Source organism: Sturnira hondurensis, unplaced genomic scaffold (assembly GCF_014824575.4).
Source record: "Sturnira hondurensis isolate 20B ecotype Veracruz unplaced genomic scaffold, ASM1482457v3 Scaffold0007703, whole genome shotgun sequence".
NCBI lineage: Eukaryota > Metazoa > Chordata > Mammalia > Chiroptera > Phyllostomidae > Sturnira > Sturnira hondurensis.
Genome location: NW_028080334.1, coordinates 155,801 through 226,962, shown reverse-complemented (window position 1 = coordinate 226,962; position 71,162 = coordinate 155,801). Strand labels below are relative to the sequence as shown.

Below are 71,162 nucleotides of genomic sequence, written 5' to 3'. Positions count from 1 at the left end.
ACTAAAGAAATACGGTTCTATGGCCCAAACCCACTGAGTCACTCATAAAACCTGACTTCACATCCCAGGTCTGGTCAGAAGGAGGCCCCCTTGCCTTAAACAACAACAACAACAACAACATATTTGTATGATATGATAAGAAGCATATTCTTGTCAAAGTAACACAGGCTCATATTTAATTAGTGAAATTGGGGAAAAACCTTATAGCTAAAAGCAATGGCCCCCTAATCTTCCCCCTTCTTTGTTCCTTCCCTACTTAACAACCCAGTGAGATGTGGTGCCCACCTGTGTGCCCAGGCCAAGGAGAACTGACACTGGGCTTCGCAGCAAAAGAAAGAGAAGCTATTTCAAGTGGAATGGCTCCACCCTGGAGAAGGGCCAGCTAGAGCTCAAAACCTAAACTCCTCATGGTTCACGGGCTAGAGAATTTACAGAGTGAAAGTCATAGGTAAGGGTCAGGCTCATGGGTCCTTGTGGATTGGTCAGTGGTTGGGGAAGCAGTGGGTTTTCATCTTCTGCCCAGCAATTTCCATCTCAACTGTAGGTCGCCTCATCTGGCTTCCAAGTGTTTGTGGTTGGGGGAAGGGTCCTTCTGCTTTTTAACTCTGGAGCTGCAAACATCTGAACATGTTTACTGTTGACTGTTGGTTTCACCTCCCCATCCCAGTCTTGTGCCAGAGTTGAGAACCTCGTGGCTTTTGGTTGGTGTTTTTCTGTAGTCACTTTCTCAGTGTAAGTTGCGTGTTTGCATCCCCACTGCTCGTCTATTGAGTCTGCTCTGAGCATCAGGATTCACTCACTGAGACCCTCTACCGCCCACCACTCTTCCCACGTGCCTCCGTGACTACAACTCCATTTGCTGCATGGTCACATCTACAACTAAGAAGGTAAAAGAAAATCTTTGCAAATGAACAGAGTCAGAGATATCCCCCTACTGAAGGACATTAATAAAATACTGGGGAATGTTTCAAGCAAATTGAACCCAAGAAAAGACAAAGTGGAAGAGACCTGTAACACAAGAAACACTGGTGAGCAGCAAGATGGCCAGAGGTAGCGACTGGCACTGAAACTGCTATGATCGCACCCAGGATTTTTAATGTAATTTCTAGAAAATAGTTCTTCAAACAGAAGAAGAGAAAATGGACACACAGCATCTGAAACAAAACTTCCAGACGATATCAAAACCTGGGAGTTTGGAGGAGGAACAGTTAAAAGGAGGAGAAGTAAAATAATGCTCAATATTTTTCTCACTCACAAGTGACCAGGGTTTGTAGCTATCAGAGGGAAAACATGCAGGTTAATAAATTTTTAAAGATAATTACAAATAAAAATGGGTCATACAGCTTTCAAAACTCTAGGTGGCACAGAGAAACAAAGCTGCCTGATCCACTTGGTCAGGAGCAAACGTACAAGAACACAAAATCACGTTCTATTAAAACGTAAAAGAATAAGCCTTCCTCAAAGCAAATCAGTGGCCACAATAAACGTGACAAGTTAAATTCTCCTGTGAAAAGACCAAGACTTTATCTCACAGCAGAAAAATACTCATGCCTCTAGCTCATAATCATGATGAAGGTAGCGAACAGTTACAAACTGTACACCACACTGTCCTAAATGCTTTATATATAGCAACTTATTTAGAGTAAATTTTAACTGTATTTTATTGATTATGCTATTACATTTATCCCATTTTTTCCTCCCTCTATTCCTCTCTGCCATGCGCGCTCCTCCTACCAGTATTCCCTCCTCCCTCAGTTCATGTCCATGGGTCGTACACATAAGTTCTTTGGCTTCTCCATTTCCTATACCATTTTTAACATCCATCTATTTTGTACCTACCATTTATGCTCCTTATTCCCTGCACCTTTTCCCCCATCCTCCTCCCACTTATATCCCTGCTTATATCCCTCCATGTGATCTCTATTTCTGTGATTCTGTTCCTGTTTTACTTGTTTGCTTAGATTGTTTTTGGTTTTGGTTTTTTAGACTCGGTTGTAGATAGTTGTCAGTTTATTGTCATTTTAATGTTCATATTTTTCATCTTTTTCTATTTCTTAGATAAGCCCCTTTATCATTTCATATAATAAGAACTTGGTGATGATGAACTCCTTTAACTTGACTTTATCTGTAAAGCATTTTATTTGCCCCTCCACTCTAAATGATAGCTTTGCTGGATAGAGCAATCTTGGATGCTCTATCCAAGTCCTTGCCTTTTATGACTTCAAATACTTCTTGCCAACCTCTTCCTGCCTGCAAGATTTCTTTTGAGAAATCAGCTGAGTTCTATGGGAACACCTTGGTAGGTAACAAACTGCTTTACTCTTGCTGCTTTTAAGATTCTCTCCTTATCTTCAACCTTTGGCATTTTAATTATGATGTGTCTTGGAGTGAGCCTCTTTACATCCATCTTGTTTGGGACTTTCTGTGCTTCCTAGACTTCCCTGTCTATTTCCTCCACCAAATTAGGGAAGTTTTCTTCCATTGTTTTTTCAAACAGATTTCCAATTTCTTGCTTTTTCTCTTCTTATTCTGACACTCCTATGATGTAATATGGGAATGCTTAAAGTTATATCAAAGGTGGTTTATAGTATCTTCTTTTTTTATTCTTTTTTCCTCTTGTTATTCTGATTGGTTGTTTTTTGCTTCCTTGTGTTCTACATCATTGATTTGACTCTTGGCTTCATTCACTCTATTGTTGTTTCCCTAGAAATTGTTCTTTACTTCAATTAGTACATTCTTTGTTTCTGACTGGATTTTCTTACATTGTTGACGTCCTCACTAAGTTCCTTGAGCATCCTTATAACCAGTATTGTGAACTCTGCATCTGCTAGATTGCTTATCTCCATTTTGTTTAGCTCTTTTTCTGGAGTTTTGATCTGTTCTTTCATTTGGGCTATATTTCTTTGTCTCTTCATTTCGGCAGCCTCCCTGTGTTTGTCTCCACGTATGAGGTGGAGCTACAGTGACTCCTTGTCGTGGTATCATGGCCCTAATGTAGTAGGTGTCTGGTAGGATCCAGTGGCACAACCTCACCTATCACCCAAGCTGGGTACTCGAGGTGCACCTTTTGTGTGAGCTGAGTACACCTTCATCTTGTAGTTGAGTCTTGGTTGCTGTTGACAGGTCAATGGGAGGGATTTACCCAGGATGGTCAGTTGCAAGTTTGGCTGTTGCCACTGTTCACCAACCTCTGCTCTCCACAGAGGACTCCAGCTATGCAGGGGCAGGGTGGTGGTGCTCCGATAGGATCAGTAGCTGTCCATTGGTTGCTCAGTCCCTGTGGTTTTCTGGGTGGTGCAGGCCAAGGTCAGCCCCCACCTGTGTTTTGCTGAGAACCACTCAGCATGAGCTACAGAGCAATCTGAGATGGCTGCTACTTGTGCTGGGCTTAGAGATTCCAAGTTAAAGCCAAGCTGTGAATGTAGGGCTGGCTGCTCCTAGTGCTGTGCCTAAGGCCACTTAGCAAGACATATGGGGGTTCAGAGCTCACTGAGACTTGTTGTTGCTTGTTTCAGAGGATTTAGGAAGTTGTGAAGCTTGAGCCAAGATCAGTCATTCATATGGAAAAGCTATTGTTAACAACTGTAAACTGGGTGGGATGGAGCTTCAGGGGACCTCCAGGGATGGCAAACAGTGTTAACCAACTTAAGGGAGTCTCAGATACGGCAGAGGCCTACTGGCTCTATGGATCTGGCTGCCTTTCTTTCTGGCAAAAGCTGTCCCCCAGCTCTTACCTTGTTGCCAGACACATCAGTTCCTCCCTATATGTCACTGGTCCTTTCAAGCTGCTACCCTGGTGCTGGAGCTCAAATGTGGAAACTTTTGAGGGAACTTTAGCATGTGGAAACTTTAAGGGGAACTGCTTGGGATTCCAACAGTTTCACGAAGTGACTCAATCCCTGCTGGTTTTTCAGCCAGAAGTTATGGGGACTTACCTTCCTGGCACTGAAACCCTGGGCCACTGGGCCTGGTGTGGGGCTGGGACTCCTCACTCCCAAGATATCCCTCCTGAAATTGTATCCACCACAGGTAGATGTGGAACTAGCCCATTCTGCATCTTTGCCCTTCCTACCAGTCTGCATGGATGTGGTTTCTTTAATTCCGCACTTGTCAGATTTCCATTCAACTGCATTTCTGCCTGTTCTGAGTGCTGGTTGTTGTATAATTTAGTTGGGTTTTTTTATGTGGCTGTGTGGGGAAGTGAGCTATGTTTACCTATGTGCCATCTTCCCATTTCATATTTTTAAACTCCTTTGTATAAGCTAGGAACCAAAAGAAAAAACTTGATGGAGTATCTATTAGAAACCTGTAGCAAACACCACATTCAGCACTAAACACTAGCAGCATTGGTTTTGAAACCCAGAATAATACTACAATACCTGCTAATGATGCAATTTTTTAAGTCACAAATATCGGAATAGAAGAAAATCATTTCTTGCATATGATGAAATTGAAGGCCCAAGAGAACAAACTGAAAAGTAGTGGAACTGATAAGACAGCTTGGAAGGGTGATTGAGTACAAGATACAAACACGACAATGATTTCTCCCTCCTGCACTAGCACTAAGAATAAGAACGCCCTTTTCCCAGTTTTACTGAAAAATAATTTTATGTAAGGGTGAGGCATCCTGCATAGTGGTCTGTTTTACATATATTGTGAAGTGTTTAGAACATTTTTAACCCCGTTTATAATGATCATGCCATCTGGGATATAAAATCCAGGGGAGGAATGTTAAAAATTGTTGTGCTTCAAGAAGAAAACTAACAAACTGGGCACATGCCAAGGGCACATGCCAAGGACAAAAGGGGACTATATTTTTGAATAAGAAACTGCTATAAAAATGTCAGGCACTTCAGTCCAAACCCCAAGATGCTTATTTTGAAAAAAATAGAGATGATTTCAAAGTTTAGACAGAAGAACAGATACATAAATACACTCTAGCGGCAGTTAACAACAGGTATGCACTGAGAAATTCATCATCAGGCGATTTTATTGTTGTGTGAACCTGTGGAACGCACTTACTCATCCCAGGATGCTACAGCCTGTCACACACCTATTGCTCTAGGCTACAGGCCTGTACATCATGTTACTGCTCAAAATGACACAAGACTAAATGAAGCACAGAACACAATGCCATCAAGAGACATAGTGAATGGAGATGTCTGAGGCTGCTGCTAGTGGAACATGGCATATAAGTAGAAAGAGCTTACTGAAAAATATTGATACCTGGCTGGTGTAGCTCAGTGGATTGAGTGCGGGCTTGCAAACCAAACAACCACAGTCCAATTCCCAGTCAGGGCACATGCCTGGGTTGCAGGCCAGTTCCCAGCAGGGAACGCACAAGAGGCAACCATACATTGATGTTTCTCTCCCTCTCTCCTTCCTTTCCCTCTGAAGATATATAAATAAAATCTTTTTTAAAGGAAAGAAAAATTGATAAAAAGCATAGCATATACATAAAGCAATAACATAGTCATTTGTTATCATTACCAGGTGCTGTGTCCTGTACATGATGGCATGTGGTGCACTTACACGACCAGCAGAGCAGCAGGTGTGTTTACACCAACATCACCACAAACACAGCATGTGTGTGCTTGGTGTGACATTGCAATGGGTCACTATATCACCAGGCAATAGGAATTTGTCAGCTCCATTATAATCGTGTGGGGCCACCGTGATATTTGTGATTCCTTGTTGATGAAACATCATTACGTGGCACATGACTGTGTAGCTCAGACACTTCAGAAAAGGAAGCACAGGCCTAGCTGGTATGGACTGAGTGACATCCTATGAACCAATAGGTCGCTAGCTCGATTCCCAGTCAGGGCTCATGCCTGGGTTGCAGGCCAGGTCCCCAGTAGGGGAGTGAGAGAGGCAACCACACCCTGATAAACAAATAAATAATTTTTTTAAAAAATAGAAAATCAAACTGTATGGAAGTTCGACAACCAAGGAGTTAAAGAACAAACATTCATCCAGACCGGTAGGAGGGGCAGCAAGGACTCACCGCAAAGCAGGGCCTGGAAGACCAGGGCGGCAGGCAAGGTGGTGGCTGGTAACCGGGCTAGGTGGTGGGACTGTGCAGTCCCACATTCCCTTGCAGATAACTGGGAGGAACAACTAGGGTGCAAGTCAGACCACACGCCCAAGGCTTCACCACGGGGAGATAAAGCCTCAAAGCCTCTGACCTGTGGGGGTTGAGGCAGCAGCAGGAGAAACACAGCCTCACAGGAAAGTCCATTGGAGAGGCCCACAGGGTCCTAGAACATACACAAACCCATCCACCCAGGAATCAGCACCAGAAGGACCTAAGTTGCTTGTGGGCAGTGGGGGAAGCGACTGAAAACTGGTAGAGAGTGGAGCAAGTGGTAGTCTTCCCTGTAGTCCCTCCCCCACATACAGCGTCACTATGCAGCAAAGTGGATTGCCCCACCCAGGTAAACACTAAAGGCCTGCCCCTTACTACACAGGTGTGTTGAGACAAAAAAAAAAAAAATGGCTCAAATGAAAGAATACCTCAAAGATCCAGAAAGCATACAACTAAGCAACAAAGAGACAGCCAATCTACAAGGCACACAGTTCAAAACACTGGTTATCAGAATGCTCCAGAAACTCACTGGGTACTTCAACAGCATAAAAAAGACCCAGGCAGCAATGAAGGTCCCATTATGTAAAATAAAGAAAAATCTACAGGAAACCAACAGTTATGGGAAGGAAACCAGGACTCAAATCAACGCTTTGGAGCAAAAGGAAGAAAGAAACATTTAAGACTTCTACCAAGATGGAGGCGTAGGTGGAAAACACTGTGCCTTCTCCCACAACCAAGTTTAAAGACAACAAAGGTTTAGTAAACAAAAACGCAGCCAAAACACAGAAAATTGAACTATACGGAAGTACAACAACAACAACAACAACGAACCGTTCAACTGGACTGGTAAGAGGGGCAGAGCCAGCAGTGGAGCAGGGTCGTGCAGGAAAGATCCCCCAATCCAGGCACCCAGGCAGTCGTGGATACCAGGTGTAGGGTAGCAACAGGCGGACCCAGTGAGGGTGCAAGGCGGCAGGCTGACCATGGTCACACATTCGCACCCAGATAAACCAGGTGAAAAAGCGAGCAGTGAGACAGACCAAGGAAGCTCCAGCGACAGGAAGCAGCAGAGGGGGCCGCCATTGTTCCTCTTTGACCCCGCCCCCACATACAGCATCACTACCCAGCAACTGAGTTACCCCACCCTGGTGAACACTTAAGGCTCCGCTCCTCATATGTAACAGGAACGAACACTCCAAAATATGGCTCAAGAACTCAGAGCCCCAGAGCCGATAACTCTAAGCGAAAAAGAAATGGCGAACCTCTCAGATGCACAGCTCAAAATACTGGTGATCAGGATGCTCACAGAACTGGTTGATTTTAGTCACAAATTAGAGAACCATATGAAGGCTAAACTAATTGAAATGAAGGGGAATGCACAGGAAACCAATAGTGATGGAAAGGAAACTGGGACTCAAATCAAGGGAGTGGACCAGAAGGAAGAAAAAAATAATCAAACAGAAAAATATGAAGTAACAAGAATTCAAAAAAATGAGGAGAGGCTTAGGAACCTCCAGGACATCTTTAAACATTCCAACATCCGAATTATAGGGGTACCAGAAAGGGAAGAGGAACAGCCACGAGTGGAAAACTTATTTGAACAAATAATAAAGGAGAACTTTTCCAGTCTGGCAAAGGAAATACACTTCCAGGAAACCCAGAAAGCTCAGAGAGTCCCAAAGAAGGACCCAAGGCACATCATAATGTACCCATTGGACCCAACAAGGAACACACCAAGGCACATCATAATTACATTAGCCAAGACCAAAATGAAGGAGAGAATCCTAGAAGCAGCAAGACATAAGGGAACAGTCACCTACAAAGGAGTTCCCATAAGACTGTCAGCTGATTCCTCAAAAGAAACCTTACAGGAAAGAAGGGGCTGGAAAGAAGTATTCCAGGTCATGAAAGGCAAGGACCTACATCCAAGATTTCTCTACCCAGCAAAATTTTAATTTAGAATAGAAGGGCAGATAAAGTGCTTCCCAGAGAAGGTCACGTTCAAGGAGTTCATCATCAATAAGCCCTTACTATATGAAATATTAAAGGGACTTATCTAGGAAAAGGAAGATAAAAAACATGTACAGTGGGATGACAGCAAACTTGCAATTACTAACAACCACACCCAAAACAAAAACAAAAACAAACTAAGCAAACAACTAGAGCAGGTACAGAACCACAGAAATGGAGACCACATGAAGGGTTATCAACAGGGGAGTGGAAGGGGGAGAGAGGGGGAAAACATACAGAGAATAAATCACATAAATGGTGGGTAGAAAATAGACAAGGGGAGGTTAAAAATAGTATAGGAAATGGAGTCCTGGCTGGTGTAGCTCAGTGGATTGAGCGCAGGCCTGCGAACCACATGATCACAGTTCGATTCCCAGTCAGGGTACATGCCTGGGTTGCAGGCCAGTTCCCAGCAGGGGACTCACGAGAGGCAACCATACATTGATATTTCTCTCCTTCTCTCCTTCCCTTCCCCTCTAAAGATAAATAAATAAAATCTTTTTTTTAAAAAGAATAGTATAGGAAATGGAGAAGACAAGGAACTTATATGTACGACCCATGGACATAAACTAAAGGGGGGAATGGGGTGGGAGGGCCGTACATGGTGGAGGGGAATAAAGGAGGGGAATGGGACAATTGTAATAGCATAATCAATAAAATACATATTTTTGAAAAAACAAAGAAAAGGAAGCACAGTCGGAAGGGGGTGCTCACACAAATGTGCTGTGTGTGTGAGCAGATAAGTAGGTCAATGGAACATAACAAAGGCAGGCCCAGTGTTGTACAGAAATGTACTAAGTAATAAAGATGCCACTTCACCTGGGGGGAAACCAGTGCTTTTTCTAAACAGTGGTATGACATTTGCCTCCCATTGAAAATTTTATATTCCCTTAAAACACACACATGTACACACACTCCTAATTAATATCAATAAAACAAAACATATAGAGTATTAGAAAAAGATAACAGGGATTTTTGTATAATATTCTTATCATTTAAATCATATTTTTATTCTTAACATAAAACAGATCTCAGAAGCTATAAAATAAATTGTTGGCATATTTATCTGCATGAAAATTTTACATCTTTCTAAGATGAAAGATACCATAAATAAAGTTAAAACACAAACAATGGGTAAAATACCTGCCTCAATTATTACAGACAACACAGGCAATCATTCTAATCAATACCCAAAATAGTTGAAGAATGACTACAACGTGGTAAGAAAAAGTAAACAATCCAATATAAATATAAACATGAGATAGAGCAGACAACTCACAGACCAGAAATACAAATAGACTATGAACATGGTAAGAATCTCAACTTTACTAGGGATAGGAAAAGGCACACTAAGATAAATTAAGACGTCACATCAGTATTTATTAAAAGTTTTTACAGCCCTGGCTGGTGTGGCTCAGTAGATTGAGTGGGAGCCTGTGAACCAAAGGGTCCCTGGTTCAATTCCCAGGCAGGGCACATGCCTGGGTTGTGGGCCAGGTCCCCAGTAGGGGGCTTGAAAGAGGCAACCACACACTGATGTTTCTCTCCCCTTTTTTTCTCCCTCTCTTCCCCTCTCTCTAAAAATAAATAAGTAAATAAGGTCCTTTAAAAAAATAAAATAAAAAATAAAAGTTTTTACAGAGATGGACACATTGAACCCTGCTTCGAGAAGTACAAATAGGCACAGTATTTTAGGAGGGTCGTTACCAGAACCCTAACCTGTACATTCCCTGTTATTCAGAAACACCCATCTTTTCCGAAGACATAAATACACAGAACACATCCACCATGGCATTTTTTTGTAACAATGAATTTCCACGTATCAGAAACCAAGACAGAGAAGACAGAAACAGGGCAAGGGCAACAGGAATGGAGCAATGTGGAGTGACTGTGAAGGCTTCAGGGCCAAGTCTGAGCAGGCACACTGTGCTCTTGACTAGGCCTTGCCACGCCTCCCTGGAGCCGGTTCTCAGAACTGCACCCAGGCACAGTAGGGCTTGCACCTCCCCAGGTGTGTGGTCACCTGGAAACTCGGCCTCCCGGTTAGGCTTGTGGGCTCAGAATTGCACAGTGAGGAGCTGGGTCTCCTTGCTTCCTACTTTCTGAGAGGAGGTCTCCTCTCCTTCTAGTCTCTTCCTCCCACCTCCATTCTCCCTCATGGGGTCTGCTGCATAGGGGGTGCGCTGTTCCAGCTGTGGCTGAGGACTGCAGTCCAAGGAGCAGAGGAAAGGGTCCTGGTTGGCCACCCACATCCACCACCATTTCCCTGCCTCCCAACAGCCCCAGCCCAACGGCTGGCAAACATTTTAGTCCCCTCCAGAGAAGGTCAACTCTGCATTATGTTCCCCTTTTGTTTTTCCCTCCAGAGAAGGTCAACTCTGCATTATGTTTCCCTTTGGTTTTTCCCTGAGGCAGTTACTCTAAATGGCTTGATGCTTTTCTCAAACTTGGGAAGGGGCCACTGTTTGCTCTCTTGGACCTTGTGAAGGGAACATACCTGCTCAACTTTAGCTGGGGATTTGTACACTTACTGGGTCCCAGATCCCACAGTCCAAGTGCAGATCTGATTGAAATAACCGACTCAGGTTATCAATGTTGTTCTTAAAGTCTTTATAGTGACACTGTCAAACTTACTTAGATGTGCATAGAGCTAATCCTGGAAGAGCAAAGAAGACAGAAGTGTCTCCTACAAAGGGTCCCTAGAGAAAGAAGAAGGTCCTTTGGGTGAAATAATCAGTCCATTTAAAAAAATTATTGTGTCTGAAGCCCAATTTCTCTGGCAACATTTCCTCAGTGACCCCATTCTATTCTGGCTCCACCCATGATGGGCTGGGCCCAAGGCAGTGGCCAGGGCCCAGTGCTGGGGGGGGGGTGGGGGGAGCAGCCGGGCAGGGGCAGTTTGTGTGGCCAGCCCGATGGGTGTCAAATCTCCTGAGGGTCAGAGTCAGGGCCCTTTGCAGAAAGGCCGTTTCTAGACTAACAATTTCTCAAAGTATATTTTTTTCAAAATTACAATATAAGTCACTCAAATATAAAATAAGCATCTGTCAAAGATTTTATTCAACCCATTAATTTATGAAGGGACCAGTAAAATGATAGAAACTGATTGAGAAAGCACCTGAGGAATTGGATATTTAGAAGAAGCTTAATACAGAAATGTTGGGATAAGATTGCTGGCCTTTACAGAGTTGGTTGATATCCCATAGGACAATATATTTGGAGCTATTTTTTTCCACTAGACAGAAATTATAGGCAACTCTACTGCAAACAAATCTGCAGGTTAGATACGCACGAAGCCTGGGACCCTCAGATACTAGTAAACAGTGGCTGAAAAGTCCACCGCAATCAGTACATAAGCCTCGGTGGGGCCAGTGCCCCACACAATGCTGGAAACACACGTTGCCCAACTTTTGGCCTTATTTAGAAATTTTAAATAATTTTCTCTCAAAATGGTTTCCCTCTGAAGGAACAAACAGGTCCTGTTGGTTTGACAAGGCAGCCAGGGGAGGGTGTGGCTGACACAGAGCAGCCCTCCTAGAGTTGGGGAAGGCCTCACGTCCTTGGGGGTGAAGCACCATCTTTAAGGAACTCCCTCATCGTTTTTCTCCATTACAGCCTCTTCATGTAACTCGGTCTCTGGCAAACTCTGAGTCTGGGCTGGCTCTTTGAAAAAGCATCATCAAGGTGCATCCTCCAAAGCCTGCCCACTGCCCCTCCAAGTGGACAGGACTCTTGACCTCCCTGTTCCCTCAGGGCCCACATTTGGCTGGTGGCACCTTCTTCTCTCCACTGCATGAGGCATGGAGCCCAAGTTCCCTTCCCAGCTACTTATGCAAGCTAAGAGAGGATGCCGCTTAGTTCTTTAATACAAAGGAATTCCTCAAAGGTGGGAAATGCCCCTTGACCTTGGAGAGTTCATGCTGGTGGGGCAGTGGAAGGGTGTCTATGGTTCTTTGCACCCCTTAGACCCCTCAGGACCCAGCTAGAGATGAGGGTCTGCAGCTCAGGGAGGAGTCGGTGGGCTTCTCCCTCTCGCTCAATGTGTGAGTGCCCCTCACCACCCATGTGACAAAAAGCCTGATGGTGGGCACTATGGCAGCTGACAGGCACAGAACTGTTGGTCTGACTTCCTTGGAGAAAAACAAAAGAAGGTACATAACAAGGGACGGTCAGTGCCCACTGTTAGGGTGGGCAGGGATAGGAGGAAGCTCTGGCTGGACTTTGCCAAGATGGACATCCTCACAGTAACCTGAATCTGAGGAAGAGACCACCAATGCTGTATTGCTGCTTTGTTCAGAGGCCACCAATCCCCAGCTCCCACGGGGAGCCAACAAAAATTAAATCCCACGACATTTCCTGCTTGGGTGTGACTTCCCCCGGACTCACTCTGCAGACCAGGGGAACCTCACCCAGGGCCACAAACTCCAATAAAGTTCTTTACTGCCTGACTTTATGGCTGATTGGCATTTCTTTCTCGGCAGAGCCTGAGAAAAACCTTTCACCCACACTTTGGGCTGGTGGGGGGAGAGGCTGCAAAATGAGTGCCTCTGTTCCTTCCATCCCTGAATGGTGCAGACCAAACACCATTTCTTAATGACAGCCTCCTCTTCTGTGGGTCAACCCATGTGACTGGCGGGTGTTCTTTGTGAGGAAGAGTCTCTCCTGGTGTCCTGAGAATGCCCCAAGTGCCAAGGAGTCCTGGTGACTGAACTCCAGGGTCCAGAATTGTAGGGGGGGGGAGTGGAATACAGTCACATAAAGACACTTGCAAATGTGCCCCATGAGACACTTATACAAGTTCCAACTATCGGGCAACTTGAAGAGACAAAGAGGTGCCTGCACAGAGAGGGGGAGCTGACCCGAGACGACGCTGGAAGAGGCTGTCGTGGGGTGGGTGTTCCACAGCGAGTCCCTTCCCACTTAGAGCCCCCCGGGAGTCCATTCTTTCTAGACACGGGCTTCTGTGTATTTCTGGAGGCCTCAGAGTGAGGGTGCCTGGATGTGCAGGTGCAGGCAGGTGGGGTCTGCCCGGATCCTAGCAGGACTGCACCTGGGGAGGCAGGAGTGGACTGTACCTGCTGCCTTTGCATCCTTGTTTCGACAGCCTCACCTTAGCCTGGCTGCCAGGAGGAGCCCAGGGGAAGGGGGATGAGAAACCAGGACTCCCATTTCCTAATAGCCCCTCCATTCAGTTGCCCTTTTCTTCTTTGGCCTGAATTGCTCCAGATCCTTCAACATACAAAGGGCTCTTGGATGCTCATTGAGCAACCTGTGTGGCATGAAAGGACCTTTGCAATTTGGTCCTTCTGTTCTTGCACCTGTGATTTTCATACACTCTCCCAGTGAGGCCCTAGTCTTTCCCTACCCCACACACGCTAACACCTCCCTCAGCTGAGAAGGGCTCTCCCCTCTCGGTGCCCTTATTATTTCCCTGACCCTGCTCTTCGGTCAGTGTGCGTGTTAAGTTTTCAATTAGCAATAATCGCGCCTCGGATAAACCTCATTGGCTACGATACTGCCACTGCGCAAAGCTGTGTGTGCGTGTTAAATTCAATCTGTCCCTAAGCCCTCCTGTGTCTCCCAGCCCCAGGGACCGGCCCCCACCACTTGAGCTCACCACTCAGCCCCCTGTGCTGCCCTAGGTCATCCTTGTGCGAGCATAAGCCCAGGATGCGCACACTGGCCGCCAGGACAGGAAGTGCCTCCACTGCACCTGCTCACCCAGAGCTGGGCACCTGCCCAGGCCCCTCCCCAAACAGCAGGCCCTTATGCAGTCTNCCTACCCCACACACGCTAACACCTCCCTCAGCTGAGAAGGGCTCTCCCCTCTCGGTGCCCTTAGTATTTCCCTGACCCTGCTCTTCGGTCAGTGTGCGTGTTAAATTCAATCTGTCCCTAAGCCCTCCTGTGTCTCCCAGCCCCAGGGACCGGCCCCCACCACTTGAGCTCACCACTCAGCCCCCTGTGCTGCCCTAGGTCATCCTTGTGCGAGCATAAGCCCAGGATGCGCACACTGGCCGCCAGGACAGGAAGTGCCTCCACTGCACCTGCTCACCCAGAGCTGGGCACCTGCCCAGGCCCCTCCCCAAACAGCAGGCCCTTATGCAGTCTCTGGAGCTGTGTGTCCCACAGGTGCCACTGCCATGTGCCACTGCTCTGACCCATCCCCTAGGGAGGATGTGAGGTGCAGCCAGGCGGCTGGCCCCTTGATAGACTGCACTTCTGTCTCGCCACCACCAAGGTTGTGCGGTGGCCTGTGGCACAACGGGGAGCAGTGGGGTGATGGCTGCTGCTTCTTTTTTGCCCTCCACTCAATGGGAGAGATCCCAGGACAGTGCCCCACTGAACTGCCACGTTGTGTGTGAGCAGCTCTTGCTTTTTACTTAGGGCGATGGCCCCAGGCTGTCTATGTCCTGGCCCTGAAGAGGAGGGGAAGGCTGGTTAAGAGTTGGGCACCAGGTCATTCCTAACCCCCAGCTGGAGATATTTCAGGCCAGGCTGTATCTTTTGCAGTGATGGTGAGGATCTAGGGGCCAACTAGGGGGTGGCCATCCTGTCTCCCTGGAGCCCCAGACCCCAGGCAGCCAGCTGAGCATTCCCTTCCCACAGCCCACCGCTCTGCGCATCTGCAGTTTGCAGTCTCCACAAAACTCTCAGATACCTTTCCCCTCTTTTTAAGACCTTCGAGGGACATTTTCCTTGGAAATTTCATCCATGATTTGCCTCACAGAGACAGGATGTGACAGGGACTTCCTCCTTTTGTCTATCTTTCTTGGTTTGTATAGCAAAGAGCAGAGCGAGCAGCATGTGTCTTAAGGTGGAAGGTGCGTGAGAAATTCTGTCACACCCGCTGGTCCCCCCAACTAGGACCAAGACTCCTTACAACGATCATCTCCTTTGCAAGGGAGCTGGGATCAGCAGGACTCATCTGCCATTTCAGACTCTCAGCTGCAACCTGCCAGGTATGTGGCTTGTTCTCAATGCCTGCCTAAACGTCCAGCTTCAGAAGTGGAAAGCAGAAAGACATGGCTTTTGGGGACAGTGCAGATGGGTCGCCCCATCTTCCTAGCGGGGCCTGGCTGCAGGGTAGGGTGTGCAGAGTGTGGCCACAGGAGATGCCCAGTCAGGCAGTCCTGCCTGAGGAGGCAGGAATCTGATGGGTCCATTTTTCCTTCTGCCTCACTGAGGGTCCCTTCTCAGGGAGGTTCATCTCCTTTAGAGACGAGGGGCAGAAACCCTCTTGTGAGCCTCCTGAAATCAAGCCAAAGCCAGCAGCGAGCATCAGTCACCAGCGGTGGACAGCCACGCACTGAGCGGCACTGAAGGAGGAAAAGGTGCCAGAGTGAGAAACTGCACTGTGGGGCTCAGGGCCTGGGGCACTGGGAGTGGGCAGGGTTGAAGCACACGGCTGCTGCATAGCCCAAGCTCGCCAAAGTAGCAAAAGCAAAAGTAACCTGCGCAGAGATGCTCAGGAGCAGAGGGACTGGCGGTTAAGAGAGAGCATCAGGTGTTTTTCAGGAGCTGGAGGTGCAGGAGGAGAAAACTGGTGTGGGGTTGGAGCAGGGCCAGCGAGACAATGAGGAAACGGGCTTCCCCAGGGGTAGAGTGGCAGCATTTCTTCAGCACCAGTGTGCACGACCCTTATTCTTTCCCCAGTCTTCAGGAGGGACCTGCGGGAGACTCTCTGGAGAGCAGGGAGAATGTGCCTGCCAGCAATGCTCAGCTGCAGCCCAAGACTCTGTTTCTGGTCGTCCTCCCCTTCATGGGCTCCTCCATCGTCCTCTCCCTCCCCCCCACCCCAGATGGACTCCCTCTGATTCAAAGCTTTCTAGGCATGTTGTTGAGGGTTGGGAGCAAAGCGACCACAGCTCAAGTGCCTTCTGTTCTAGAAGACACTGCCCACAAGCTTGAAAGGAGACTCGGGTTTTGAGTGGGGTTTTTACATTTTTGTTCATTTGTTGGTTGATTTGTCTTGGGGCCGACACCTGGGGACTTAAGCCTCTTCAGTGCACCTGAGATGCTATCGGGCCAAGTGCTGTGCTGTGTGGCCAGGCGGTCCCTAATTGGGGTCATGATGGACCAAGGGACAGGAGACTGAGGGTGTGCCCAGTCCTGACACATGGCACAGGAGATGAGGAATTTGGATTCCAAGAAGTGCAGAGCTTGGGGTGAACCCTGACTCCACCACCACCTAGCTGTGTGTGAGCAGGTCACCCAGCCTCCTTGTGCCTCAGTTTCCTTGTCTGTGATTTGGACCTCTGGCAATGATAATCTAATCCTTATGGTACAGTTAAGTGATTGGTAGATACTAAGTTCTCAATTTTCACTAATTTTTTATTGTTCTTTGAGTGTGTGTGTGTGTGTGTGTGTGGCCTCCTCCTCCTGCAGCCTCCGTGACAGAAATCACATGGGTGGTTCATGTCACTGGCTGGGTGGCTCAACCGGTTGGAGCATTATTGTCCCATACACCACAAGGTTGCAGGTTGCAATTGATTCATGTTTCTCTCTCTGTCTCTCTCTCTCTCTCTCACACACACACACACACACAAACACAGGTGTATCACAACAGACAACTGTGGTCCTGCAGTAATTTCAGGGTCTGGAACACACTGACCCAACCCGCAGCAGTGGCAGCCTCCCTTTCCCGGGGATGTTGGGGCCAAGCTGTGGGCCAGTTGAGCCAGGGCTGCAGCAGGAGGACTCATGCTAACAATCAATGCAAGTCTGGACTAATTCCTCAGGACCCAGCCAATCCCAGGGGATCTGTAAGGTGTGCTGGGCCCCCCTCATCTTTGGAGGGACTTGTCAGGTGCTGATAGACCTTTGTGGCTTTGACCTCCTGGAGCTCTAGGTCAAGAGTCCAGAAGAAATGACTGAGACCCAAAGAGAAAAGAAAGGGACAGGGAGAGGGAGAGAAAATGCAAAGCCAGCGTGCACCCCCTGCTCTGGGGGTCTTCACTGCTGATTTCCAGGCCTGACACATACACACTCCTGCCAGCAGCCAGAAAGGGGAGAGGCTGGACCACCTGGCTGCAGCCTGGACCTCGGTACAGGCCTCTGTCTGCTGGTGCAAATAGTCATTCCAGTAGCTGCTGGCCATTGAAACAGCCAGGACCCCTCCAGAAGGGACTCGGCCTCCTTCCCTACAAACACACCTACTGAAGTGCAAATCAAGCCAGTCCACCTTGCCTCCCTCCGCCTTCCCACCTGCACGTGAGCTCCAGAGAGCAGGGCCCCTAGCCCCCCGCCCACTCTCTCAAAGTGATCACCTCTACAGCCTTTCTATTTTCATCATCCCAGGTCCTTCCAGGTCAGGGGTCCCCTGGGGAGTCTCCCCTGTCCCATGAAGTCACTCACTCCTGCTCTGCCAGTTTTATGACAAATGACCCAGCATCTTTCAAGTCCTTCACCTAAACCAGGGGTGTCCAATGTGTGGACCACAGGCCACATGCAGCCCAGGATGGCTGTGAATGTGGCCCAATACAAAATCGTAAATTTATTTAAAACATTATGAGATTTTTTTGTGTGTGTGACTGCATGTCATAATGTATTCAATGCATGGCCCAAAATAACTCTTCTTCTTCCGGCGTAGTGAAGAGACGCCAGAAGCCTGGGCACCCCCAACCCCTGCCAGTGGCATTGCTGACAGTGCAGCAGGGGCCCTGCAGCCACAGGTCCCCAGAGCACGCGCTGAGTCACAGGCCTGTGGACAAAGAAAACCAAACAGTGGTGTGGAGTGGCCAAAGGAAGGACAAGGGAGGAAGAGGATGCTGAGAGTAGGCACTTGTTGGGGCTCCCCTCTCCCCCAGGGGTGCTATGAGGACGTGAAGGCAGAGGTGTGGCAGCCCTGGAAGACCATGGGGAGCGGCTGTTTGCAGAGTGATGGAGCAGAGGGAGGAGGTGCTGACTTTTGGTCGCAGCACCCAGCCGACCCACAGCGGGTTAGCGGCCCTGCGAGTTGACATTGGTTTCTTCCATTGTCTGAGCAAAGAAATTGAGGTTCAGCCAGTTACAAAATCTGCCTAAAGTCCCAGAACTAAACAAAGGACAACTATGGAGAGTATTGCATATCTGCCGAGATGTTTTGGCTGCTCACACTCACTGGCTTTCAGACTGTGAGACATTCTGTGGGTCCCAAGGGGGTGTCAGGAGTAGGAGAGGACAGCCCTCACCTGTCCCGGGGCTGGGTTTCCTGGGGCACAGATCGGGGGAGGGGGGTGCTAGATGGAAGCGCACCATCACTGTGGCCTCAAAGATGCTATAGACTCAGGGACACTCACCAGCTAACTCCTGGAGGCCACACCTGAGGTTCCAGAACTGGAGGAAGATGGCCCAGGTGTGAGTAAAGCTGGCCATCAGCTGCCAGAACTGCGTCCCATTCCTGAAAGATCAGAACGTCATGTTTGTTCCTCTGTTTTGTGGACCTGACCTTGCAAGCCAAAGGAAGTGGGAACAAAGTGGGGCTGGGAGCATAAAAATGCATGTGGGAGTTTTCATAGCTTTCTCTTTGTTTGTAGATAGTCACTATATCCCAGCGGTGTGACACAGTACACCGTGTGGCTCTATTTATGGCTCTAAAACAATATGAAACTCAGAAGCCACTTCCTCTGGGACCCTTTGGCTCTGCAAGGCCAAGTGAAGCCAGTGAAGCAGTCAGCAGTGCTGCCTAGTAAAATTAGAAGCAGCTCTCACATCCGGTTGCAGTTTAAAAGAAACCAGGCATGGGGCTTCGTAAGAACCAGACAAAAGATAACTGAGGCACTGACAGACCTCTGGCCTGACAGGCCCCGGTGCCAGTTCCCCTGCGTCACCCCAGTGTCTCGGTTTCCCTCTGCAGGTGGCCTCACTGCTGAAGAGATGGTGGGCTTCCCAGCCTCCCTGGACTCCTTTGGGTGGGTGCCTCGGACCAGCGGTCTCTTGTTCCACATCCTCCTCCTCCTCCAGCCTGGGAAGCTGAACTCAGGTAGTGCATCCCACCTGCAGCCCAGCCACCCAGGACATGAGCACATCCACCTCTGCCCACAAGATCAAGGGCAGCTGGTCAGAGTAGCATCAGACCCTGAGTCTTTGCTCTCAACTTTGCCCACAACTCCTGCAGGTGCTCGCAGGGCCAAGATGGTGTAGCCATGCCAGGTGCTAGTATTTAGAGATTTCCCTCCCAGTGGTGCCCCTGGCCAGTGCTCCTCCACCATCTCAGCCACCCAGCATTCCCACATACCCCCACGACCCCACAGCTCTCATGCATGGCAGGGGCAGAACAAGAGGGTGCCCAGAAACTCTGATCGGTCTGTGCTTGGGCTGAACCAGTTGGAAAATACTCATAAATCCACCTGTGCCGTTGCATGTGATCAGGCTGCAGGAGAAGTGTACCCGAAGATTCAGGAGTACAGCTAAGAAAGTTGTTTGTTTTTTTCCAGAAAGCCAGGAAGAGCTATAGAAGCAGGAATTGTTTGAGCAGAGATTTGCAGGATCCATCTTATCTAGGAAGATGATGGATGGAGGGTAAACTGAGACAGGATGCACCCAGGGATACAGCCAAGCACCACATGTGGGGGAGAAAAGCTGGAGAGGGAAGCTGACTGGAAGGGTGTTGGGTCTCCACCCAGTGGCAAGAAGGGGTCTCAAATGTGGTGGGCAAAGGAAGGCACTGCCCTGCTCCACCCGCAAAGTGAGAGTGGGAGGGATTCCCTGAAGGGAGAGCTCAGGGCGAGGTTTTAGTCAACCTTGAGGGCCACATAGTTTTTAGCTGAGCTTCAAAAACAGGAAAGGGGGTGCACAGAAGGCAGAGTGACCAGGGCAGCCCGCAGGGCAGCAGGGCCCGGAGCACCGTGGCACTGCAGCAGTAAGTGACTTTCATGGAGATTGCAGAAAACAGACTAGCTTGGGGGACTGCAGGGACCAGATAGAGACACCATCAAAGAGGACGATCGAATGGCAGATCCTGGAGAACAGAAATCTGTAAGGCAGGGTTTGACCTTTAGAATAAAAAGAAAAACCAAGCAAGAAGCCCCACAGATTGTTTTTTGGTATGGAAGCTATGAACATGCACGCTATAAAAACAGGAAAAGCAGACAAAGAAAGCATCTGTTCCCACTATGCAGAAATTACCAATTCATTTCTTTCAAGACAATTACTTGTGCAAGACACCCAACAGACTCAGGCTGTCCTGTCGAGCATCTCACCTTCCTCATTTGAAGGGCTTGCTGTAGATTTCTGAGCTACAAAACTTTCATGGAGAGCTGGTTTTGGCCATTATTCTGGCTTCTTGTCCTAGAGGAGCTCCAGGTGATTGGCCCCGAGGCGTCCGTCCTGGCGCACGTGGGGGAAGAGGTGGAGTTCCAGTGCCACCTGCCCGGTTACCAGAGCACAGAGCAAATGGAAATCCGCTGGTTCAGGAGCCAGGCCTCGGAGGTGGTGTACCTGTTCCCGGAGCGACAGGAGCTCCCCGGGCAGCAGATGGCACAGTTCAGGAACAGGACCAAACTCTTCAAGGACGACATCGCGGATGGCACCGCGATCCTGCAGCTCCGCCGCGTGATCCCCGCCGACGAGGGCCCCTTTGGGTGCCGCTTCCGCTCCAGCAGCTTCTCTGGGGAAGCTGTTTGGGAACTGGAGGTAGCAGGTGCGTGGCCTGGTGGAGCGCCAGCTGGAGGGCGGGTAGGGGCGTGCGCAGGGGAGGGTCAGTCTGGACGGAGCTGCTTTGCTTCGAAGTAGATACGGAAGCCCAGGCAACAGGGGAATTGCTCTACTTTAAACAATAATAATAATTTTAAAAGAAAGATCCATTAGAAAATGGAAAAACTGTTCAAGAAAAAAGATACACAAATGGCCGTTAAACATATGGAAAGATGATCAATTTGGCTCATAACGGGGGGCGGGGGGGAGGCAAATTAAAGCCACGGGGACATGCAATCAATTCTTTACCTCCCGTACTGGCAAAACTTAAAAAATTAGACCCCACACCCTTGGAAAGGCTGTGGGGGAGCAACTAGCCTGCTCTGCACCATGCTGACCAAGTTCAAAGTTAAAATGCTTCAGCGCCTGGGAATTTGGCAACGACAGGATTGTCTGTGCGCCTCCCTTTTGAACACCAATCCCCCCTCTAGGAGTTTGCCTCAAAGGTACATCTCCCACAGCTAAACGTGGAAAAGGCAGGTGTATAAGTTTAAGCTTTGTAGCATTGCTTGTCGTTGCAAATCAGCGGAAATAACCTGATTGAGCAAACGAGGGCGCTGACCGTGTACAGCCCATCGCACGCGGAGCGATCCACACTGGGCAGCTGAGAACATGAGGCAGAGCTCCATGAACGGGTGATTTCTAGGTTGTCGCTAAGAGAAAAGGAGTGAGATGCGTAAGAAGGTCTGTAGTTCGTAAACGTCTGTGTAAGAAAGAAGGAAAAACACAAAGGAAACACAGGGAGGATAAACCAGGAACTCATGAAAACAGTGACGTAAGGGAGGCGGAGCACTGGGATGGCAAGGATGAGAAAAGTCTGGGGCTTTCCTGACAAACTTTGTTTTTTCCAGTACTGGCATTTAAACCATATTAATGTTTTGCATGTTTAAAATATAGAGCCAGCCCTTCGAGGATGGAATGGTAAAGGAGTGCGTGTATCACAAGCATTGCACTTGAGCTCTGGGGGGATTCAGGAGAGGGAGAAGACCGTCTGTTGAAATTGGGGGGGAAATTATTCTTCTTTCTCCGGGACTGTCCCTTGCATAATATGACTAAGTGTCAGTAGCCCTTTTGAGTCAAATGGACCCTCTCCATATTTCCAAATGTTCCTCAGGGCTAGTACTGTCCCCACATGTCACCACCGGAACAGCCTGTCATTTACAGGCCACAGGTGGGGGCTATGAGCCCCCAAGTATGAGAAGAGAAGTCACAGTTCATGATTCCTTATGGTGACTGCAAACGATGAGTTTTACCCCCAACTTCTGGGAAGGAGCCTAATTTTTCCCACTCCTCCCGCCTCTCTCCCAGGGATGGGGTCAGACCCTCACATCTCCCTTGAGGGCTTCAAGAAAGGAGGCATTCAGATGCGATGCAGCTCCAGTGGCTGGTACCCCAAGCCCCAGGCTCAGTGGAGAGACCATCGGGGACAGTGCCTGCCTCCTGAGTCTGAAGCCATCACCCAGGATGCCCAGGGCCTGTTCAGTCTGGAAACATCGGTGGTTGTCCAAGAGGGGGCACACAGCAATGTGTCCTGCTCCATCCAGAACCCCCTCCTCTTCCAGAAGAAAGAGTTCGTGGTCCAAATAGCAGGTCAGTGGGTGCTGGCTCACCTTCATCTTCCTAACCATCACAGTTTCCATGTCCATTGTCCCAACAGCTATCTCTAAGGACACAATGGTACAGGGCTTGGCTGTGTACAACAGGGGTATGACATTCATTGTCACTGGGGGCCACATCAGCCTCAAGGCTGCCTTCAAAGGGCCAAATGTAATTTTAGGACAGTATAAATGTCACTACTCCTTAACTGGGGGCAAGGAAGAGTGACAAGACCTGGTGGGGTGTGTGTGTGGATTTAGAAGTGGTGGATCAGGGAAGAAGTCAGTTAGGCAAAGAGTTTGGAGGTGAGGTTATTTTCTAACGTCAGAGTCTTTTCATGAGGCGCCCACTGAAAGGTTTAATGTTCACAACTCTAACCATTTTAAGTCTTGAGGACAAACCCAACCTATGGGCCAGGTCCCACGTGGGTCCAAATTAATAGTTATATTACAATCACAGAAAGGAGTCTCACCCTTGTAAGTTATAACTTGTCCTCAGGTAGGACGACTCGACAGTACACACAGGTCATTCAAAATACAGCTGGTGCCCTGGCTGGCGTAGCTCAGTGGATTGAGCGCGGGCCTGCGAACCATACAATCGTGGTTCAATTCCCAGTCAGGGCACATGCCTGGGTTGCAGGCCAATTCCTGGCGGGGGACTCATGAGAGGCAACCATACATTGATATTTCTCTCCTTCTCTCCTTCCCTTCCTCTCTAAAGATAAATAAATTAAATTAAAAAAATACAGCTGGTAATTGGGGCAGCCATATGAGCTAGCTAATTTTCTTCCTCCAAATGAAAGATAAAACATTTCATATCTTTTTGATAACAATGTAGTTATACCCAGGCTGGTGTGTCTCAGTGGATTAAGCACCAGCCTGTGAGCCAACAGGTCACAGGTTCGATTCCCAACAGGGCACATGCCTGGGTTGTGGACCAGGTCCTTGGTTGGGTGTGTGCAAGAGGGAGAAAAAAAAAAGAATGTAGTTACAACTTGGAGCCAGTTAAACCCCCAGGACACAGAGATGGAGGCGCTTTCTCCAGGGTGTTTACATTTTGAGAAAACTGCTCCTGAAGAGAAACATTCCTAAAATGCAAAGCTGACAACAGGCTTATTTATCTTTCAAGAGGATTTGCATACATCTCAACAGGATGGAAAAAAGATTTACAAGTTTCTCTAAGGAAATGGTTTAAGAAAGGGGAAGTCTCTTTCTCTTTTTGCATCAGGGAAATTCCAATTTTTTTCTTTTTAGATTTGTGTTCATCCTTTATAAAGGGTGGGAAGCACAGGGATATCCGTTCGGGGGCATTCAGGTCTAGGGAACAGCAAATGCAAAGGACCCGAGATGGGAATGTGTGTGGTTACTGGAGGAGCAGGAGGTGGAACAGGAGGGAACAGGGACAAGATCAAGGGCAGCTGGTCAGAGTAGCATCAGACCCTGAGTCTTTGCTCTCAAACCCTAGGTCAATGCTTAGTGAACCGTGTGTGGTGAAGGACCAATCAGTTGTGGACCAATAGCTTTGCACCAGACAATAAAAACACAGTTAAGAAATTTTTCCTAAAAAACACAAGAGCACAGTGAGCTAAGTGAAATAAGCCAGACACAAAAGGATGAATATTGTACGATTCCACTTTTATACCTAGAGCAGTCAATTCACAAGGTGGAAGGTAGCCGAGAAGTTCCCAGGGTCTGGGAGGAGAGGAAATGGGGAGTTCGTGTTTGAAGGGGACAGAGAGGTTCCAGGTGGGGAAGGTGAAAACAGTTCTGGTGGCGATGGTTGCACAACGTGAATGCCCTTAATGCCACGGAACGGGACACTTAAAAAATGGTTAAAAAGGTGCATCTTAAGTTATGTATATTTAACAACAATAAAGAGGAAAAATATTTTAAAAGACCACTGAGGTAAGGGCATCAATTTTTAAAATAATTTCCTTCAACAGGCACGAAATTGCTCTATTAAGTTGCCACAAGCGTTTCTAAGGGGTTAGTCTCACTGGTCACCTGTTGACCGCCTGCAGAGGCCTCCCTAGGGAACCTGAGGAGGAGTGAAGGCGCTGTCAGTCCGCCCCCGAGGCTTTGCTATCAGTTCTCCCACAGGTTTGAGAAGCAGAAGCTACGTGTCTGCCAGGAGCAGGGAGAAGTCTGTGAACTCATCGGGTTTCCTTGGATCCAGATGCAAAGCGAGAGTGGGAAGAAGCAGAGGCAAATCGGAGCCGTGGTCACAGCAGTTGGTGATATACCTCTTTCCATCCCTCAGTCTGCAGCACTTTCCCTTTGCACAGAGCTGTGCACATCGCCGGCCTTCCCGGGATCCTACCACACCCGAGCGCGCGGCAGCCACTGTCTCACCGGTTGGACAGACGGCCCTGCGCGGCCCAAGACGCTTAAGTCACCAGTTCTTCGTTGCTAGGGTTTTCCAGCACCCGGAGCGTCTGCACCTGAGTGTTCTAGGCGCCTAAATCCAGACAACTCTCTCTGGGTGTTTTCCAGACGTTTTTCTACCCGGGCCCTCCCCGTGGAAGGCAGCTTTCCTCGGGACCCTGGTGGGCGGCCTGACGCTGCTGCTGGCCCTGCTCTCGACGCTGGCGCTGTGCTGCTTTCACCTGCAGCGGCGGTCCCAAGGTACTGGCCCTGCGGGGTGGTGGTCGGGCGCTGGCTGGCGCGCGCGGGAAAAGGCGCGGGGCGGGGCGGTGGAACCTGCGGGGTGGGGGGTGGGGGGCGGGGGGCGCGCACTCAGTCCGCCCCCTTCCTTTTCCCCTTCAGAAAAGCTGAAGGAGCAAGCCAACAAGGACAAAGGTGAGCGTGGAGAGCGGCGTACCCTCCGCCCCGACCTTTGCCAAGCAGAAGGGGGCTCTGGGGCAAAGAAGGGAGGAGGCAGACCCCAGCACTGGCGAGCTGGGCAGACCGAAGAGTGTCGAGGTTTGCGCTCCCGCCTCTCTGGTCTTGGAGTGCTCTCCTCCTGCGAGTGCAGCCCAGCCTAGTCCCAGAACGCACCGGGGACCGAGTCTTCGCGCTTTGGGGAAGCGAGGCGTCAGTGTTCTTTGATCGAGATCTTCCTCTTTTCTTCCTTTTTTCAGGGAAACTCACTGCAGAAGTGGGTAAGTTCTGGGTGCCGCGCCCACCGTGCTGGCTGCGGGCTACATGGGTAAAGCGGAGCGCTGCGGAAGGAGGGGTTCAGTGACTTTGGGCGCCCTTTGGAAAGCGATATATGGCAGGATCTAATTTTTAACGCACTCCGTTGAGCCTCCCACCTCCTGACTCCCAAACGGACTCTAGAGAAGCTGCCAGGGAGTCCTGGCCTTAGAGCCTCTGGACCAACCCTGCCGTCCCTTCCCTGCCAATGATACGATTCACTCACAATTTCCCCGTTAAACGTTGACTTCCACTGACTGGCTTGTCTCCCTGGGATGTCCTTCTCTTTTTAATGCAAATGCCGCTGCAAAGGGTGGCACCTTGAACTTGCACGAAAGTGTGTGTAGCGTAAACCCAATATAGTCTAAGTTAGTGCAGAGAGCTGCCTTTCCCAGCAGCATTTACCCTTTTAAAAGACATGGGGATGCATTTCTAGTGGCAGACTATCAGTGTCGGCGTCCAGCCACGGGAAGCGATTCGGTGTTCTGTCTCTCCAGTTCTTGGAGCAACACGCTCACCCTGTAGGTGACCCTGAGGCTCAGGCAGGCTGTGCTTAGTGCCCGGACATACCCGGGAAAGCTAGAGATTTCCGGACAGACGAGTAGCAGCCCCTTCAAACCAGACCTGAGCCCTGGGAAGAGGCTCCTCAGTGCCAAGCCCTGCTCTCCCCACCTCCACCCCCGCCCCGCGCCGATTTCTGCCCTAGAGCAAATAGGGTGAGGCCTTAGAATTTTGCGAATGGGCGATGCAGAGCCTCAGGTGGGAGTGGGGTGAGCGGTGGTTTAAGACTAGGGAGCATCTTCCCAGGGACCTGCCTGCCTTGGGGAGGTGGCTCCAGGCAGCCCAAGGCTGATGCTTTCTTTCTCTGTGTGTTCTGCTTATAGGGAAGCTGCAGGCGGAGCTCGGTAAGTGGCCCCTCTTAGGACTATCTTTTCTTGCCAACCGTTTAGCTACTGGTTATCCATGTAAGTTCTTCTCATCTCCCAACCAGGTATGATGGCCAAGCCGGAACCCCGCTGGCTCTGGGAGTGGCAGGAAAAGAGGGAGGGGGCAGGGGTGGGTGCAAATTTGGTAATCCAGCCCAGCCGGGAAGCTGAAGAACCCTGGTGTTCTAATTTTGTTTTTCCTTAACTGCTTCAGACTGGAGAAGGGCTGAAGGCCAGGCCGGTGAGTGGGGCCCGCTTCCCTCCCGTTGCCCGCTTTACCTCCCAGCATACCAGTCGCTGTCTCTGATTAACCAACCACATTCCATCCTGGTTTATGCCAGAGCCTCACTCGGCATGAATTGACCTATGTCACTGGCAAAGGCTATATCTGAGTTTTGCTTTTATAATGTTTCCTATTGCCCTAGGGTGTAAGCATGCTGTAAACCACTGGTGCCAGTCCTGGTGGCACATAAGTATCCCCTGGGCTCCCAGTGCCCACCCTCCAAGACTGGGGTGGGCATGTCACCCCACACATAAACATTTCTCCCTGTGTCTCCCTCTATTCCCCCGTAAAGCAAGCCATCTAACATCTGTCTTTGTATGTATTCTTGCAAAATGTGATGTTGTGTTCTGTGCACATGCATTTTAGTTTATGTAAATTATTTTTACATAAGTAACTTAGATGTCTGGGGGTGTTCCTGGCTTTTCTCACTCATTACTGTGTTTTTATACCCATCCTGCTGCTGCGTGCACATCTGGCCCATTCCTCCTTCTTGTTGCCGGGCCCTGCATTCAGCCAGCACTCCTCTAACTCCACACCACACAAACAACACAAGCGTATGGCCTTTGGGCCTTGTGGCAATTTCTCTGGGATGCACATCCGGGAATGCTGGCCCACGGAGGTATGTCACCAAGTGGGACAGAGCGACCCCCCAGGGCAGTGCCATCATCCTACACAGAGGCCCCAGGTGCCCACATTCCATGTGAGCCCGCTTTCTGAGTCGGCCAGTGGGTGGGGAGGAGTAATTCTCGCTATTCTTTTAGTCTGCACACCCCTGAACGCTAAGGAGTCTGGGCATCCCTTTTATGCTAGTTGGCCATTGGAGATTCCTCTTCTGAACATTGCCTGCTCATGTCCCTTTGCCCAGTTTGCACATAAGGTTACCATCCTTTTCTTATTAATTCACAGGACATATCTATGTATGTATGTATGTATGTATATGATCTTACTCACTCATTGGTATTAAATGATATGAATTCCTTTTTCTATTCTGGCATCTGCCATAAGCTTGGTCTACAGTGCTTCTTACTGAAGTCTTTGCTTTTGATAAAATTTAACTCATCCCATGTTTTACCTCTGGCTTGTTCCTTTGAAGTTTTGTTGAAGTAGACCTTCCTCATGTTTAAGTCACAAAGATTCTCTTACATTTTCTTCTATTCACTTCATATGTGTAGGGTCCTTAGTCCATCTGAATTTTGCCATTATATGTGGTGTTGAGTGATAATCCAGTGATTTTGCTCCATGTAGAGAGCTGATTTTCCCAATGCAATCTGCTACACCATCCGTGATTTCCCCATTGATGTGGCTGTCACCTTTAGTGTGCATTTGGTGCCCACGTTCAGGTGGGTCTGTCTGTCAGCTACCGGTTACCTCGCTGTTTCTACCACCATTGCTCTCATCGTACTGAAAGTACGCCATTTCCACTTCCTTTCCAAAGTCAGTGAAACTTTTCAAAACATACGTTTTAGGGTAATTTTATGGAGTTCCTTTAAATAATCCAAAAGTAGTTTTTCACAGGATTGCTTTGAATTCATAGCTAAATTTAGAGAGAATCAATATCTTTATAGAATTGAGGTTTTCTATGCAAGAGCTATATGTTTATGAAGTTCTTATGAACTATGTTTATGGTTATTCTTATGAAAACCAGGGTTGAAAATCCATGCTTTGAATTTCTGGAGCTCTGAACCATCTGTCTTCTATTGCTTTTGCTCTTTTGTGAGTTGGAGATGTCTCTGTTATAAAACAGAACAGGATGAAATGAAGGAGAAATCCACTCTGAATGGCTCGTGTGAAGAAAGGAGGCAAGACAGAGTATCTGGAGGCCATGTTAGGACAGGAGCCAGCATCAGCTGGGCCCCCTGAGAACTGAGCTTGCCAGTCAGACATTGAGGCTTCCTCTCCATCCATCAGAGCACCCGTGCTGCACATATTCGTTCTCTGCCCACACGCTCTGCTCTCCCACCAATCCCTGCACAACTTCAGCCTGCATGCAGCTTTGGTATAACCCAGCACTGACAGCGGCCCCTTACTCAATCCTGAATGCCCAGGAAAATGCTATGGCGGACCCATGCCAGTCAGGACCTAAACCAGCTGTCACGGTGGGGCTGGGGTCATTCAGTTCTGTGTCCCTCGTGCACCTCGAGTCTCTCTCAAGTTTCCATGGTTACTGACTCAACTCTCTGAGCCTCTTTTTCTTCTCTGTTTGGTTTCAGAGTGGAGAGCAGCCCAACAATATGCAGGTAACTGAAGCCAAAGAACTAACATGACTCGAATCAGCTGGGTCTTAAACAGAGGGAGGTGGAGAGAGCTGAGATTGGAGGAAGGGTCTGTCCAAAGCCAAGTATGAGCCTGCACACACAAACACACAGGTCCACTTGCACACATAGGTCATGCCCCCACACCTGCAAGTGCATATGTGCACACATAAATGCTTGTGTGCATACATGTGACTGACTCACACATGCATACATCCATGCATGCACACATGTCCCCACAAGCATATGGCTTTCTGGGTTTTTCCATCTGACAGGAAGGCTGTCTGCAGGAGCGAAAGCCAGAGTCTGTAAAGAACCTTTTAGGTGGTCTGGCAGAGGGATACTTTGGGGTTGTATCCATCGAAGGAGTGTATTTTGGCAGTTGTGGGGATGGAGTACAGAGCACTGGACTAGATGACCTCAGAGGCCTCATTCGGTTTTAAACTCCTAGAAGTGCTGTACGACTGAGGCCCAGAGCTCACCTGGTGCTCCCACGCAGCCCTGGTGGTGAGGCCCGCAGGGCTAGCACGGGCTTTGGGCTCCTTCCCCTTGACCAGGATTTGAGGGCAATGAGCCTCCCCCCATCCCCACGTGCCTTCCTTGTTTGCTATCTCTCCTCTCCATGGTACCCGGTATAGTGACTTGCACGTCACTTCAGTCCCAGGTGTTTCGAGTTGAGGGTGGGTGTGACTATTCCACCAATTGCTCCCCAGGACAGAGGTTGGCCTGTACTGGGGAGTAGACAGGGAGGGCCCAGAACCGCCCTGGTGGGCACTAACCCGGTGCCTCTGCGCAGTGGACGTGACCCTGGACCCAGCCTCGGCGCACCCCAGCCTGGAGGTCTCCCAGGATGGCAAGAGCGTGCTCTCCCGCGGGGCGCTGCGAATTCCGGCAGAGCCGGGAGACCCGCAGCGGTTCACGGAGCAGACGTGCGTACTGAGCCGCGAGCGCTTCCAGGCAGGCCGCCACTACTGGGAGGTGGACGTGGGCCGGCGCAGCCGCTGGTTCCTGGGCGCCTGCCTGGAGTCGGTGGCGCGCACAGGCCGGGGGCGCCTGAGCCCGGCCACGGGCTACTGGGTGATGGGGCTGTGGAACAGCAGCGAGTACTTCATCCTAGAGCCGCGGCGCGTGGCGCTCTCCCTGCGCGTGCCGCCCCGGCGCGTGGGCATCTTCCTGGACTTCGAGGCAGGAAAGCTGGCCTTCTTCAACGGGACTGACGGTTCCCACATCTTCACCTTCACCGATACCTTCTCGGGGCCTCTCTGCGCGTACTTCAGACCCAGAGCCCCAGACGGCAGCGAACACGCAGACCCTCTCACCATCTGCCCATTGCCTGTTCGAGCGACTCACCTCCTGGAAGAGGATGACGGCGACACCTGGGCACAGCCCTTTGAGCCCTCGGACATCGCCCTGGACCTCTGGTGAGGTACCCTCCTGGCCACAGGGCTGGGTCCTGGGCGGCTTCCTCTGGGGTGGAGGAAGCATCGTCAAAGTGCCAGCAAAGGTGACGTATTCTGCACAGCGGAAAGGGACAGAGAGAAGGATTTGGCCTGTGTATAGGTGTGAATGTGTGCCCTGGTAATTTTCTTTAAGAAAAAGGCAATTCCAAAGCTCGTATCTGAGTATCAGAGGACCAAACAAATGAATAAGAAGATACCTATGTTGCCGGGACCGGGACCTGGGGTGCTCACTGTGGAAGAGGGCAGGAAACTGGGAGGGGAAAGAAGGGAGAGACATGATTGGATTAAACGTATCAGTTAATTTGCATACGTGCGTGGTTTTGTCTGTATTTTTCAGTTCATGAGAAATGAATTCACCTTGGGCTCCTATCCCAGGTTTCCACTGCCATGAACTTGGGGAACAGCTGATTGCAGGGCTGGGACTGAGAAAGTCCAGACCTGCTCAGAAACTGATGGGAACACAGCAAGAGGCCATAGAAGCGAGGTTGGAGAGGCTCCGCTGACCAGTTGTGAGACAATTAAAGAGAATAATGACAGGACTTGATCAATGAGGGGGGGGGAGCAAATAAACTTCACAGAGTGTGCCAAAAGTCACGTTTCTCAGAGAAAGAAAATACAAAAAATGCAGGAAAAATACGAGAAGGAGGAGGAAGAGAGGGAAAGAATGACTGAACTCATGGTTTTGACTCCATAGAGCTAGATGGAACACACACCTGTGGTCAGCGGGGGCATGGATGTGTGCGAGCCCACACGCTACTCCTGGCTCTGCTTTGCGGGCTTAGAAGCAATAACACCCCAACGCATCTAGCTCTCAGAACCTGTTTTTTGTGCTATTTTCCACTAAAAGGAACCAAGGTTCCTTGGAGAAATGATAGACTCTGGATCTGGGGAGGGCTAACAGAACATATGTGTGATGTTATGAATATCACATATATATGTATATACATATGGTGCATCACAAATAACATCCCTTTTATTACATAATCTTTTATTACAAAATTGTAGGCATGTAATTCTGTAACATAACAATATCATACTCAAGCCCACCATAGGACATTTTAGGTGAAATGTTCAAATCAAAAGTATAAATTAGTACACCCATATTATTACCCTGCCAACCACACTCAAGCAGGCATCACTTCTGCATATGCCTGTATATGAATCCATCCAGATGGTATCCAGCCATGCGCCAGGAAAAATAGAGACACTTATTGAAGGAGCTATAAGATACAAAAAAAATTGTACACAGGACAATGACACCTCAGTCCCCTTTAAAGTAAGCACCTCGGGACCTCACACAGTTCTCCCAGTCACCATCAGCTGCCTCATCATATTGTCTGAATCTCAATGGTGTTCTGAAATCTCTTCCCTTTCAAAGGTGATTTTAGTTTTGGGAAAAGCCAGAAGTTGCAGGGCGCCACATCTGGGCTATAGGAGGGCTGAGTCACTGGGTGATTTGATGTTTTGCCGAAAAAACTCTGCAGGAGACGTGATGCAGGAGCACACGCATTGTCGTGATGGAGCTGTCAATCACCAGTTGCCCAGAGCTGCAGCCTTATGAATAATCTGAATAGTAGGTAGTTTCCTTGGAGGAATGTTCAAGCTTAACGCAAAATTTGATGCAGATTCGTTGCTCTACTCACTCAGTCATTTGAATGCAATGGCCACACAGTACACATGCTCACTCAACAGCGTCTACCACCCCCACCGACTAGTACAGTGAAGTCGTCATTGTTCACATGTGTACATTCCAGGCCACTCTCCTTGGCTGCCACGTTACATCAATGTCACCCAAACTGTTGTCATTATATTAACAATGGTGGGACTTTATCCGGACAGACCTCGTGTGTGTGTGTGTGTGTGTGTGTGTGTGTGTGTGTGTGCATACACACACACATAAATAGTCTTTGACCTAGATTCTGGCCCAGAAATCTGAAAAACCCTGGAATTTCCTAAGCGATAAGAGAAATATGAGTGCCTTGATATTCTTAACAAGCGCCTCTGAAATACACCTCAGGATCTGGTCTGGCTGCCTGAGGAGCCAACTAGGCATTGGAGTTGTAACTTAGCCCCACCCCCACCCTAGCTTCAGGGAGGGGCTGGAGAGTGACTTCTGTTGTCAGTGGCCAATGATTTAGTGTCATGCAAATACAGTCAAACCTCCATAAAAGTCCAAAAGGACTGGATTCCAGAGCTTCCAGGGGGTTGAAACCTTGGAGGTTCAGGGACAGTGGCATTCAGAGCGTGCAAGCTCTGTGCCCCTTCACCACACCTTGCCCTATGCATCTTTTCCATCCGGCTATTTGTGCGTTATATCCTTTTATAATAAACCAGGAATCTCATTAGCAAATTGTTTTTCCAGGGTTCTGTGACCCGCTCTAATGAATTAATCAAACCCAAGTAGGGTGTTGTGGGAACTTCTATGAATAGCCAGTTGGTCGGAACGGCAGGTAACGACCTGGACTCACAATTGGTGTGTGAGGTAGGAGGGCAGTCTTGCAGGACCAAGCTCTTTGCCTGTGGGATCTGACTCTATCTCTAGGTAAACAGTGTCAGAATGGAGTTAATAGTTTGGTGGTGTAGAGAGAAAAAAAAACACACACTGGAACGGGTCTAAAACACCTCGTACCAAAAGGTCCTGCTGAAGGCATGACAGGGAGATGCCAACTGGACAGAAAAGTCAGCTTTAAAGGACTCCCATTGGCCAAATTTGACATCAAAGTAATTAATAGCAGTTAAAGTTTGAGTAAAATAAGAATCCAAGAGTATGTGTATTTATACTGATTCCATAAATAAAGGCATAAATAAATAAATGGGAGAGAAGAGAAAGCTATACCTTACTATTGAAGTCTCAAAGGATCTCCCCCCACAAAATACTAACTACTTACGGGGGGAGCAAAAGTAAGGTTTACAGTTGTTCATATGAAAAATACAATAAATAATAACAAGAATAAACTGTTTCCTGTACTCGTGATGGTAAAGCTACTTTGCCCACCCCTTTATTAATTTAGAAGTACAGACACTTATTAGTCAACTTGATAGTGGAGGAGGCTGGCAGATGCTACCTCAACCACGGGGTCGTGTGGACGTGGCTCCTCCAACCCCCATAATGGAAGGCTGGCTGGAGGGCCCCGGCCAGAAGGAATGTGTATTGTCTCACAAATGAATTGTAACTCCCTCCTTATCCCCTTTTGGGAGTGGCTTCCTGTCCTGTGCCTGCCTCCTGACCTTTTCTCCTTCTGCACACTCACACTGAGGTAAGACATGTGCCCCCTTTGTCTGGGGCCCCTTCAAGTCTTGGACTCAGGAAGGCATGGTCCTGCTTCACTGATCTGCTGTGGGTGCCCCTGCACTGTAGGTAATAAAGGCTACATCTGCTCTGCCCAGTGCTTCATGTGGGTTTTTCAGCTTATCCGAATGAGCATCGAGATCCCCAGGCTTGTCCTCCTGCATTACATTAACCAGGTGACAAAAATGAACATCACCAGATGGGACACATTTATACCACATGCCTCCTGATACAGTGCAATGTGAAGAAATTTACAAATCATGAGGAAACAGTGGTGAAACTTGCTGATACTCGAAAAATGTCAAGGTCAGGAAAGATAAGACTAAAGAATTGTTTCAGGCCCTGGCTGGTGTAGCTCAGTGGATTGAGCACAGGCCTGCGAACCAGAGGATCACGGTTCAATTCCCAGTCATGGCACATGCCTGGGTTGCAGGCCAGTTCCCACCCAGCAGGGGACACATGATACATTGTGTGTCCTTGGCAGAGGCAACCATACATTAATATTTATCTCTCTCTCTCCTTCCCTTCCCCTCTAAAGACAAATAAAATATTTTTAAAAAAGAATTGTTTCAGATGGAAGGAGACTAAAGCAATACGACAACTAAGTACCGTAGGTGACTCTAGATGGGATCCTGGGGTCTACAAAACACATTATTTGGGGGAAAAAGAAACCTTTGAAAATGGCTCCAAATCAGATAATAATACTGGTTAAATGTTAATTTCCTGATTTTGATGTAAAAGAACATCCTTAATTTAAGAATGTAGTCACTTAAGTATTAAGAGGTAATGGGATATGACATTTGTACCTTATTCTCAAATGGTTCCTTGAAAAATATAGTGACATACAGAGTGAATGATAAAGAAACACAGTAGCATCTGGTAAATGTTTAATAACTACATTTCTGGGAAAAGCTGCAGCATTTATTGATTTCCATGTTGTTGATACTCTCACAGTGGCTGATTTCAAGCTGCAGGGGTGACATCGCTGGTGGAGCTCGGAAGGGGGTGCACAATGGACCGTTCCAAGACCCAGCTCCTGCACACCGGGGGTCTCGTGCCCTTCCGCATGGGCTGTTTGGGCATCGCTGTGATCTGTTTCTCTAACAAATCAAGTAAGTACACTCTGGAGCTTATAAAGATATGCTCAGCCACCTGCTTAGCCTTATTAATATACCACATGTAATATTCAGAAAAGGGAAGTTGTATTCTCTATAATCATTTGCATTAACATGCAAATACTTTAGGGTCCTGCTCACAAATGTTTTATAACATTAAAAATGTGTTCCTGGACTGTATGCAATCATCACCTATTCCTTTAAGATCATTTTTATGTATTAAATAGGAAAAGCAAACATATAGCTAATCCAAAAGGCAACGTTAAACTATTTTTAAATAACCAGTTGTTCCAATGGTGCATTTTCAATAACAGGAAGCCCCCAGCCTTGACCTTGGAGATCTTCACTACTTGTTTTGTGAACCATAAAGGCTGTGCCAGAGGCCACCTGGGGGGCCCAACCATTCAGAGTAGACACTTGTCTCTTTCTAACTCTGCCCCTCTGCCTCATGACCCTCCAACAACTTTATAAAAATAGGACATAATGTATTTATTTAGATTTTTCCACTGTTCACACTTTCTGTGCAGCTATCCCGCAGAACTGTGATGAGGAACTCCGCAGGTAGGTGTGGAGCCCGACCCAGTGCACAAACACACCTGTAACCAGTCTGGTTGTGCAGCTTCTGCTCGAAGTGGCTTGGGGACCACTATAGCACAAGGGCTGGCAGGGTGAAAAAAGGACCTTGACCTCCACAGTGCAGGTGAAGCAAGTTATCATTGGCCCCACAGGAATCTTACCCAGGAGACAAAAGTCCCCAGGGACCAGGTACTCTCGCACCTTGTCGGTGGGCTTATAAATTGGTGCAGCCATTTTGAGGTCAATTTGGGTAATGTCAACCACTTTCTAAATGTGACCATCCTGTGACCCAACAGTTCCACACTCAAGAATCTGTCCCACAGAGGTGTTCGCACAAGCCCCTAAAGATACAGAGGATGTTCAATGAGTCAGTGTGAAAGCAAAGGCTGGAAATCACTCACTTGCCACAAGGAGAACAGTTAAATAAAACATGGTCTGTTCATACCATGGGGTGCTACGGCACCATGAATTTTTATGGTACACATCGATTTTTACAGGGAGCATGTATCGCCTTTGTCATTTAAAAAAGTGAGTCATCCCTGGCTGGTGTGTGGCTCAGTGGATTGAGTGCTGGCCTGCAAACCAAAAGGTTGCTGGTTCAATTCCTAGTCAGGGTGCATGCCTGGGTTGTGGGCCAGGTCCCCAGCTGGGGGAGTGCAAGAGGCAACCATGCATTGATGTTTCTCTCCCTCTCTTTCTCCCTCCCTTCCCCTCTCTCTAAAAATAAATAAAATCTTTTTTTTAAGTGAGTCATTGCTTCTTTTCTTTCTGCCTCATATCAATGGGAAACAATCACAAGAAAATCCTTTTACAGTGTACAAATGAACCCATCTGATTGAACTGCAGCCTTAATGCTCAAGGGTAGTGACACGACATGTTTTCATGCCTTTTAGAGGGTTCAAATCACCACCTTTGATGGCCTCTGCAGAATCCTTCTTTCTTGTTCCTCAACAGCATCTTGGGCAAAGCCCATGGTGTTCGTGTAACTTTCATTGTTCAGTGATCTGTGCAGCTGGCAAACTCCTATCTCATATTCAATTCTGACCCACAGCAAACGGGGGACCTGCAGTGAAGAGGGGGTCGTTCTGCCTCCAGAAAGCCTTCCTCCCTCCTCTGACAGGCTCTCTCCGTCCCCTCTGCACTGAGGTCAGGAGAGAGGCAGCCATATCCTCCCCAGTGCCCTCCCCATTGCTCAGCTACCCCAGTATTGGCTGAACCCCTCACCTGTACTCCATCTGCTCAGGCAGGACGCCCCAGTGCTTCTGTGTTGCTCAGCCCCTCACCTACAGGCAGCCTGGGAAGGCGGCAGCAAAGTGGCTCAGTGTGGCCCACTTTCCAGATGATCTTTGACCCCCAGGAAACTCCTGCCTTGAGTAGGTGCCTGGTTCAGAGGGTATTGGGTGGTCTCTCTCCAAGGGCCACCTGTCCAAGTTTTCCCTTCCTCTGGGTAGATCAACATTCCTATCAAACAAGATACCAAGATCCTCTTCTTGCAGGCACCCCCCAAGACTTACAGATGATTCTCTGAGGATCAGCTTAGGGTGGTAGCAAGTACGCTCACCCTGCTCTCCATGGAGGGCAGAAAGTTGCCTCTCCACGGGAATGTTCCAGCCTCAGACCTCCCACTGGCTTCAGTCTCCTTCCCACCCCCCCCACCCAGCTCCTAAAAGGATATCAGCTCCTTTTTTTGCCAATTGTTTCACACATTTATTCTAGTTATAGCTTACAGTCACTGTAAATCAGCTGCATATAAAGGGGGAAATTATTTAAAAATTAAAGCGTAATTATGCAAATCCAAAAGATATATGTAACACAAAAATACAGGCATAAAAGCAGGTTCATACACACAGCAGCAGCAGTGAGATTCAGCGTTGTTTCAAAGGACTACGGGCTTGCTTTTTCTCTTGAAAACCGTGGCCATTAAGACACTAAATGTCTCAGCTTGTCAGTGTGTGTTCATAGGAACCACAATGTATATCTAAAAATATTTTTCACATTGAACCCTGGCTTGTGTGGCTCAGTGAGTTGAGTGCTGGCCTGACAAGCAAAGGGTCACTGGTTCGATTCCCAGTCAGGACGCATGCCTGGACTGCAGACCAGGTCCCCAGTAGGGGGTGCATGAAAGGCAACCACACATTGATGCTTCTCTCCCTCTCTTTCTCTCTCCCTTCCCCTCTAAAAATACACTCTTTTTAAAAGAGCTTTTCACACTGGAACTGTTGTAAAAGATACACTTTCCAGAATGAACCTCCTCTCAGGCTTCATACCAGTTTCTGACGTCTGAAACTGATTCAGAATGTGTTCAAATGTATTCTGATTCTTGAAGGTTAAAGAGAGTACTTTCAGAAATAATTGAACAGAATTACTGCAAACTCAATGGTGCCGGTGCCCCCAGCCTCACCCCGCACTGGCATCATCACCTCGGGCTTTGCTCCAGGCTCTGGCAGGCAGTCGGCGCCACTCCCCCACTCCGCCTGCTTCCTGCCCAGGCTGCACTGGCAGCTCTACCCTGGCTCCAGGTAGCATCTCGGCAGGTGACTGCACCTGCTTCCTTCCAAAGTCCTGGTATGGAACCGTGTACCACAGGGGCCAAGGTTCAGGAACCCTCCCATCGTGATGAGACTTGGGGGCTCCTCCTCCAGCCAGCACACCCCTGCATACTGGCTACCACAGTCCCCATCAGGCCGAGGGACTCTTACTGTCTTCATCCTGCCCAGGCACGATTTGGAGATTTTGTAGACAAAGGTACGAACCATGTCACTGTTGCTGACCTCTTGCATTATTCTCCAAGCCCACCCCTGGAGGGTGAGCTTGGAGAAGAGCTGGTCATTGAGAGACCTGGGAGACCCCTCGGACGCCTGGGAAACAGAGAAACAGCGGGTGGGTGAGCTGAGGAGCATGGAGGCCAGGTAGGGATGAGGGCTGGCTGGGGTCCTCCTTGGGCCTGAAGCTTGTTTCAGAAGGGTGACCCCAAACAAGTCTAGACCCAACTCCCATCTGCCCTCTACTAACCTGGGAGCTCACAGCCTCATTGTAAGGCAAAATACTTACCTATGTTTTTTAACTTTTTTTAACTGTTACCTTCTTGGTGGAACAAGTTGCTATCAGTAGGTCAAAGAAGCAAGAGAAGGAACCGACAGCATTAAAAGTAAGCAAGGTCTCCCTGGCTGGTGTGGCTCAGTGGACTGAGTGCTAACCTGATGAACCAAAGGGTCACCAGTTTGATTCCTGGTCAGGGCACGTGCCTGGGTTGTAGGCCGGGCTCTTGGGTTGGGGTTGTACAAGAGGCAACCAATCAATGTTTCTCTTCTTCTCTTTCTTTCTCCCTCCCTTACCTTCTCTCTAAATTCTTTCAAAAACACTAAGCAAATTTAATGCAAGGAAATGAGATCAATGGTACAGGCACCTCTGTCAGCAGTCAGCAGCTCTGGGTGAGAACCTGAGATGCAATGAAAAGGGAACCCAGACTTCAGGTTTCTGCTCTGCAAAGTAAAGAGCTAGGGAACATCACTCATCCTTACAGCCAGAAAACTGGGTAAACTAAGAAACAGTGACTCTTGGTAGGGCCACTGAGGTCACGGGGCAAACTGCTGCCCTGAAAAGCGGAGAGAGCCTCAGGTTACCAGGAGCAGGAGCCCCAGAGAAGTCTGCACCACCAGGAACTGACCAACTGCTAGAGGCAGAGTGTGGACCAATCTGAGAGCTCCCGACTCCAGGGGGGTCAGTCTTAGTGGTCCCCACACTTCCTTGAGTTTTTCCTACAAGAGCCCAATAAGGTTCTTGCTGCGGAGGCTGGGAAAAAGCCCCACATGCTTCCAGCAGGGGCAGAGGGGAAGCAACTGCTTTGAGGTGGGCTGGAACACTCTGTTCTTCCCCCAGCTTTCCAGAACAATGGCCAGCGCACAAGGGAAACTCCTTTCTCTGACCTGGGTGAGGGTGGTTAGCCAAGACCAGATTCCCCTAGCCCTCCTATAATAATGGGGCGTGGCAGGGAGGATGGACGACGCTGAGACACACTTATAACGGCAGATCCCGGGGCCTGGGCTCCAAAGACACTGAGACCTCATCATAGTACCATAGAACATTGGCCCCCAACACCTCCCTGCACAGCAGCTGACCCCTGCACGATAACAGGGGATAGTCGTTTTAAAAAGATTGCAAGGCTCAGACTCTGTTTAAGAAGGACTTTCTAGAGAGACAGAAGCAAGGACATGGAAGCAAACTGACATCTCAAACAGTTACAGCTGTGACTGATGGTAAACATGGTCTCCTAGGGCTCTCACTGGCCAAACGCAAACCATCACACTAAAGCCAACTCACCTCACTTCCTGTTACCAATACATCAAGCCAGCAAAACTGCTTTGCAGCAAAACTTACCAGGCATACTAAAAGGGAAGAAAACACAGTCTGAAGAGAAAAAGAAAGCAACGGAACCAAACTCAGATATAACGATCATTTTGGAATAATCTGACCAGGAATTTAAAATAATAATTCATATGCTAAGGATTATCATGGAAAATGTGGACGACATTTCAAGAACAATGAATACTGCAAGCAGAGAGATTGAACCTCTAAGAAAGAACAAAAAAGAAATGCAAGAAATAGAAAAACACTGTGACGGAGATACAGAATACCTTTGATGGGCTCACCAGCAGTCTGGCAGGACTGAGGAAAGAGTCCTGAGCTTGAGAGACTATGGCAATAGAAAATCCCCAAACTGAAGTACAAAGAGGGAAAGAGTAAAGGAAAAGAAAACATAACAGAATATTCAATAAAGGCAGGACAAATACAAAAGGTGTAACATACGCATAAGATACTGAAAGGGGTATTATGCTAAGTGAAATAAACCAGACAGAGAAAGACAAGTATTCTACTATTTTGCTTATATGTGGATTCTAAAGAACAAGATAAATAAATAAAACAGAAACAAACTCATAGATGCTGAGGATATTTCGATGGTTGTTAGAGGGGAGGAGGATTGGGAGAGATAGGTAAAAAAGTGAAGGGATTAAGATGTGCAAATTGATGGTTATAAAAACAAACCTGGCTGGTGTGGTTCAGTGGACTGAGCGCCAGCCTATGAACTGAAAAGTCACTGGTTCGATTCCCAGGCAGGACCCACGCCTGGGTTGTGGGCCAGGTCCCTGGTTGGGGGCACATGAGAGGCAGCTAACTGATGTTTCTCACTCACATCAATATTTCTCTCCCTCTCTTTCCCCCTCCTTTCCCCTCTCTCTGAAAATAAATCAATATAATCTTTAAGAAAAAAACAGCCTCACGGATGTAAAGTAGAGCATCAAGAATACAGTCAATAATATTGTAATAACTATGTATGGTGTCAGATGGGTTCTAGACTAATCAGAGGATTACTTCATAAGTTATATAAATGTCTAATAAGTATGTTGTATACCTGAAATTAATATCATATTGTATGTAAACTATAATTGAAAAATAAGAAAGTTATTTTTATTTTTTTAAAGATTTTATTTATTTTTCTTTAGAAAGGAAGGGAAGGCGAGAAGGAGAAATATCAATGTATGGTTGCTTCTTGTGAGTCCCCTGCTGGGAACTGGCCTGCAACCCAGGCATGTGGCCTGACTGGGAATCGAACCGCGATCCTGTGGTTCTCAGGCCCGCGCTCAATCCACTGAGCTACACCAGCCAGGCCAGAAAGTTATTTTTAAAATTACCAAAAAGAGGAGAAAGAAAAGGGAACAAAAGAAATTTTTGAAGTAATAATGGCTAAGAATTCACCCACAATAATAACAGCAAACTACAAATCCAGGAAGCTCAGAGAACGCTAAGTAAGATAAAACACTAAAAATCTATACCTAGGCCCATCATATTCAAATTGCAGAAAATCGAAAACAAAAAGGGAGATCTTGAAACAAGCCAGAGGGGAAACATCTTACCTATAAGAAACAAGGAGATCTTGTCACAAATCATACAAGCGAGTATTGAGTGAGGTGAAATATTTAGTGTGAAAAGACATAAACCACCAAGCTAGAATTCTTTATCCACAACAAAAACTCCTAAAATGTATATAGAACTACAAAAGACTTTGAATATTCATACCAATCTTAAGAAAGAGCAAAGTTGGAGGTGCCATGCTCCCTGACTTCCAGCTATATTACAAAGCTATAATAATTAAAACAGTATGACACAGGCACAAAACAGACACATAGATCAATGGAACAGAATAGCCCGGAAATAAATCCTCACTCATATGGTCAGTTTACGGTCAGTTAACGACAAAGAAGGCAAGGATATACAATGGAGAAATGAGAGTTTCTTCAACAAGTAGTGCTAGAAAAACTTGACAGATACATGCAAAAAACTGAAATTAAACCATTATTTTATAGCATATATATATATACACACACTCAAAATAGATTAAAGACTTAAATGTAAGACATGAAACCATAACAATCCTAAATAAATTATAGAAATTAAACTCTTTGACATCACTCTTAAGAATAGTTTTGTGGATATATCTCCTTGGACAAAGGCAACAAAAACAAAAATCAGCAAATGGGACTACATCAAACTATAAAACTTCTGCAGAGTAAACCATCAGCAAAATGAAAAGACAACCTACTGAACAGAAGATACTCGCAAATGATATGTCCAATAAGGGGTTACTACCCAAAATATATAAGAAACTTATACAACTCAATAATTAAAAAATAAACAACATGATTTAAAAAATGGGCAGAGAACGTGAAGAGACATTTCCCCAAAGAGGACATACAGGCGGCCAACAGACATATGAAAAGACAGACACTCAACAGCACTATCATTGGAGAGATGCAAATTAAAACCACAGTGAGATATCACTTCCCACCGGGCAGAATGACTGTCACCAATAAATCAACAAATAATGTGAGCTGACAAAAAGGTGCACCACTGGTGGGGACACAGATTGGTGCAGACACTGGAAATTCCTCAAACACTTCCTTTACACACAGAACTACCTTATGACCCAGAAATTCCATTTCTGGGGGTAAGACTGTGCAGCCTTGGGGACCACGTGAAGGGAGCAGGCGTTCCCCATGGGGCCACAGGACGATTAGTCAAATATGCAATTCAAATCAGATGTTCAACTCTAAGTGTTCTTTCAGGATGCAGAAGTTAGAAAATGAACTGTCTGGACATAAAAAGTGAGGGAGGGGAGACCGGTCATTTCTCAGGTCCAGGCAGGAAGGAGGGGAGGCTTGGAGGGGCGGCAAGAGGGAGTGTGTCTGAGAGGAACTGCGAACTCAGCCTGAACACTGGAGCCCCTGAGGTCCCACCCTCCATAACCAGCTGGCCCCCACCATTGCAGGTAGGGGTAACTCCATTCTTCCGGTCCCTCAAGACACAGCCTTTGTGTCTTCCCTAACTCCTCGTCACATCCCAGCCTACACTCTCAGCAAATTCTGTCAGTTATACCTTCCAAATAAACCCAGAATTGAACCACTTTGACACCTGGCACCTGGATGGCAACCTCTGGAAGAAACCGCTTCATTCCGACACCACTCAGAATGTGCTCTGGTCACTGCAGCCAGATTTACATTAGGAATGTGGTTGCTTGGTCTGTCACAGCGAAGCATGTCCCTCGACTCAAGAAGAATTTGGCTCTTGTTCTGTCCCCTTCCCACCTCCCTGGAGAGGTCATGCGGTTCCATGGCCAGGTGGACCCTCAGACTGAATCCTACCACATTCACCTCCAGTTGAAGAACTTCCCCTAGGAATTCTATTTCTGCTCTTGGGCAGGGCCCTGCCCCATCCCAGCGGTGCTCACTCGCCTGTTTTCCTTGTAGGTTCAGCATCTCCTCTGGACTGCGGAGCCAGATGGGCCTCCTGCAGACCTCACTGCAGAGGCATCCTGAGCTGCTGTGTGAATCCGCCAGACACAGACCAGCCAGATGCCTGCTTCTCTCACAGCCCACTCTCCACACCCTCTCCACAAGTCTTCACCAGACACGTTAGCAGGCATTTGCTGTTGGTGTGGGAGGAAAGTGGGGCACTGATCAGAACCCACTACATTCCAGGTACTGGGGACCAAAGAAATGCCGCTTCTAAGGAGTGCCAAACTACAGAGAGACAGCTGAAACAACCACAGCTCAGTAGGCGAGGCCCAGGACAGGCAAAGTGATGGAACAGGCAGGGCAGTGGAGCTTGGGAGGTCCCCACAGCAGGCAGCACTGGAGCCTGGTCTTCACCCTTTAGGGTGGCACTTCAGAATCAATCACCCAAGGACTTGTCAGAAATGCAGGTCCATGAGCCCTGCTCCAGACACTCTGATCCAGGTGGAGCCCTGGAAGCTGAAGGGTCTTGGTAATACTGACTCAGATGGACTTACTTTAGGAGCCTGGAGAGGCACAGCTGCGAGGTAGGGGAGCAATCAATCCACTCATGGTCTTTGCTGCTGCCTCGGAAGCCCTGCAGCCCCAGGACACCTCCCAGCAGGTGCAGGGGAGGAACCGGAGAGGGCGTGTGCAAGGAGTGTAGCTGGGGACAAACTAGAGCAGTCCAGTTCTTCCCTCACGGGCCAGTACTGGGACCCAGCAGCCCGGGTGCGGGTTCCATCAGCCCTCCACACCAACGCCCCAGTGCAGTCCTGCCTCTGAACCCCTGCCAGCAGCTGCTCTTTGAGCTACAAGAAGGACAAGCAGAAGATGGAGCTGGGGGTTAGGGCTAATTTCCGCCCCCCCCCCCCATAACTTGCATGGAGTTTCAGAACAAGCAGAAAAATCTCAGAGGTGCTTTCACTCCCAGATGAGGTTAGAAACTTGCCTATGTCAAACTCCAGAACAGTCTGAAGCCCCCTCCCTCGATTTCTTGGAGAAAAACAGTTGGGAAAAGATGCACAGCAGTGGGGAGGTGAGATAAAGGCCTCGAGCCCAGATGCAAGAGATAGGTGCTGAGTGGGTGGCATGGTCCAGCTTCACAGAGCAGGGAGGGGCCTGAGCCAGGAAGGAATGCAGGGCCTCCAGGTGGTGGGCCGCTGGTGGGAAAGTGGCTTCCTGCGCCGGCTCCTGACGGACTAAATCAGAACCTCTGGAGGTGAAACCCCACGTGCACTCTGTCAAAAGGCAACCTGGGCGACTTTTACGCGTGGCCAACCTGAAGAGACCCATGAAAAGGCCCAGAGAGTCCTCCCGGGCCTTTCCCGAGTTCTGTGGACAGTGTGCTGGGGACAGCTGCTGTGTGTGCAACTCTCTGCCACTTTCCATGCAAACCAGCCTGGATCATCTCTCACCCCAAGTTGGAGGGGTGGGCAGAGGTCACTGGGTTCCAAATTTTAGCTGCCTCTCAAAATCACATGGTGTCTTTAAAAGCCACCGTGGCCCTACCACAAACCAACCACATTGTAAGCCCTCAGTTGGGACATAGATTAAAATCTTTAAGGCTTGCAGATGACTAATGGGCAGCCCAGGAGCCACAAACCAGGGCCTGAATTTCCTTTGTACCATAAACTCTCTCTCAGAGTGTTTGTAAAAGCACGAATACACAGAAAATACAAAGGAAAGCCATTACACTAACATACGGTGATCAAAAACTAAAACAAATATATTGGTGTGCCAATTTCCCATGTTAAAAATAATCTAACAAAAGTAATTTCAACCAGATATTATCACTGTACTTATTATACAGTAAATAACAAGCTATAGCAGTGGGTCTAAGAAATGATGTAATTCAAAGACGTGATCAGCATAAATGACATTTCAAGGTGCCTGCAGCAGCTGCAATGTAATTTCAATAGAATCCCTAACAGCTGGAATTCCTATTGGTGATTTGTTTTTTCCGTTCATGACGCCCAGAGAACATCGCCACCTGCTGGCGTTTGTTAGGAGTGCAAACCCTCAGGCCCCACCCCGCAAGGGCTGCACCTCTGTCCTTCCCTGGGATCCATAGCCAGATCCACCCCCTCCCCATCTCAAGTAGAATGTTTTTCATTCTGTGCGAAGAATTAAGTGGAAAGTTATCTCATGCTAAAAATCAATAAACATGCTAGCTTTTCCTTTTTGTGTGTGCAGAGTTCAAAGAACTGAGTGCCTAGTCATTTGCAGACATATCTTGTTTCATTGCATACAATCTCTTTTATCTTTATTGGACATTTCTATTTCTTCCATGAACTGGGAAGTTCGGGCATTGTGTCTACATTTCTGTGAAAGTGTATGTATCTACCAGCTCTGTTTATAATCAATCTCTGTCTTTTGGTCAAAAGTTGACAGTATTTTCTACTTTGTCATTTAATCTGTTTGTGTTATACATGAATATCTTTATAAACAGATATTATATTCAAGTATCAATCTTTGAGATTTCTTTTTCATTATTAAGTTTAGAAAGATTTTTCCCCTGTCAGCTGATGGTAAACATACACCTCAGTTTACTTGCTTGCTTGCTTGTAACTCTTTATTCTTTATTCTGGAGTACAGTAAGTAAAGAGATCTGTTGATTTTCTCTATAAAAATGGTTGTTTTAACATTCATTATGCCGAGAAACACTGGGAAACAGAACAGCAGTCTCTGACCACTCGCACTGGGCCCGTCACCATCAGCCAGCTGGCGCGCCGATGAACAGAAGCAGCTTCACAGAACACCAGCAACAGACAAGGGCAATCTGATACTGGGCTGAAGTACGGAAAAAACAAGATATTGCATATTTTGTCTGAGCCCAGACAAAAACAAGGTCACTGGAACTGCCACGAAACTCCAAGCATCACTCTCCTGACCGATGCGAGTGACAGCTGCCCATCCCCAGTTAGAGCCCTAGCCTGCTTTCCTGGGTGGGACTTACTACGTTTCCCCATCACACAGCCATCCTGCTTCCCAACAGCAGGCACTGCACAGCCACATCCTGCTTCCTTCAACACTCCTCAAGGTCACTAATCTGGAGTCCCAGTAAGTCCACATACCACCCTCCTGCTGAGTTGCTCCACAGCGCCCCCACGTGAGTTCTTCTTCACCGCAGTGCGCAATACACCCAATTTACTCAGTTACTTGTGGCCTTTGCCTGGGGGTTTGGACAGTGCTTTCCTACCATACACACATCCTCTGTAGTCCTGGTTCCATTTCTGTTTTTTCAAGATGTTTTCAGTTATAATCTGTTCTGACATGGGCATCATACTTGATTCAATATATGTTCAACAACAACCACTCAGAGTTGCTCTTCTTTATCAGGTGCTGGGCTGGACGACTGGGCTACAACTCAAGGGGAAGCAACAAGAATACTCTCCAGCTGATGAAAAACTCCTTCAGGACCGTGACATGTAAAAAGGACATGAAGAAGGGCATGAGAGCCCTACTTTTTAAAACTTTCTCCCCAAAAAGTGAAGATCTCTTTTGTACCCACCCCCTGGGATACCCCATTCTCTTCTCCCCACCCCCACACACATGCCAACAAAACCTGCTAAAGCCTGGGAGGGAAGCAGGCAAGGACTACCTAATGCTCGGACTATCCCAGGGCCCTGCTCACCTAGAAACAGGTGGAATAAAATGTTCCCCCAAACTGCTCCATCACATCAAGCCCTACTGATAGAGGAACTCCAGAGTTAAAGATTTTAGGGGCTTCCGGTCAAGATGGAGGCATAGGTAGACATGCCTCACCTCCTTGCACAACTATAAGAAAGAACACAACTAACTGAAAAATGAAAAACACCCAAAACTGCCATAAAATCACCCAGAAAAGCACCCAGAACTGTACAGAAGTCTGACAACCAAGGGTTTACAGAAGCTACATTCATCCAGACAGGTAGGAAGGGCTGAGACAGGCAGTTCAAGAGGAGAGAACTGGGCAGAGATGACTCTGTGTGGCAGTGAATGGGAGCAGAGAGGTGAAGAGGCAAAGAGGTGGCAAGTGGGCGGCAGCTATCAGAATAGGCAGCTCCACTTTCACCCGCAGTGGCTAAAAATCAGGAAGGCACCTTGTGAGCAAGCGAGCCAAGTCCCAAGCCAGACCTTGCAGCACTGGGAAAAAGCCTCATAACTTCTGGCTGTCAACCCAGTGGGAGCTGGGGCAGTGGAAAAAGCTACCACTTCCTCAAGGGAGCCTGGGATGCACCCAAACCCACCCACCCTGGGGACCACAAGGACAGTAGCTAGAGGGGTGCTAGTTATACTCAGGAAGTGGAGGAAGTGACTCAAAATAGGCAAGGACCACACAAGCACCTGGAAGTCAACCAGCAACAGCATTGTCCCCTTTTTTATCACTCCCTCACACCAGGGGACACCAGTTGCCACAGTGGGCAAATACCCAAGGCTCTACCGCACAAGACCTGACAGGGGCACTCAAATGAAATCAAAGCAGCTCTACCTAGTACACAGACAAGGGAGGCTGCCAAAATGAAAAGACAAAGAAAAATGGCCCAAATGAAGGAACAGAAAAGAACCCCAGAGATAGAACTAAACAAAGTGGAGATAGCCAAACTATCAGACACGGAGTTCAAAACACTGGTAATCAGGATGCTCAAAGACCTCATTGGATACAGCAAAAGCATAAGGGAAGAAATGAAGGCTCTACTAATGGAAATAAAGGAAAATCCACAGTAAACCAACAGGGAAGGGAAGAAAGCTTGGATTCAAATCAATGATTTGGAAAAGAAGGAAGTAATAAACAGTCAACCAGGACAAAATGAAGAAACAATAATTCAAAAAAAATGAGGAGAGTTTAAGAAGACCCTCAGACATCTCCAAAAGGGTGAACATCCGAATCAGAGGGATGCCAGAAGAAGAGGAAGAACAAGAAATTGAAAACTTTTTTGAAAAAATAATGAGAGAAAACTTCCTTAATTTGATGACAGAAATAGACATACAAGTCCAGGAAGCACAAGTTGGACCAAGTTGGACCCAAAGAGGACCACACCAAAACACATCATAATTAAAATGCCAATAGTTAAACATAAAAAGAGAATCTTAAAAGCAGCAAGAGAAATACTGAGGGTTACCTACAAAGGAGTTCCCATAAGACTGTCAGCTGATTTCTCAAAAGAAACTTTGTAGGCTAGAAGGGAGCGGCAAGAAGTATTCAAAGTGATGAAAAGCAACGACCTGCAACTTAGATTACTCTATTTAGCAAAGCTATCATTTAGAACTGAAGGACAGATAAAATGTTTCCCAAAGTAAAGCTAAAGAAGTTCATCATCACCAAGCCCTTATTATATAAAATGTTAAAGGGACTTATTTGGGAAAAAGAAGATCAAAACTGTGAATATTGAAATGACAACAAACTCACAACTATCAACAACTGAATTTAAAAAACAAAAACAAAGCAAACAAGTAGAACAGGAACAGAATCACATAAATGAAGATCACATAGAGGGTTATCAATGGGGAGGGGGCAGAATGGAGGAAAAGGTGAAGGGAATAAGAAGTATAAATGGTAGGTACAAAATAGACAGGGGGAGGTTAAGAATTGTACAGAAAATGGAGAAGCCAAAGAACTTATATATACGACCCATGGACATGAACTAATGTGGGGGAATGATGGTGGGAGGGGGAATATAGGGCAGAGAGGAATAAAGGAGAGAAAAAAATGTGACAACTGTAATAACATAATCAATAAAATATATTTTAAAAATCATGAAGTATGATCTTTTGAATGCATTGCTGGATTTGTTTTGCTAATATTTTCTTGAGGTTTTTCCATCTATGTTTATCAGGGATATCAGCCTACAATTTTCTTTCTTTCTTTTTTCAATTTTAAAGCAGTTACTGTTATTAACTGACGGCATTACAAAAATGACGATGGTAGATGCCTTAGTTCATCCTTCTAATAAGCCTGTTGTTGATCTGGTTTTCACTATTACTAGCTGTACTTTATATCCCTGTGACAATTGTGTAACTACCAATCTATACTTTTTAATCCCTTCAAAAATGGTCTCAATTTAAATCAAATGCTGAGATTAGTAGGTTTCATGGCAGAAGGGACTGAAAACTAGAGCTCAATGCCATGCTCAGAAAAACACCGGGCAAGGCTTTGGAGGCAAAAACCAGAACTGCTGTCATTTTCCACTCTGGTTCTTCAGCTTTTCCAGGTGATGCTGAGCCCCAGTTCAGATGTCTGCCACTGGGAAGCCAGTAATTGAGAGGTAGGAGGCCCTGGCTGGGTACATCTGTGGTTACAGTGACGTCCCTATATGCCAGGGTTGCAGGTTCAACCCCCATCAAAGCACATAAAAAAGCAACCAATGAGTCCTGACTGGTGTTGCTTGGTAGGTTGGGTATCACCCTGCAAAGCAAAAGATTGCTGATTCAATTCCTGCTCTAGGCATAAGCCTGGGTTAGGAGTTTGGTCCCCTATTGACATGCACAGCAGGCGAAAAATCACTGTTTCTCTCTCACATCCATGTTTTTCTCCCTCTTTTTCTTGCTCACTTTCTCTCTAAAACAAATAAGCAAGTAAGCAACAAAAAAGACTTTGAAATTTCACAAGGTCACTTTGGACTCATCATGTAAGGGAACCAAAAGGAAAATAAGAAAGCAGCTCTTCTGGAGTGAGGTGGGAAGATAGGTGTGATGTCCAAGGAGAAATTGTTCCTGGAATGAGGGATCTCCAAGTGGTTTCATGCCTAAGAGAAAAAGAAAAGGGAAATGTACGGCAACCAACCAAAGACAAATCAGACCTTTTGGGAATAAAGATTTAGACTACGCCAAAAGCTAAATGATCCCAGACAAATGAGGTTTTAGCAAAGGGCAAAGAAAACAGGGAATGGGAAGTAGAAGAAGAAAGTTATAAACATCAAGTATGGCACCATGACCAGTTGATGTGAGTGTGTACGTGTGAGTGTCCATGTACGTAAGCTCAATTATTCTTCTCTGTCATCCTTCCTTTTCTCCCTTACACCCTGAGTGTGGGTGGGGCTCATACTCAGAGATGAGGTATAAATGACATCATTGCCCACACACGGCTACTGTGACCAATAAGGTACCATGAGCACGAAGAATGGTCAAACGTAGTTCTGCTGCTGCTGCCCTGTACGGAGATCAAATACAGATCTAATGATGTGGCAGCTGAGCAGCCAAAGGGGTGGACGGTGCAGTTTCTAGGCTGTTTTCTCAGCTCCAGGCCCACATGTCTTCACTCCAGGTGAGATATAAGGGCTGCTTTGCCACCAAGGTTAATAGGAGCATCTGCCACAAGGCACAGAAGTGGACAGTCAGCAGAGAAGGGAGAGGAAACAAACTCCTCCTTCATTTCCCGTTTCTCCATCAAAGTCATCTCAGAAACGTTCCTCACTCTGGATGTTGGTTCCACTTTGCAGGTTTTGTCTTCACTCTCCCATCGCAAATCTCCTCCTGTCCTTCAGAGGAACAAGCCCTGACTGACCTGCACCTGTTCCTCACCATCTGGAGACAGACAGTGACCTCTGAACTCCTGGATTACAGAACCAGCCACACAGCACCCACTTGTCACAAGCCTACACCCAGCTCTGCAGGCCCCTCTTCTCCCTCTGGGCTCTGGAGGACCCACCATGAGTCAAGGCTGGGAGACCTTCTCAGAGGCCTGGGCAACCCTCACAGAGCCCCCTCTGAGGGACCAGCTGGTCCGTGTGTCCTCCTCCAATGCTTGGGTGCCAAGACTCCAGGGTTCACTGATTTGAACCCCTCCTTCAAATTCTTAGACCTACAAAGAGTAGCTTCTTTCTGCAGGCCTTTACCATCCTTAGTGTTCTCGTGCTACTTCAGTTCTCAGACATATGGTTACCAACCCTGCACATCATATTTTCTCTGTTAGAATATTTGATGTGCTGTTTTCCTTACTGGGTCCTGACTGGTGTACATAGGTTTTACAACAATGGCTCAAATTCTGTCTTTATTCCTGTTCTAATCTTCATCCACACTGCAGAATAGTGTGTAGAACTTGCAGTGCTGAAGTGAATCACCGCTGTTACAGCATATTCAGCATGTGAACACATACAATGCTTTAAAATGTTTTGTGTATTTTATCTCATTTGATGCTTCCTCTCGAATTCATTTCAGAAGGTTTTCACCAAGCAACTTCTACTTATAAGGCACAGGGCCAGGTGCTGATTATGAGATACAAAGGCATTATCCCTGCAGAGGTGACTTCTAAATAGTAGGGACATATTTTTATTTCATAGAAGAAGCTTTATAAAGCGTTCATTGAGTCAGAGGAGAAAGCTGGGACCTACCCAGGAAGAATTATGAAGATAATTTCTGCCATCTAGAATTCAGATACCCATGATGATTGTGCTGAATCATCAATTAAATAATATGCAAGTATGTAAGGGGAATAGAATAGTGCCCCACACTTGGTAAACACTCAATAGAATAGTCACAAAAAACAACAGTTAAGACATAGAGGGAATTCACTTCAAGGACTCTATAAATGGGGATCCATGACAACAGCAATGTGTTGCTTCTCCTTGAGTCTTCAGAGTTCCATGTAGTCATCCCTAGGAGAGTCCCTGTGAGGCAGGGCAGGTGTCATTATTCCTGTTTACTGATAAGGAAACAGACACTAACAAATGGTGAGTGACTTGCCAATTTCCTGTAACCAACATGTGGTGGCACCAGGCGCAGGATGCCCTGGCCGTTCAGTGTTGGCTGCCCCTCCTGCAACAGTCTAGCCCCTTCCTCAGGGCCCCCATCACGTCCCGGTTCCTTAAGCTGTAAATGAGGGGGTTGAGCATAGGGGTAAGGACTGTGTAGAAGATAGAGACCACCTTGTCATGGCTGGGGGTCCGGTAGCGCCTAGGCCTCAGGTTGATGAACATGGCTGCCCCATAGAAGAGGGAGACAGCTGTCATGTGGGAGGAACAGGTGGCCAGAGCCCTTTTGCCAGCCTGAGCAGAGTGCATATGGAGCACAGCTCCCAGGATGCGAACATAGGAGGCCACGATGATGGAGAAGGGAAGGAGCAGCATGAACACACAGCAAGCAAACAGCAGGGTTTCAAAAAGTGAGGTGTCAACACAGGTCAGTTTCAATAAAGCTGGCACCTCACAGAAGAAGTGGTCCACAACCCTGGAGCCACAGTAGGGGAAGGTCATCACTACCACCATCTGTGTCAAACCATCTAGTAGCCCAAAGGCCCAGGAACTCCCAGCGATCTGGAGACAGACCCTCTGACTCATGCGGGTGGAATAGTGCAGTGGGTGGCTAATGGCCACATAGCGGTCATAAGCCATGAGCCCCAGCAAAAGCCCCTCTGATCCAACGAGAGAGACAAAAAGGCCGACTTGTATGCCACAGCCCACAAAGGAGATGGTATTCCTGCCAGACAGGAAGCTGGCCGCCATCCTTGGCACAATGGTACAGACCAACATGAGATCCATGAGGGAGAGCTGACTGAGGAAGAAGTACATGGGTGTGTGAAGTCGAGGATCTATGCTGATGAGGACCAGGAGGAGGACGTTTCCACAGAGGGCCACTGAGAATGCTACCATGACCACAGAGAAGAGAGCAAGGTCAGCTGGGCTGTGGGAAAAGATGCCCAAGAGGATGAATTCATTTGTGGATGACTCATTTAACCACGTCCCCATGGCTGTGTTGTTCACAATCATCCTGAGAATTTGGACAAAGAAATTATGAATTAAGTGATATATTTATTTGCCTCTAAATTCTTCTTCTTTCAGCTGTATATTTTGTACTCTACCAGAGCTCAACAACATATGCTTTGGAACATACAAGTTCATGTTCCTTCGTATTCCCATGGTACAGATGGTAGGACTTGGTTAGCTCATAGACTTGGACCACATAGCTATGCTCATGTGTTTCTATAACAAAAACAGAGACTGAAATATTTGTGTATCACAGGACTACTGAACAATCCTCTTTCAGCAAGCCGAATATTGTCTTTCCCACATGACACCGACTTTTTTAGGCAGGGATTCTGCAGATGCAGTCAGCTGTCTCTATCAAGACTAGAACCATTTCATGCCCAACAGATAATGTATATGGGTTAAAGTTCCATATAATGTATTGTTATATGGGTTAAGAAAATGGGTTTATATGGGTAGGTAATAGAGACAGGAGACATTCTTTATTCTGCTCAGGCCAAATAAATAAAAATCATTTCATTCCTCTATGTCATTTATTCCCGACATCCAAACCACGAGCAGAGCCTCTTAACTTGACATTCAGAGCAACTCAGAATACCTCTAACCTTTCTAATCCTGGTGCAACTCCCTACTACAGCTACAGTCCTTCCTCTGATGGGTTGTTTGAGGCTTCTACTCAGTCTCCTGGCTTCCAGTGGTTGAATCTCTTGAGTCTATTCTCCCAGCAGTTCAAATATCACTCAAATGATATAACTCTCTTACTGAAGGGCACACCAGTGACTACCCCAAATCTTCCCAATAAAGCCCAAATCCTATAAGACCTTAAATCTCTCTCCCTCTTCCTCTCTCTGTGTGTCTCTCCATCCCCCACCACTGATGTGCACACTGGTGCCGGTACCTATCGTGCCCCCTTCACTCACTGTGCTTCCATTAATTTCCTCATACAACCTGGACTCACTCTCACCTTTGGGTGTTGCCTTTTCTTTGTCCTTCCTACAATTTTATCTCTCACCTGCTTTATCCCCCCCCTTTTTTAAGGGTTCTTTTTTTATTTTTAGGGAGAGGAGAAGGGAAGGAGAAACAGAGGGAGAAACACATCAATGTGTGGTTGCCTCTCACATGGCCCCCACTGGGGACGTGGCCCACAACGCAGACATGTGCCCTGACTGGGAATTGAACCGTGACCCTTTGGTTCACAGTCCAAGCTGAATCAACTGAGCTACACCAGCCAGGGCTATTTTCTCCCTTTCTTCAATTATTTTTTATTTTAATTGCTGTTCACGTATAGTTTTCTGCCCTTTACCCACATCCCAGCCCACCCTTCTAACCTGCTTTAGAACTTCACTTAAATGCCAATCTCTTTAGAGATGTCTTCTGTGAAAGACACATGAAACATATGTACAAATGTCTTTGCACTCTCAAGCCCAAGCCCTTTCCTCCTTTTTTTCCTAAGCACTTACACCATCTAACACACATATGCTAACATTTTTAATGTTTATTGTCTGTGTCATCCCACGGAGACAGAGAAGCACCATTTGCTTTCACTGCAACACTGGCAGCCCCTGGAGTGTGGCCTGGCTCATGGGGCACCCTCAGTACAGACGGGCTGACTGCAGGGGACCATGCACCATGCAGAAATGCACAGTCTCTGCTTCCATTTGCTGAGAGCAGAGGACTCCCCTTCCTCGCAGGAGCCTTTGTTCTCCACTCAAATGTGCTAGTTTGCTGCTGGCTTCCTTCCTCTGGGGGACAGTAACTCATACAGTATGAACTATTTTTACATATTTACTAAAAATAAGCACTCCTCTATAAATGAATGACAACAGCATCAGGGGGCTCTAATGGCAGGTCTATGCAGTCGCCTAGGACACACCACAGGGTGTATCTTTGGCATCTCTCCTCTCACACACTCATCCCAATGTTAGAATCCCTAGCTGTCTCTTCCTCCAAAACGTATTCCACTGTGGCCCCTTACACTCCTGCTTACCCCATCTGGCTACACCTGTCCCCTGGGTGATGAAAGTGCTCCCTAACTAGACTTGCCTCCCCATTGCCCCCTTGCCTCCACCCCAGTCTACTTGTGCATAGCGCTGGAGTGAAGCAATATCATGAGAATAAAAGACAACATACTTCACAATGAGGCAAGGCTTTCCTCTGGCTGGCTCTCCATCACCTGCACCCATGTTTACTCTGCTCTCTCTGGAGTTCATTTCCTGCTGGCCTCACCTGCCTCCTGCCTTTCCTCCCACTCAGCAGGCAGACACCAGCCTCAGGGACTCCAGTTCACTCCACCTCTCCATGGAAGGCCCTCCCCTGACTGGTCTACCCTGTGGCCTCGCCTGCTCCTCACCTTCTCAGCATGGCCCCTTCTCAACACCTGTTTAGCCTTGAAATCCCTCTGCTCTCCCCACTCCTCCCCTGCCTTGCATTTCTCACAGAGAATCCGCCCTGCTACACTTAATGTGCATGGATTTGTCTCTCCTGTCCCAACTGGAACCCATGGTGCCTGATGTCACTTTTGCAACAGGGCAGATCCCTTGCTCACAGAACCGTGCCAGTGTCTATGGTGCTCTCAGTAGGTATTGCAGAATACTTCATTGTGCACACAAACGACTCAAGAAACTATTCTAGTGTCTCACATCCTCATATTTTCTCCTCTCTGACTTCATTCCTGTATGCTGAAAGTTTAATTAATGGCTTTACTTTTCTTCCTGAAAGTGACACCACATTCTTTTATGATGTCATTGTCTCTACAATGTACTTTCAGGGATGAGGTGACTCCATGTCCCATATCAGTGGTCTCTTTCCTCCTCTTCACCTCTCCACATGCATCCTCAGTCTTCCTCTTTTCAACCACCCTCCACCCGGAACCCCACCATGGAGCCCTCAGTTCAGACAAAAGGAAGGAGGAAGGGCAAAGGTCAGTGAGAAATTCAGGAAAGAAAGAGACAGGAGTAGATCAGAGGAAGAGGACCAGAAAAAGAGTGAGAAGAGACATAACACTAGAAAGCATATGCACAAGCCCAGCAAAGAAACGCAGAAGGAGGCAGACATTAGGAGGAAGAAGAAATGCTGACCAAAAAATCAGCAATGAAGACACAAACCAGAAATCAGTAACAGGAACTGTAAGGAAGGGACAAGAGGGGTGACGGGAAAATGACACACACTCACCTCAGGACAGGTTGTCTGCAGGAAAGGAGACTCCGCAGCTACCTTGTGGAGGAGTTTCTGGGATGAACTTCACTCCATCATCCCTCACTCAGTGGGTCAGAGGGGACAGAGGGGGCAGGGAGATGCCTCTCCAGCTCTGACCTCCCTCCTCAGCCCCCCACTTCCTAACCTCCCAGTGACTTTCTCACTCAGTGGGGCTCCAACAGACAATAGCCTCCTCTCAGAAAAAGGGGGACAGAGAGAACGAGAACTTAGTCAAGAGGGTGGTGGTGGGCAGATGGGCTCAGAGCCAGCAAACATGTATCCCTTACACCCACCAGTGCCTGTCCACCTGCTAAGGGCTGCCTCTCACCTTGGCTTGCAGACCTGTCTCCCACTGCCCATTAAGGTACTTAACACAGATCTGCAGTGAGGAAGGGAAAGCTGTCCCCTCCCTGGAGACCCCTCAGACTTCAGCCCTGAAGCAGGAGCTCCCAAGATCACAATTAAAGAGACTCCAAAAGGGACCTTGGGGACAGAACCAGCAGGCCCTGTGGAGACCATGTGAGGAAACCTGGTCAGGGGAGGGCCACAGGGCAGCCAGGGCACAGGAAGGGGGACAAGTCTCTGGGGGCTCTACCTCTACACAGACACATTCCACGCTTCCCCAGTCACCCCCAGGGTCCTCATGGGGTCTCCACCTGTGACTGGCCCAGNGGCCAGGTGGCAATTTGATTTCACTGGAACAGACAGGCATCTATTCTGCACATGAATGTCCTCAAACTGCCTGTCGTGGTTCTGCAGCGCCCCCACCTGTGCACTGGCAGAATGCCTGGGACAGCCTCAGTTTTCTGTACAGCATGGCTTTGGAGCCAGGAACTTGTTCTGAAGCTAAAGAAGGGCAATGATGGGTGTGTGTCCACAGAACTGACTGGTCTTAAACAGATTTCATCACCCACATGCAGCTGGCCTTGGCTATAATGCTAACTCACTTATGGTCTTAGTTCGGGAACAGACTCCCGAAAATGTGGGGCTCTGGCTCACAGAATGTAACATGTACTTTGATTCAGTGATCAGTATGTGTTGCTATTTCTTCCATAACCATATCACAATGTTCCATCCAATAAGACATTGAAACCACACCTGGTCCTTTTGGACTCTTGTGCCAGGGAACCAACAGGCAGATAAGACAGCAGCTCTCTGGGAGTTGGGTGAGGTGATGGATATGAGGACCAAGGGGAAACTGGGCTCCTGTGAGCAGAAGGGCTATTTCCTGAGACAAGCGGTTCTCCAAGTGCTTCCATGTCCAAGAGTAAAAGATAACGGAAATGTGCGGCAACGACCAAAGGCAATTCCATGGAGTATTCAGACCTTTTTGGAATAAAGATTTAGACTACACCGACAGCTAAATTATCCCAGACAAATGAGGTTTTAGCAGAGGGCAAAGGAAACAGGGAATGGGAAGTAAAAGAAGAAAGTTATAAACATAAGTATGGCATCATGACCAGTTGGTATGAGTGTGTGCATGTGAGTGTCCATGTACGTAAGCTAACTTGTTCTTCTCTGTCATCCTTCCTTTTCTCCCTTACACCCTGAGTGTGGGTGGGGCTCATACTCAGAGATGAGGTATAAATGACATCATTGCCCACACACGGCTACTGTGACCAATAAGGTACCATGAGTAGGAAGAATGGTCACACATGGTTCTGCTGCTGCTGCCCTGTACGGAGTTCAAATACAGATCTAATGATGTGGCAGCTGAGCAGCCAAAGGAGTGGACGGTGCAGTTTCTAGGCTGTTTTCTCAGCTCCAGGCCCACATGTCTTCACTTCAGTTGAGATATAAGGGCTGCTTTGCCACCAAGGTTAATAGGAGCATCTGCCACAAGGCACAGAAGTGGACAGTCAACAGAGAAGAAGGGAGAGAAAACAAACTCCTCCTTCATTTCCCGTTTCTCCATCAAAGTCATCTCAGAAAGGTTCCTCACTCTGGATGTTGGTTCCACTTTGCAGGTTTTGTCTTCACTCTCCCATCGCAAATCTCCTCCTGTCCTTCAGAGGAACAAGCCCTGACTGACCTGCACCTGTTCCTCACCATCTGGAGACAGACAGTGACCTCTGAACTCCTGGATTACAGAACCAGCCACACAGCACCCACTTGTCACAAGCCTGACACCCAGCTCTGCAGGCCCCTCTTCTTCCTCTGGGCTCTGGAGGACCCACCATGAGTCAACGCTGGGAAACCTTCTCAGAGGCCTGGGCAACCCTCACAGAGCCCCCTCTGAGGGACCAGCTGGTCCGTGTGTCCTCCTCCAATGCTTGGGTGCCAAGACTCCAGGTTTCACGGATTTGAACTCCTCCCTCAGATTCCCAGGCCTGCAAAGAGTAGCTTCTTTCTGCAGGCCTTTACCATCCTTAGTGTTCTCGTGCTACTTCAGTTCTCAGACATATGGTTACCAACCCTGCACATCATATTTTCTCTGTTAGAATATTTGATGTGCTGTTTTCCTTACTGGGTCCTGACTGGTGTACACAGGTTTTGCAATAATGGCTCAAATTCTGTCTTTATTCCTGTTCTAATCTTCATCCTCCCTGCAGAATAGTGTGTAGAACTTGCAGTGCTGAAGTGAATCACCACTGTTACAGCAAATTCGGAGTGTGAACACATACAGTGCTTTAAAATGTTTTGTGTATTTTATCTCATTTGATGCTTCCTCTCATGGTCATTTCACAAGGTTTTCACCAAGCAACTTCTACTTATAAGGCACAGGGCCAGGTGCTGATTATGTGAATAAAAAGTATTACTCCCACAGAGGTGACTTCTAAATAGTAGGGACATATTTTTATTTCATAGAAGAAGCTTTATAAAGCGCTCATTGAGTCAGAGGAGAAAGCTGGGACCTACCCAGGAAGAATTATGAAGATAATTTCTGCCATCTAGAATTCAGATACCCATGATGATTGTGCTGAATCATCAATTAAATAATATGCAAGTATGTAAGGGGAATAGAATAGTGTCCCACACTTCGTAAACACTCAATAGAATAGTCACAAGAAAGGACAGTTAAGACGTAGAAGGAATTCACTTCAAGGACTCTATAAATGGGGATCCATGACAACAGCAATATGTTGCTTCTCCGTGAGCCTTCAGAGTTCCATGCAGTGATCCCTAGGAGAGTCCCTTTGAGGCAGGGCAGGTGTCATTATTCCTGTTTACTGCTAAGGAAACAGACACTAACAAACAGTGAGTGACTTGACAATTTCCTGTAACCAACATGTGGTGGCACCAGGCGCAGGATGCCCTGGCCGTTCAGTGTTGGCTGCCCCTCCTGCAACAGTCTAGCCCCTTCCTCAGGGCCCCCATCACGTCCCGGTTCCTTAAGCTGTAAATGAGGGGGTTGAGCATAGGGGTAAGGACTGTGTAGAAGATAGAGACCACCTTGTCATGGCTGGGGGTCCGGTAGCGCCTAGGCCTCAGGTAGATGAACATGGCTGCCCCATAGAAGAGGGAGACAGCTGTCATGTGGGAGGCACAGGTGGCCAGAGCCCTTTTGCCAGCCTGAGCAGAGTGCATATGGAGCACAGCCCCCAGGATGCGAACATAGGAGGCCACGATGATGGAGAAGGGAAGGAGCAGCATGAACACACAGCAAACGAATAGCATGTTCTCAAAAAGGGTTGTATCTACACAGGCCAGCTTCAACACAGATAGCATTTCACAGAAGAAGTGGTCCACAACCCTGGAGCCACAGTAGGGGAAGGTCATCACTACTGCCATCTGTGTCAAACCATCTAGTAGCCCAAAGGCCCAGGAACTCCCAGCGATCTGGAGACAGACCCTCTGACTCATGCGGGTGGAATAGTGCAGTGGGTGGCTGATGGCCACATAGCGGTCATAAGCCATGAGCCCCAGCAAAAGCCCCTCTGATCCAACGAGAGAGACTAAAAGGCCGACTTGTATGCCACAGCCCACAAAGGAGATGGTCTTTCTGCCAGACAGAAAGCTGGCCGCCATCTTTGGCACAAAGGTACAGACCAACATGAGATCCATGAGGGAGAGCTGACTGAGGAAGAAGTACATGGGTGTGTGAAGTCGAGGATCTATGCTGATGAGGGCCAGGAGGAGGACGTTTCCACAGAGGGCCACTGAGAACACTACCATGACCCCAGAGAAGAGAGCAAGGTCAGCTGGGCTGTGGGAAAAGATGCCCAATAGGATGAAGCCATCTCTGAAGGACTCATTCAACCACCTCTCCATGACTCAGTGGTTGTTCTTGGTCACCTGAGAATACGAACATAAATATTGGATTGAGTTGTATTTCTAATTTTTACGAGATTTTATGTATTTATTTTTAGAGAAGGGAAAGGGAGACAGAAAGAGAGGGAGAGAAACATCAATGTGAGAGAGAAGCATAGATCAGTTGCCTCTTTAACATGCCCTGACGAGGGACTAAACCCAAACCCACATATGTGCCCTAACTGGGAATTGAACCAGCAACCTTTCCTGTTGTGGGACAAAGCTCTAGGCCACTGAGCCACACCGGTCATGGCTGGGCTGTCATTTCTCATTGATTTCTGCATGTACACCTTCAGCCAGCTGTTTGGTTTGTCACTCATGAGGCCTCAACAACATATGCTTTAGGACATGAAGAGGATTCTACTTCATAGCTCTGTGATTCAGCAGTAGGAGCTCTGGTAGTTCATAGACCAATCCATGTATCTTTATTGGTGAATATGCTTACCAAGAAGAGTGGAAACCAAGTTATTTTATGTGATAACACTTTTCTGCAAGTGATGCCTTGGCTTTATCATATGATATTGAGTCTTTTGTGATACCACACAGACTTGATGAATGACCTCGAATAGGGCTAGAGAGTTCAGGCAAGAGACCACTTATGCCCTGGCTGGTGTAGCTCAGTGGATTGAGCTCAGGCCTGTGAACCAAAGGATTGAGGTTCGATCCCCAGTCAGGGCACATGCCTGGGTTGCAGACCAGTTCCCAGCAGGGGACGCACAAGAGGCAACCATACACTGATATTTCTCTCCCTCTCTCCTTCCCTTCCCCTCTAGAGATAAATAAATTAATTCTTTTTAAAAATACCTTTAAAAGAATTTTTTTAAAGAATTTATTTTCAAGGGAAAGGGGGAAGGATTCTCAGAAACTAGTATAAAGGACACATGAACAACAAGTAAGGGAGGTGGAAATGGGAGGGAGGTGGAGAGCACAGGGGGGTGGGATGGGATGGAAGTTGGGGACAGAAAACTGTACTTCAACAATAATTAAATTTTAAAAATATTTTTTTAAAAAGAAAAAATACCCTTAAAAGAAAAAAAGAGAGACCACTTATGTGTGTTATAGAAAGGGAAGGGAAGAAAATGAAGCATGAGCTGCTCTTTTGTGTGCACATTTCTCTGTGTTCTGAGAGTTTTATCTGGCTAGCCACTCTGTTATATTTATAAAGTAGATAAAGAAGTGCTCTCTAGTGCCTCTCATGAGAAGGAACAGTTACAATTGGATGCCAATGCTGTGACTTATGTCAGGGTTGACAAAAAAGATGCAGGGTTAATAGGGAGAAGCAATGATTTGGCATCCAATCCTCAAGAGTAATGTGGTCTTCAATTTTATGGCTACTTTTAAAATACCACCAGGACACAGCAGGCCCTCTGTGCCTTCCACTCCTCTGAGTCAGACAGCTCTGGCAAGCAAGGCTCATTGGCTAGTTCCTAACACACTGACAGAGCCACCCATTAACAACAACTTCTGCTCAAAACCTGACCTTCTGGAGTACACATGCCTCGTTTAGCAAGAAAAGTGATTGAATTGGATATATTTACATGGTTATGGTCATTTGTGGCTGTAGAATCTTTGACCATAATGTCATTTGTAATGGGAAATATTTTGTAAGCTTGAAAAAATGAGAGTTTTTATTTTCTAAAACAAACAAGCAAACAAACAAACAAAAAAACCCAGGACACAGACTCAGTACATGTTGGCTGATAAACACATACAAGTAATACCTGCTTACTATGTTATCTTTAATAGAAACAAAAGAGCCTTTTTTTTTTAAATCCAAGGTCATGCCAACTGATTTTAGAGAGAGAGAAAAGGAGGAATGGAGGGGGAAAGAGAGAAAGAAACATCAATGCAAGTGATAAAAATCAATCGGTTGCCTCTTACACATGCTCCAATTTTGACTGAACCCACAACCTAGGTATGTGCCCTGACTGGTATTCAAACCTGTGACCTTTCAGTCCATGAGACAATGCTCCACACTGGCCAGGGCTAAAGAGCCTTCTTTCTTTTTTTTAAAGATTTTATTTTTCTAGAGAGAGGGGAAAGGAAGGAAAATGAGAGGGAGAGAAACATCAATGTGTGGTTGCCTCTCATGCATCCCACTTTGGGAACCTGGCCTGCAACTCAGGCACGTACCCTGACTAGGAATCAAACCAGCAATCCTTTGGTTTGCAACCCACACTCAATCCACTGAGCTACACCAGCCAGGCCCCAAAGAGCCTTCTTTATAAAAATTTTTCTAATATCTTCCTTCTGACTTTCTAATGAAACATTTATTATTTTTCTTATAAATTTTTTCAATTAACTTACTTGGACCATGCCAATGAAAAGTGTTTCTCTTGATATGGGTCAAGAATTTTTTCTCAATATGTCATATGAAAGGAAAACAGAGCCTGATTTCACAGATAAAAAAGACAGCTTTTTGCAAGTTGCCTAGAAAACAATGAATCAAAGATGTGGAGTTTGTCAGCCTATTTCTCATCTGCTGAGAAGAGGCAGGGCTCTCTGCCTGACCTAGTGCCAGGCAAAATTCAACTGGTTGAAATAGCCCTGGCTGGTGTGACTCAGTGGACTGAGGGCTGGCCTGTGAACCAAAGGGTCACTGGTTTGATTTCTAGTCAGGGCACATGCCTGGGTTGTGGGCTAGGTCCCCAGTGCAGGGGCGTGTGAGAGGCAACCACATATTGATGTTTCTCTGTCTCTCTTTCTCCCTCCCTCCCCCTCTCTCTAAAAATACATAAAATCTTTAAAAAATAAAATAATATGACTTTCACATCTATTTTTAATTTGACCTTATAGTCAACCATAAAGAGGGTACAGAGAGATTATTAAAATAGACCATCTCTTACAGATGAGGAAATTGAGGAGTTGGCTGCATTGTCCAAAGCTATATGGCTAGTAAATGTGGGACCAATACTTGAGAAGGGGCTTTTGGAATCTAAGCTCTGAATACTTTAAGTTATATCAGGTTGTTGCAGGGCAAATATATCCTTAGAAGGGCAAGCTACCTTATTTTGAAGAAATTCTTAGTTCAGTGTTTCCAGTTCAATTTTTTATGATTCTTGGCTCACCCAGCAGCCTTCTGATCTGTAATATGGACTCTTAAAAACTGGAGACCCTTTAGCTGAACACAGAACAGGTTTCCTGTCAGACGTACGGTGCTCATCACTGTTCACTGAACAAGGAGGCAGCTAGGACGTGTGGTTGCAATGCCTTCTTCATAGCCTGCAAAGCAAACCCAAACCTCAGCCTGTAAATATCTCGAGACAAACATATCAATGCACAGGCAGCAGCTAGGCTTTCCCAGTGAGTTCAAGGCTTACAAAGAGCCAATTAAATAATTTCCTTGCTTGTCTTCTCCCTTTTCTCTATAAAAGTCTTCTCTGTGGTCTATGACGCTCTCCTAATCACTTTCAGTTTAACATAGCCTGATTGGAATCTATTTCTACTTATATAAATTCTTAAAAAGTTTAATATGTGTCTGTGTATCTTTTAAAATCACAGATGAATACTTGATCACTTATGGCTATTACATTCCTACCTTTTGAGTTGTTTAGTATAAATGGGAGCCCCTAAATCTAGATGCAGGTGACAATTACATTTCTGACCCTGTAGCACTCAGGGAAAGGTCTCCCGGAGATGATCAGGAGGCTGAGGCGGACCAGCCAGAGACCCCATCTGCCCACCTGTCTCCAAACAACTGCAGAATCTGTCAGATCCCAACACTCCTCCCCAGGCCCAGAACCGGCCCCCAAAATACCAATTTCTTGAGGGATATATAACTACATGTCTTCCTGACACCCCAAACAGGAAAGAACAATTCTTGCATGTGTTTACCAGAAAAGTAGTATTTCCTCTTTGCATCTTTTTTAAAAAGAAAATACTTTACTGTCCCAACCATTCAAGTTCAAAATGACCCACTTGGATACTCCCCGCATTCTGTGTCAAACAGTCTCCTGGTCCTGCTGATTTGCACATTATGGAGAATCTTGCTTCTTACAACAGCCTCTATGCTCATCCCGGGAGTCACCACTGTATTCAGAGCATTACCGTTTGGCCAGCATTCACACAGTGGCCCTGACCAGGCACCTCCTTGGGCACTGCACACTGTGGGCACCGCACACTGTGGGCACCTTAAAGAGTGTCTCTGTGTGGTTACTGCTCTGCTCAAAACTGAGCAGGGCTCCACCTCTAACCGACTGATGTCCCTAAGTGGCCCGCTCTCCCTTCCTCTAAATAAGCCTCACACTCCACCTGCACTGACCTCTGCAGCTCGCCCAAAACAACTTCTGTTGGTCCCTTTTGGTTTTGCTCATGCTGCTCCATTCTCCCAGTGTATCTGCCTCCAAACTCCTTTTGTCATAATGCCATTGTTTCTCAGGGGCTCAGCTCCAACCTGCTTCTGCCAGGAAGGAGCTCCCACCTGACCCTATGCCAGGTGATCCCTTTCGCTGAGGCCTCTCACCTCACATTCTGTGACCTGAGAGTGCTCTCCATGGGTGCAGTTACAGTTCCCAGCATCCTCCAACACGGGTCCCTGCTTCTCCACCCAGCAGCAGGAGAATTAGCCTCATCTGAAGTTCAAAGTAGATGATGTCACTCTTGTGCTCTAGCTATGCCATTGGGCTCCTAACCCACTTAAGGCAAGGGCAAGTCCTTACGAGGCAACCCCAGCCATGCAAGACCACAACTGACCCAGCGCTGTGGCTGCCTTTCCCACACCAAAGGCTGGGACAAGGGCTTTTACCTCTCTCCTCCCTCAGGGTGCTAAGTTACAGGAGCAGGCCAGAAACAATCCTACCTTAGGACCTTTCCCCTTCCCTCGCAATGGCATGTTTCTCCCCCAGTTACCTACATGGCCCCTCTGACTTCAGATCTACTGAGGTCATAGAAAGCTTCTCTCAAACACCCCAGGTTCCTACATCAACATGTGTTGACTATATCGAATAATGAATCATTAACTGACATGCATCTGCAACCTCAATTTCTGAGCTAAAATGCTTGCACTTGTTCACAAGAACTTGTTCATTGCATACTTCTTCACAACCCAAATAGGAGTTCACTGTTGGACTGTGAGTGATATACATATGCACAAGCCCAGCAAAGAAACACAAAAGGAGGCAGACATTAGGAGGAAGAAGAAATGCTGACAAATAAGTAGAAATGAAGACACAAACCAGAAATCAGTAACAGGAACTGTAAGGAAGGGACAAGAGGGGTGATGGAAAAATAACACGCGCTCACCTCAGGACAGGTTGTCTGCAGGAAAGGAGAACCCACAGCTCCCTTGTGGAGGAGTTTCTGGGGTGAACTTCGCTCTGCCATCCCTCACTCACTGGATCAGAGGGGACAAGGGGGCAGGAAGAAACTTCTCCAGCTCTGACCTCCCTCCTCAGCTCCCCACTTCCCAACTCCCCAGTGACTCTCTCACTCAGTGGGGCTCCAACAGACAATAGCCTCCTCTCAGAAAAAGGGAGACAGAGAGAACGAGAACTTAGTCAAGAGGGTGGTGATGGGCAGATGGGCTCAGAGCCAGCACCCATGTATCCCTTACACCCACCAGTGCCTGTCCACCTGCTACGAGCTGCCTCTCACCTTGGCTTGCAGACCTGTCTCCTACTGCCCATTAAGGTACTTAACACAGATCTGCAGTGAGGAAGGGAAAGCTGTCCCCTCCCTGGAGACTCCTCAGGCTTGAGCCCTGACAGGAGCTCCCAAGATCACAATTAAAGGGTCCAAAAGGTACCTTGGGGACAGAACCAGAAGCAGGCCCCATGGAGACCATGTGAGGAAACCTGGTCAGGGGAGGGCCACAGGGCAGCCAGGGCATAGGAAGGTAGTCAAGTTTCTGGGGGCTCTGCCCTGACACACACACATTCCACACTACCCCAGTCACCCCCAGGGTCCTCATGGCGTCTCCACCTGTGACTGGCCCAGTTGACTCTCCACACTCCATAGTCCACATGTGTTCTTCATCTGCCCTGCAGGTCAGTCTGCACCTGCTGAAGGCCCCGGATACACAGAGCAAGGGGTGAAAAGTTGTGCTGCACTCCAAGTGGGGCCTGGACACAGCCCTGGCTCCCAAGAGTTTATGACCCAGTGAGAGGGAAACAGCTCCCACCTTCACAAGAGTCAGATGGTGGCATCAGAGCTGGGTGTTCTTCAAACCCTGTCTGGTGCTTCTCTGTGATCAGTGCCCTCCCTGGTGTCTGTGGGCTATCTTTTGATGCGGAGGCCTTATGTCTGTTCCCTCTGTGTAATCACCAAGAGTACTTCCTTCACTTCGAGAGTGACCCAAGTTGGACCACAATATTATAATCACTCTACTGTTGGCCCATTACTGTGGAAGAGGTCAATTTTCAAAATGACCTCTTTTGGAAACCAAATGGTCAAATAACCAATTTATCTTTTCCTTCTAATTTTTTAGTTCTATTTGACTGGTTTTCATTCTGTTTTCACAAGCACAGTGACATGTGTTTGCCTGCCAAACTCTTGGGGAGTTTCAGTGAGGCTGGTGCCCAGGCAGGAGAGAGTGGATCACACAGCTGAGACGGGAGGGGTCCAAGGAGAGCTGGGAAGACCCAGCAAGGTAAAGAGGAGGGAATGAGGAAAGAGAGGAAACTAAAAATTGGGAAAATACCAAAGAAAGCCAGAAAGTCAAAAGAAGGAGATCAAGAGAAGAAGAAAGGAACAGGGAAGAACAGCCAATTAACAAAAAAACAATTAACAATTTGGGAATAAGCACATACTTATTAATAAATACTTTAAGTGTACATGGAACAATGCCCCACTCAAAAGACATAGCGCAACAGAATGGATAAAAAAAATAAAGCCCTATCTGTATTCTCTTGATAACAGACTCATTTTAGAGCAAAAGACATACACAGACTGAAAGTGAAGAGATGGAAAAAAGACATTACATGCAAATAGAAATGAAAAGAAAGCTGGAGCAGCAATACTCATATCAGACAAAATATACTTTAAAACAAAGAATATAAAAGATGCAAATAAGGAAATTATATAATGGCAAAGAGGTCAACCCCAGAAGAGGATGTAACAATTGTACATATCAACAAGCCCAACACAGTAGCACCCAGAGATATGAAGCAAATATTAATGGACATAAAGGCAGAAATTGATAGCAACACACTCATACCCCACTTACCTCCATGGGTAGGTCATTCAGACAGGAAATTAATAAGGAAATAATGGCTTTGAATGCTGCATTAGACCAGCCTAACTTCACAGACAATTAGAGAACATTTCATCCCCAAACTGCAGTGTCCACATTCTTCTCAAGTGCACAAAGAACATTTTCCAGGAGAGGCTACTTATTGGACCATAAAACAAACCTCAGTAAACTCAAGAAGAGTGGATTATGTCAAGCATATTTTCTGATCACAGTGCCATAAAACTGGAAACCAATAACAGGAAGAAAACTGAAAAAGAAAACCCTCTCAAACATGTCAAGATTAAAAAGAACCAATGGATCTAGGAGATCAAAACTGCCCTGAGACAAATGAAGATAGCCAACTTGCCAAAATTAATGGGATGCAGCAGGAGCAGTTGCAAGAGGGAAGCTCATAACTATACAAGCCTACTTCTATAAACATGAAAAATGCCAAGTAAACAATCTAATTTTGTACCTAAAAGAACTAGTGAAAGAAGTACAAACAGAACCCACTGAAAATAAAAGGAAGGACATAATAAAGATCAGAAAAGAAATAAATAAAACAGAGACAAAAGTAAAAACCAGTAAAACAGATGAGTGCAACTAAGAGCTGGCTCTTAAAAGAATATACAAAATTAACAAACTTCACTCTGATTGGTGTGGCTCAGTGGCTCAGTGGATTGAGTGCCAGCCTGTTAACCAAAGAGTCACTGGTTCAATTCCCAGTCAGGGCACATGCCTGGGTTGCAGGCTAGGTCCACAGTGGAGGCCACATGAGAGGCAACCACACATTGATGTTTCTCTCCCTCTCTTTCTCTCCCCCTTCCCTTCTGTCTAAAAATAAATAAATCAAAATTAACAAACCTCTACCCACACTTATCAAGTTGAAATGATAGAGAGATACCAAAGAAATAATATCAGAAATAAAAGAGGAAGATTACAACTAACACCATATAAATACAGATCATTAAAACATCCTGTGAGCCCCAGCTGCTGTGGCTCAGTGAATTTACCACTGGCTTGCAAACCAAAGGTCATCAGTTTGATTTCCAGTCAGGGCACATGCCTGGGTTGTGGACCAGGTCCCGACAACCACACATTGATGCTTCCCTCCCTCTCTTTTCTCCCCCCTCTCACTCTCTCTAAATAAATAAAATCTTTATAAAAAAGAATGCTGTGAACATCTATATGTCAATAAGTTGAATAACCTAGAAGAATCCTGAAACACATAACTTCTAAGACTGAACCAGGAAGAAACAGAAAATCTGAACAGACCAATTACTAGCGATACATTGGAGCAGTAAATACAAAACAAAAAAAAAAACAAAAAACAAAAAACCCACCAACAAATAAAAGCCCAGGACCAGACATGTTCACAGGTGAGTTCTACCAAGTATTGAAGGATGATCTAAATACCTATTCTTCTAAAACACAGGTGGGAAACACAAAGCCCATGGGCCAAATCCAGCCTTCCACCTTGCTTTATATGTCCCAGCACCTTGTTTCTACCTGGCAGAAGTACTGAGCTCACACTTAAGTGTTAAGGAGTAGTTACATTTATTAAGTCCTAAAATTGCATTCAGCTCTTTGAAGGCAATTGTGAAAGTGATGCAGTCCCCAGTGAAAATGAGTTTAACATCCTTGTTCTAAAACTACTCAAATAATTTAAGAGGAAGGAACTCTTTCAAGCTCATTATATGAGGCCAGCAAGACACCTCAAAAAATAGAATTATAGGTCCACATCCCTAATGAATATAGATGTAAAAATTCTCGACAAAGTACTAATCTGAATTAAACAATACATTCACAAGATTATGCACCATGGCCAAATGGAAGCTATGCCAGTGATGCAAACAATGTGATACATTAATAAAATCAAAATTATAGTTACCCCTGACAACAAGGCTTCCAGCCAAGATGGAGGCTTAGGTACATGCACTTAATCTCCTCATACAACCAGAGAAGAATAGCAAAGAATTTAAAGACAAAAATGACTAGAATTTCCAGAAATATTGAACTGTATGAAAATACAGTTTAATTAACTTCGACAACCAAGGAGTTAAAGAAGAGACCTGTATCCAGACTGCTCCACAACACTGTGAAGCAGGTTGCTCCCCCAACCCCAGGTGAATACATAAGGCTCTGCCCCTTACAAGATAACAGATGCACCAAGACAAAGAAATATGGCCCAAATGAAAGAACAGATCAAAACTCCAGAAAAAGAACTAAGCAATGAGGAGATAGCCAACCTATCAGATGCAGATTGAAAACACTGGTAAGCAGAGTGCCCAGAAAAATGATTGAGTACAGCTGCAAAATAAAGAAAGAAGTGAAGGCTCTACAAAGTGAAATAAAAATATTCAGAGAATCAACAGTGAAAAAAAGGAAACCAGGACTCAGATCAGCAATTTGGAACAAAATAAATAAATATACATTCAACTGGAACAGAATGAATAAACAAGAATTCAAAAAGTAAGGAGAGGCTTAGGAACTTCTGGGAAGTTTAAATGTACTAACATCCAAGTCATAGGAGTGCCAGAAGGAGAAGAGGAAGCGCAAGAAATTAAAAACGTATTCAAAAAACTAATCAAAGAATACTTGATAAATCTGGCAGAGGAAATGTCCAGGAAGGTCAGAGAATCCCAAACAAGATGGACCCAAGGAAGCACACACCAAGGCACATCATAATTTAAACACCAAAGATTAAAGATAAAGAGAATATCTTAAAAGCAACAAGAGAAAAGCAGAGGGTGACCTACAAAATAGTTCCCATGAAACTATCAGTTGATTTCTTAAAAGAAACCTTGCAGGCAAGAAGGGGCTAAAAAGAGGTATTCAAAGTCATGAAAAGCAAGGACCTACATCCAAGATTACTCTATCCAGAAAAGCTATCATTTAGAGTGGAGGGGCAGATAAAGTGCTTCCCAGACAAGGTAAAATTAAAGAAGTTCATCATCATGAAGCCCTTATTATATGAAATGTTAAAGAGATTTATCTAAGAAAAAGAATATCAAAACTATGAACAGTAAAATGACAAGAAACTCAAAACTATCAACAACTTACCCTAAAAAAAAAAAAAACCTAAGCAAACAACTAGAAGAACAGAATCACAGTAATGGAGATCACATGGAACATTATTAGTGAGCAGGTGGTGGTGAGAGAAAAGAGGAAAAGGTACAGGGAATAAGAGGCATAATTGATAGGTACAATATAGACAGGGTGAGGTAAAGCATAGTATAGAAAATGGAGAAGCTGAAGAATTTATATTTACGACCCATGGTCATGAACTAAGGGGGAAAGAATGCTGGAGGGATGGTGGTGCAGAGCAGAGGGGGGAAACAGGGAAAAAACAGGACAACCGTAATATCATAATCAATAAAATATACAAAAAATAGCACAATGGAGAATTTTACTAGAGAATTGGAATAAATAAAAAAGTCAATTTGTAAACTTAGAGTGAAGAAATGCACAAACTAAAATTGAAAAACCCAACACATGGATTTACCTGCAAATTAGACGTGGGCGAAAGTAAGAGCATCACCAGTAGGAAATATTCAGGCTGATGCACATATGGAAAAAGGATGGAAAATGTGGAAAAGAATATAAAATATGTCAGAAGACAGTGGGATCAAGAC

The 71,162-nt window shown here is 46.9% G+C and overlaps 3 protein-coding genes and 1 pseudogene across 4 annotated transcripts; 1 reads left to right on the top strand and 3 right to left on the bottom strand.

The window, feature by feature from the left end:
* Positions 1–13,503: 13,503 nt before the first annotated feature.
* LOC118991580 (uncharacterized) lies at positions 13,504–13,631 on the bottom strand (annotated as a pseudogene).
* A 1,264-nt stretch (positions 13,632–14,895) lies between these two features.
* On the top strand, positions 14,896–30,731 carry BTNL9 (butyrophilin like 9). 2 transcript variants are annotated; one of them, XM_037052878.1, is made up of 11 exons: positions 14,896–15,060; positions 18,936–19,061; positions 20,373–20,720; positions 22,082–22,363; positions 24,862–24,993; positions 25,135–25,167; positions 25,449–25,469; positions 26,388–26,408; positions 26,644–26,670; positions 28,923–28,949; positions 29,761–30,731. In XM_037052878.1, the coding sequence occupies exons 2-11, from the start codon at positions 18,956–18,958 to the stop codon at positions 30,387–30,389; spliced, it is 1,626 nt and encodes a 541-aa protein (XP_036908773.1). In that variant the 5' UTR covers positions 14,896–15,060; positions 18,936–18,955; the 3' UTR covers positions 30,390–30,731. The 2 variants fall into 2 exon arrangements, with proteins under 2 accessions (XP_036908773.1, XP_036908774.1); XM_037052879.1 differs by lacking the exon at positions 29,761–30,731 and adding an exon at positions 29,240–29,685.
* Positions 30,732–51,584: 20,853 nt separating this feature from the next.
* LOC118991579 (olfactory receptor 56-like) lies at positions 51,585–52,895 on the bottom strand. The gene has a single exon (XM_037052882.1). The coding sequence runs from the start codon at positions 52,893–52,895 to the stop codon at positions 51,948–51,950; it is 948 nt and encodes a 315-aa protein (XP_036908777.1). The 3' UTR covers positions 51,585–51,947.
* A 6,435-nt stretch (positions 52,896–59,330) lies between these two features.
* On the bottom strand, positions 59,331–60,320 carry LOC118991577 (olfactory receptor 2V2-like). The gene has a single exon (XM_037052881.1). It carries the CDS (start codon positions 60,318–60,320, stop codon positions 59,373–59,375), a length of 948 nt encoding a protein of 315 aa, XP_036908776.1. The 3' UTR covers positions 59,331–59,372.
* Between the last annotated feature and the right edge of the window lie 10,842 nt (positions 60,321–71,162).

Bases quoted from the DNA above. Each gene is read 5' to 3' on its own strand.
- BTNL9 (XM_037052878.1), top strand. From the start codon at position 18,956: ATGGTGGGCTTCCCAGCCTCCCTGGACTCCTTTGGGTGGGTGCCTCGG. The intron at 22,364-24,861 runs GTCAGTGGGTGC...GGTGTTTTCCAG, and splicing joins GTTCGTGGTCCAAATAGCAG to ACGTTTTTCTACCCGGGCCC. The intron at 28,950-29,760 runs GTAACTGAAGCC...GCCTCTGCGCAG, and splicing joins AGCAGCCCAACAATATGCAG to TGGACGTGACCCTGGACCCA.
- LOC118991579 (XM_037052882.1), bottom strand. From the start codon at position 52,895: ATGGGGACGTGGTTAAATGAGTCATCCACAAATGAATTCATCCTCTTG.
- LOC118991577 (XM_037052881.1), bottom strand. From the start codon at position 60,320: ATGGAGAGGTGGTTGAATGAGTCCTTCAGAGATGGCTTCATCCTATTG.